Genomic DNA, 70,786 nt, shown 5'->3' with positions numbered 1-70,786 from the left:
AAGCTTAACCCTTAAGAGAGTCATAGTTACTCCCGGATACTACCAAAGATTTGTCCATGAAGCCATCCAGATATACAAACATAGACACAACTTCAACCGAGAGGATGGTTTTAAATTAAGCAATCATTGGAAAGATGTCATCAACCAAGTCAAACTTTAACTGCCTCATAATTGTACAGCCATATCCATTTCTTGCAGTTTTTTTACTCCCAGCCTGATACACCACCATTACTCGTCGGGCAGGCATGGCACATGTGTACAAACTCCCCTCCCCTGACATCATCTATCGGATTAACTCATGCTAATCCGGTGGACTCCTCCCCCCTCCTAACACCCTATATAAACACTAGCGGTAAGTACCCGGCGTTGCTCGGGCGAAAAGGCAGACACACACATGAACTTACACACAGACATGGACCCACACATAGAAACCGATCGACTTACACGCACACAAACACATATGGACTCACACACACAGACATCGACTTTAGGGACACACATGTAGTTTGTGCACACGAACATAATTGTAATATAATGCAACTTATTAGTTTCATAATAGTAAACAATGAAGCAGAGTTGTTATGTGCACACAAACATCATTGTAATATTTGTAAACTTATTTGTTTAATAATAGTAAACAATAAACCTGAGTTATTCGCGAAAGATGCAATAAAATTCTACTTTACATTGGCGTGGTGACGCCTCGTCCCGTGCAGAGCCTGCGGCCTCGCCTAGATTGGCAAGCCGGAGGAGGTGAGAGATTGCCAGGCTGCGGGCTGGGCCGCTACCCCCGCCCCCCCCCACCATCCTCCCGCCCGAGGCAGAATAATACTATGTAAACGCTTTAATAATATTAAATTAATATCTAAGGACTTTATAGCAGTAACTGCACGCATTGGGGGGGGGGGGGGGTGGAAGAGGACATGACACTGTGAAGAGAAATCGGCAGCGTGATGTGTATATTTATTCCATGTTAAACGCGTAAAATAAAATGTCCCCCGTGAGCTGGAGCGAACGCGCATCACTTGGCAGGGTCCGCCCCGCCCAGGCAATTGTCGTGAGTTGGTACGGTCGATGTCGCGCAATAAGTAAATAATAAAAATAAGAATGCCACTAATTCGTTAATTAAACGACTTGAAATTTTACGGACGTGAAAACGCAATAGCCTATTCCCACCACAGGGCTTAGGGCGTGCCGGCTGCCAAATTATTTCGGCCTTAAACCCCACCGTCCGAGAGCCAAATCCCTCGCAAGCGCGCGCGCGCGTAGACTTTTATAGATAAGAAAAAAGAAAAGATGTTGTCTCGTATTAACTCTCTTCCGACGCCTCAGTAATTTTGCTGGAGCAGTCAACACCTGATGACGGTTGCTTGTGTTGCTTCCGACACGTCGTGATTAAATTTTATTTTGTTTTTAATTTATTTTATATTTTTTACCTACGTGACTTTACCGAAAAAACTAAAGAGTACGCATGTTGATTCTAAATGTGGAAGGAAAACCCGTAGAACCTGATGTTAAATTCACGCGAACACGGGGAGAACACGCAAACTCCAAATATACAGGTGTCAGGATTGTAAAAGAACCCACGACCTCCTGTATACCCGGCGAGGTAGTTAACATCTCACCACCATGGCGCCCTGTTGTAGGAAGTTGGGGACAAGGAGACTAGGTGAGGGCATTACAAAGTAGAGCCGTGCGAGGAGAGAAGCATAAATATAAGTGAACTGACCTGCAGTGTGGTGAGTGGGTGGGTGGTTGAGTGAGTTGGGTGGGTGTTTGTGTGGGTGGATGGTTGGGTGAGTGGGTGGTTGTGTGGATGGGTGGTTGTGTGGATGGGTGGTTGGGTGAGTGGATGGTTGGGTGAGTGGGTGGTTGGGTGAGTGAGATATTGAGACCTGCAGTGTGCTGGTTGAACGCAGTGTAGATGAGATAAAATGGTCTGGATGGCTGAACCCTTAACACGGCTGGAGGAATCGCCGAGTGGAGTTCACGGAAACAGTAACCCAGGTAGTAGTAGTAGCAGCGATATAAGAGTGATAAGGAGGTGGCTGACCACTGGTGAGCTAATTAGAATGATCGCAATCGGCACAACAGCCCAGCCGGGCCGGTCGTGCTCACACACGCGTGATGGAAGCCCTGCAGGAAGCCCCTCGGCAGACTCGAGCAACTTCACCGCGTCTACTTCAGATGCCAACGGGGCCGTGGATGTGCATAGCTGGCGGTCGCGCATCTCGAACATTCACCACCGTTGCACCTACACACGGAAACTTATTCGACAATCGCGAACACGAGACATCGGCAACATTGCACCCGTGGTGCTGCTCCTTTGTTGGTTACGCGAGGCCGCACGACGGCGGTGTGCACGGGGGTGGGGGGAGGTCACCGTAAGCCGCGGCGCGCTAACCAAGTCTGGCCCCAACAGCTTGAGCAAGGCAGCAAACAACAGCAGTCTCAGACCACAGCAAAACAACAACACAACAGTCTCAATAAAATTGCACGTTCAAATTGAACTACAGGCAGCCCTAGACTTAAGACGACCCGACTTACGAACAACCGCACTTACGAATCAACTTCCGTGAGATGTGTGTGCATGTGTGCGCCCCCGCGTGTGTGTGTGTGGGGAGCGGTGGTTCCACGGTTAGCGCATTCCCCTAGGTCGACTCAGCCTCAAATGAATACCTGGAGCGGTGTGTAAACATCGCCACTGGAGAGACAAAGGCGGTCGGGTGTGGTGCTGGCCACCCACCCCGGCGTGTGCTGTGCCGGCCTTCATAAGCGCTGCTCGCTTATAGCACTTGCCCCGTAAGTCTGTAAAGGCTACACGGGGGATCGTTGTTCTTGGTATATGTGTGTGCGTGCCCACGTGTGTGCGTGTGTGCCCCCGTGTGTGTGCCCCACTGTGTGCGTGCCAGCGTGTGTGCCCCCCACCCCCACCGTGTGCGCGTGCAATTGTGACGACTCATTGCGCCCCTTCCGACAGGCGAGCCAGCATGAGGGCTCGAGGTAAGACGAAAATAAAACCGATTTTTGTAGTATTTCTTTCATGTCATGTTTTATTTACTATACTCTACGGTATTTAATTGACAGTGTTGCATAAAAATGTACAATATTTCTTACTATGAGTTTAACGATGCTTCTGTGATGCCACCGCCACGGAGCCGATCGGCGGGTGCCCCCACCTACGATCTCGCCGCCCCGAGCGGCGAGGCCGACGCTGCTTCCCCCTCACCACCCCCCACCTAAACACACACTCACGCATTTTCCCCACACATAGAGCGCGAGAAGAGATCCCCTGGCTGACAGGTTTTAACCTGGAGGCCCTCGTATAGGGATAATCTTCACGGTTTCCTGCGGCCAGGGAATTAGACGGTCTCCTCCGACGCTAACGCACACCGCGGCGTCGTGACTCGAGTGGAAATTACATGGTCACGACGGGGCTGTCCCGCCACCACGGTTGAAACGCACCACCCACACACACGTATCGACAAGGCAGACGGGCCCGCAGCCACGAAAGAAGGGAGAGGCCAGAGGTGGGGGGGCGGCTGATTGGCAGAACAAAGGCGTCATGGACCGCCGCCAGCGCCGCAGTCAAGCCAGCAAACTCATTGTTAGGGAAACCTTGGAATGCGGCTGATTAGCGGGGACGATGTGCGCAGGGACCGTCGCAACGCAGCGGCCGCAGCGAACCTTTGTTACGGACACCGCGGGGCTGATCGGCATAACAAAAGGCGCCGCGGGCGTGGATGGGCTCATTGTTAGAGCAATCGGGAATGGGGCTGAACGAGCGTGGCGACCTGATTGGCCGAGAAGGCGCTCGGGTCGGCACTCTTTGATGTAGATGGGGGATAAAAAGGGGACGCAGAGAGGTAAACGTTCTCTTACTCCAAAAAGTCAGCACGCATGACGGCTTCCAGCTCGGCCACCCAAACGTCCGTGAGACGCATCGAGGTGAGCAGCGAGGAGACCAACGGAACGCCAAGCGCATCAAACCGTGAGTAAAGAGGTAAAAGCGTATCATAAGTAGATACATCGGGAATAGACCCTTGGGCTTTAGCGTAGGTCAGCCTTGTCGATCCACACTGATTTAACAGCAAATCGCAGGTAGCCGATAATAAATCATTAATAACTAATCGTAACCTCGTGTGGTCTCTATGAGAAGTGTGAACGCGTGCGGGGCTGTGTGTACGGACGCTCACAGCGTGTGTAATCAGTGCTCCACAGGTGTGCGCTCGTAACGTGGGAATTCGGTGTTGAGACCAGTGCTGCGTGGGGCTGTGTAAAGAGGGAGTGTGAACGTGCGCGGTGCTGTGTGTACGGACGCTCACAGCGTGTGTAATCAGTGCTCCACAGTGTTCGTGGTACTCCACCTAGACGCTCGTGCCCACGGTGGTGGCTAGGGCGTCGTACCTACAGATCACTCGCCACTGGGAGACGGTGCTGCTTCTCGGACGTTGCAGGCGTTTTGGAAGTTTTGGTATCGGTTTGAATAAAATATTGTGTGTATGTTGAGCGTCTTTTTCACCGTACGTAGCCAGCCGCGCTAATTGAAGGTGTGAGGGAAATGCAACAAACTAAACAAAAAGCAGTTCGAAAGAAAATAGTTTCCAATCTACACGATTGAAAGGTCCATAGCTCCAGTGGCTTCCTAATATAGGAAGAGCGTTCCAGACGGTCGCAGGAGCACATCTGAAAGCGCCGCGCGATGCGGTGACCATCTTTGTTCGACGGTGAGCCACAAGCTGCTCCTTGGGAATGGATGATTTGGTAATGGCCACTGTAGTCTTGAGTTCTACTGGGTGGATCGGCTGGTCTCATTTACATTCAAGGGAGGTGCCCTCATTCATTACATCTCTGATTTTGTTTCCATAATCCACACGGGACATCACAACTGGATCAGCGTTTGACAGTGGCGAAAGTGAGAATGCTTTTTCATTAAATTTATCCCAGCGTTTTTGACTCTGTCAAAGCAACATTTGTTTTTTGGCAATTTACTGTTTTCAATTACTTTGGTGACCTCATGGCACGTTATCTCAGCCTGGTTAAGTGATAAGATTCCTTTCTGCTGATTCCACCTCTGCGCTGATCTCATACTCCGAAATTTCACGTGGGGCAAGAAAAAATAAAAATCGCTTTTTTGTAACTAGAATTTCGGCGGGCTGTGGCCACCTTATTCCAGCTCCTGTGGAGGGCTTCTCGGCGCTCCGCACCTCGCCTGTCACCCCCACTGATGTCGTCTTCTACCCCCCCCCCCCCCCATGTATACAGATACCACTGACTCTATTGTATGTAGGATGTGTAGGTATATATGCCTACAAAGCCTACAGATTACGTTGTATGTAGGGCGTGTAGGTATATATGCCTATAAAGCCTACAGATACCTCAGATTATGTTGTATGTAGGGTGTGTAGCTATATATGGCAACAGATACTACTGATTATTGTATGTAAGGTGTGTAGGTATATATTCCTATACACTCTACAGATACTACTGACTCTATTGTATTCACTACTACGATGCTGTCATCTCTCTTTTAACAATAATTCACGAGCTTCGTGTGTGGTATTGTTTCACGCCATGTGATATAATGCGATGTGTTTACTGTTTGGTTATTATCTTTTGAGTTCCAGCATCTATTGCGGAGCACCAAGGGAGATGTGAGTTTCCCGCGTTCAATGCGGAGTCTCTCCAATATTTGCAGTTTTGAGAAAAGTCCCCCGTAGAGGTTGATAGATTCAACTCGTGCCGGGTCTTGACCATCAATATCTCCGATTCGTACGCGATTTTTGGGTCAGGTGGTGTAAGTAAAATGTTGTGTCGTAAGCCCTCCTGCACCCGACACAGCCAATTAATAAAGTTGTCACGTGATGAACAAACATGGCCAATTGATTGCTGCTTCGGCAGCACTACCACCCGTGTTGTTGGAGAGCGCTCAGCGCACTTTTACCAACTGAGTGTGGACCTCTCACCGGTAGCTACAGCCAACATCATCAGGCAGCTGCCAAAAACTAGAAAATGTCTTCCAGTCAACTTAATGAATTGGCTGTGTCGGGTGGAGGAGGGTTTAACGATACACATTTCACTCACAATGACCTAAACATCAACGTGGGATCACAACACTGGTCGCGAGAGCTCGCGCGTTAGAGAGCGAGGAGGAGGAGGTGGGTTCGGCAGGGTGGGTAGGGGGCTCACGGAGGAGGCGGAGAAGGGCTTGAGAGAAAACAGGCGCTTGGCTGTCCTTCTGATCTCGCCTGAGCGCAGTCCATAGATGATGGGATTGAGAGCCGGGGGGGCCACGTAAAAGAGGCAGCTGAGCCCCGAGCGCACGTTGTCTGGGAGCACCACATACTTGTCGATGCGGTTGTACGTGATGACGAAGAGCAGCGGTGCGTAGAATACGGTCAGCGCGAGGATGTGCGAGACGCAGGTCCTCCTCGCCTTGACGTGCCCCCTGCTCGCCAGGAGGTCCCGGCGCTCCGACCCGAAGCCGCACTCGTACAGGATGCGCGCGTATGAGAACGCGACGACGGCCAGCGACGTGCCCACGGTGGCCACCGCCACAGCCACGCCGTACGCGTTGCTCGCGACGCCGTCACTGCAGGCGATGTTCACCAGCGACATGACGTCGCAATAGGCCCCCGGCAGCACCTTGGGCTTGGCGCAGCCGTCGAACTTGAGGGCGAGCATCAGGCCCAGAATGACTGACACGATGGCGGCCGATGCTGTGGCCACGGCCGCCAAGACTGCGGCCGTGCGGGCATTGGTCACCAGGGCCGGGTAGCGCAGCGGGTGGCAGATGGCGGCGTAGCGATCGAGGGCCATGGCGGACAAGATATAGCAGTCGAGCGCGCGGTACAAGTGGACGGCCAGCATCTGCGCCACGCACTCGGCGAGCGTGATGCGGTTGCTCGCCGCGAGGTCGGTCATGATCCGGGGCAGCGTGGCGGTGCTGCCCGCGATGTCGCTGAGGGCCAGGCCGGCGAGCAGAATGTACATTGGCCTGTGGAGCCGCTTCTCGCGGCTAATGATGAGGCAGAGGAGGACGTTGCCCGCCAGCACCACGATGTAGATGAGGAGGACGACGGCGAAGACCAGCGGCCTGGTGCTCGGCGGGTTTCTCAGAAGTCCCGTGATGGTGATGAGGTTCGAATCGTCGTGAGAAACGAGGTTGGAGATGTTGGTAGCGGCCATGAGAGCCCACGTGCCGACACGAGCGTCTGCATCTGGCGATGCAGAAGAGAAGACGACACTGATCACACCCGATCGTTACGGCTTGGTCATTTATGCAAGGTATCTTTAATCACACTCGTCGTTGTTTATTCCGCTTTGCATGTAAATGTTGCGAAAGTAATAATAATGTTGGGTTGTATAAAGAGCATTGCCATCGGTGTTCATGCAAAACTGCATCTCACAATCGCTGAGGAGCCACAGACAAGCGGAAAGGCAGTGGTCAGCCGGTAAGCTGTCACTACCGACAATTTCCCAAGCTCTGCGGTCCTCTCTATGTGTTAAGATGGCCTCGTAATGGGTGTTTGCACAGGTAATTAAAACAATGAGGTAGCAGCAGCTGTAGTTTTCTGGAACATTGTTGAATGAAGTGGCGACATACGCAGAAGACGTTACATTTTTTGTCCAACGAATAATTTAACTGTCTGGTCAACTGCAGGCTGACATACAGAAGACAACAACTTTAAGACCCATTGTTAGACACCACGAGGTGTTCAGAGACATTGATATAGACACACACGCAGACACAGCAAGCTAAAGGCGAGACACAGCAATGGCACTGAGACACCGACCAATATTAGTCTGAGTCAGCCACATACATGCACGCTACTCACACTTCAAACACACAAAGACAAAGATCTCCCGTATAGCCTGAACAGACTATTGGAGCAAGTGCTCTTCGCGAGTACCCAATGAAGGCCGGCACGGCACACGAGGGGGTGGGTGGCCGACACCACACCCGGCTGCCTTTGCCTCCCCAGTGGTGATGTTTCCACACCATGCTAGGTACTCATTTAAAGGCTGAGTCGACTTAGGGGAGGCCCATGGCCGTTTCAGATGATTATAATCATCGCTGGTGTTTGCCGGAGCGCAGCGCGCAAACCGCTGCACTGACGCACATCACACATACACCACATATACACACACACGCACGGAATAGACACACACAAAGACCAGAGATATACGCAGAGAGTCGAGAGACGCACAGAGGAGAGAGAACAGCGGAGAGGGATGCACGCAGCCTCCCACGCGGTGAGCTGGTGCAGCTGGGGCTGTTTACTGGTGCAGGGACTTGACTCTGATGAGGTCGGAGCCGATGGGAGCCGGGCAAGTTGTGAGGCCACCACCACCATCATCTCTGCTGCGCAGCTTCGCATTCACGGAGCCGCACGGCGCCACGCCGCCAGCGGAGTTGGGGACACGTTTCTGGATTTGCAGCGTTCTTGGGGGACGTTCGATCAGCACTCCACGTCCCTCGCCATCGCTTGAAGTCACGGCGCGAAGCCCCTTTTGGACCCCACGAGCTTTGACATTCAATCAATGCGAGTTCAGCCCCAGATGAGGCCTGGAGAGCGGAATGGAGTTCTCATGAACTCACAAACAAACACCACCTTGTGAAAGAGCCGACGCAGAAGATCCCTGGGGTTTGATCTTCCACGAAGTTCGTGGTCCACCCTAAACCGCATCCGCTGCACAAACCATGGCAGTAGTCGATGGGAAACTAAAAACTCTCCAGTAGCAGCGTGCGACTGTGGTCATCCAAAACAGACCCAAAAGCGTGTAACGACGCAATTTCCCGATCCACAAATACCGAAATATGAAGGGAGACATCACAGCGATGATGATACAATTCTGCGCTACTCCTGACGCGGTTATCTGGCTGACCACCTGAATGTGAAATCGCAGCCGTTGCTCCGAATCTACATCCGCCACGCAAAAGATGAAGAAGCGGCATTTCACGCGGCTTCCCTCTTACGCACCACGAGGTTGTGATTATTTTATAGAGTACCCAGAGCCACCCCTCTCGAACCCCCCCCACCTCCCATCCCCGCACCCCCCAGTTCGGGGTGGAGTCCCCCCTCACTCTGCCCCCCACCCTCCCACACCCCCCTACTCGACGTTCACCGACGCGCGCATGCGAGGCTGCTGTTGGACAGAGCTACGTGGACGCTCCCGGCCTTTTTGCGCGCGACGATCCTCGTCGTCGGTGGTGGCAGCGTTGAGCGCGCGCGGTGCCGGAAGAGCAGCGTCGTAGCGAGAGATGACAGAGAGAGCGATCGGTGCAATTCACTCGGCCGCGGCTGGAAAATGTTAATCACCGGGCAGTGCAAACAGCGCGCGCGTGCTAAGCAAAGCCACGCGCGGCCACGGGCGGCTGTAATCACCGCGCAGTGAAAACACGAGCGGCGGTGTTACCTTGCTGCCGCTCGACGTTCGCATCGCGCCGTCTGCTCGCGGCTGTTGATTGAAGCTCTCGGGCTACACGGGATAATCGTTGCGGCGTAATCGCTTTCACAGATTTCTGCCCCGAAACAATATTCTAGAAACGCTATTTCAGCAAAACGACCGGGAAGGGTGCTTTAGCCCCCAATGTGTTAATCTGGCCACCTAAGTTTAATTGACGGGCACGGCTGACATCAGTGATGAGTGACATCTGAACCGATCCTGGATGCCCCCCAGGGCCGTATAATCAAATTGGCACAGTAGGTACAGTTGGCACTGTGCCTAGGGCCTGCTAAAATGTTTAACCATATTGTTTTATTTTGATAGAAAATGTAATTAAGACATCTTCTTAAATAAATACGTATATTTACGTAGCAAAAATAGGCACAGTGTATATACTAAGAGGCAAAGTCATGCCAATCGTTTTTTTCATATGGTGAGAGAAATTAACACCGGAGATGAATTTTTCGATATTTTTTTATTGCAATATTAGCAATAACACTTTCAAATGGTGTTTTTCGCACGATTTCATTCTCAATAGAGAGTAGTGTTTGGGAAAACAAGGCGTTATCACTGAAGTTGTCACTGAAGGCCTACGAAATACGTGGATAGGGGCCTACATGAACCTTAATCCGGCTCTGGTACCCCTCTTCAACCCGCACTGGCCAGCGCGGTGAAGTATGGTCAAATAAGCCCCACGACCCTTACGGCATGGGTAGGCCCTCATCCAGCAGTGGATTCACAAGGAGCTGCAAACTATACATTATTACGCAAATCGAGAACATGCGACAAAGATATATTTCTTGTTGATTTCAGTTTTAATTCAAATATGGGTAATATTGACTGACCTGCGTTCCACGGTAATGCGTGCACGTGGCCACGCACTTCATTGGCACGAGTCTGGTTGCAAAATTCAATAATTGTTTTGAGCGAGCGGTAAAACGTCCAGGAGCATTCGTCTTCCTTTATGAAGCCGCGCAAGCAATATCGCCAGCGCCCTGTCATGTTTTCAGAGCGACCCGGGATCAATTTATCAGCTCCCCCGACTGTTCTTTGACCCCGAACACAACGACTGCCGCTTTTGGGACGGAGCATGCCAGAGACGCGTTCCTCACAGGCGCCCTTTGTTTACGTTCTGGCAAGTGAACAATGCCTGTCAAGTTAACTCATCCGGGGGCTGAACGTACATTGGTTTGCCCTTATCAGTTGTCATTGGGCGGTGCAGTGATAACACTCGAGCCTCATGGCAATAAGTTTCTTGGCTTCGATTCCTGACTGTGGTGAATGAGCAATGCCCTGGCAGGAACAGCTGATGCCAGTCGGCTTTCCCCTCATGGGAAAGGTCCTGGCAAGGTGAGGCTTGTGGACCCCAATGTGGTTTCAAGCCAGGGCTGTCCACAGATGCCATATTTTCTGTCTGGCTGCTACAGCAGAGGTGTAGGGAATTCCAACATGACCTACATCTCTGCTTTATTGACCTGGTCAAAGCCTATGATATCATCAATAGGCTTGGGCTTTGGTTTGTTCTTCGTGCTTTCAGAGTCCCTGACTATGGTCATGTTTATCAATACAAAGATATCCAACCTAATAATGCAACTCAGAGAATCAGCGTTGTATTGACGGGAAGGATGTCCTTCTCGCTCAGTCACCGATGCTGCGACATACTAGGCAAATCACCGATGCTGCGGCATACTAAGCTCGCGCATTGAAATGCTAATCTCTCACGATACAATAGCCACTTCCACAACCTCAGGCAGACCATATCTAGCCCCGCTCTCTTACCCTGAGGCTGCACCCATCTCAGGCCTATATAAGACATTGTTTCAATCTCTCTCACCTAAAGACGGTCGTTTGTGTTGCGATCGAAACGTCGTGATCCATTAATTTTCTATCTACGTGACTTTACCGAAAGAACCAAAGTGTATGGATTCCTGCAGTCACGAAAGCTTCAAATCAAGATTGGACTTCCATTGTGAACTGGACTTTCATGGTAAACTGGACTTCCATTGTGAACTGGACGTCCATAGCTAACTGGACTTCCATTGTGAACTGGACTTCCATGGTTAACTGGACTTCCATAGTTAACTGGACTTCCATGGTAAACTGGACTTCCATGGTAAACTGGGCTTCCATAATGAACTAGACTTCCATTATAAACTGGACTTCCGAAGTGAACTGAACTTCCTTGGTCAGGGGTCGGAAACCAAAATAACAAGAAGAGGCATTTTTTTCGAATTTCAAGAGCTGCACTGAAGTCCTTAAAGAGCCGCATTCGGCTTGCCGAGCACTGATCTAAATTATTCCCACGTGTGGCAACTTCCCAACCGTAGAGCTTGCGTTCAGTTTGGTGGCTGCACATTTCATTGTTCTAAAGATAAGTTCGCCGGTGGACCCGAGAGTCGGCCACACACACAGTGATGGACCCACGTTTCTTGAAGAAGCCTCTACGGGCTTCTTCAAGGGACGCTTCCCTTTGACTCTCAAACTCCCAACTCCAAACCTGTACACAAGAAGCGTCACGCGAGGCCTCTCAGTCCAAGGAATGCATGCAGCCGTCCGCCCATGGTACATAACACATTAAAGCAGTGGTTCTTAACCTGGGGTGCACGCACCCCCTAGAGGTGCGAGATGCCCTTTGTGGGGGTGCGAGACGTGGCCAGATTTTTTTAGAAGGGAAATAATCGAAAACACTAATTCTATTGTTTCATTAAACCTATGTATTTATTAACATTGCACATTTTTTTCACTTTTGAGAACCAAAGGGGTACAATGCTGCGGTAAAGGAGAGGAACCACTGTCCTAAACTGAGACCGTGAGATGCGCATTCAGCAGGGCTGCCTTTCTTTGTTTTGTTGTCCTTCCCCTTGCACCTCCGATGAGCACGGTTGGCTTACGTACGGTGCTCAAGAAGTTCAACATACGGGACGTACATACAGGGCCCCTTTAGCCCGGAGCATGACCCCGCAGCGATGTCGGGAGGGGCTGCAGCGGCTCCGTCTTCCTCGAGGAAATGCGTCTGCGACATACTAAGCTCGTGCATTGACACGCTAATCTCTCACAATACAATAGCCACTTCCACAGCCTCAGGCAGACCATCTCTAGCCCAGCTCTCTTACACTGAGGCTGCACCCATCTCAGGCCTATATAAGACCTTGTTTCAGTAGCTTCCTCTCTCTCACCTGAAGACGGTCGCTTGTGTTGCAATCGAAACGTCGTGATCCATTCATTTTCTATCTACATGACTTTGCAGGAATCCATACTTTTTGGTTCTTTCGGTAGTCACGAAAGCTTCAAATCAAGATTGGACTTCTATAGTTAACTGGACTTCCATGGTAAACTGGACTTCCATTGTGAACTGGACTTCCATTGTAAACTGGACTTCCATGGTAAACTGAACTTCCATGGTAAACTGGACTCCCATGGTAAACTGGACTTCCATTGTGAACTGGACTTCCATGGTAAACTGGACTTGCATTATAAACTGGACTCCCATGGTAAACTGGACTTCCATTGTTAACTGGACTTCCATAGTTAACTAGACTTCCATTGTGAACTGGACTTCCATTGTGAACTGGACTTCCATGGTTAACTGGACTTCCATGGTAAACTGGACTTCCATGGTAAACTGGGCTTCCATTGTGAACTGGACTTCCATGGTAAACTGGACTTGCATTATAAACTGGACTCCCATGGTAAACTGGACTTCCATTGTTAACTGGACTTCCATAGTTAACTAGACTTCCATTGTGAACTGGACTTCCATTGTGAACTGGACTTCCATGGTTAACTGGACTTCCATGGTAAACTGGACTTCCATGGTAAACTGGGCTTCCATTGTGAACTGGACTCCCATTGTGAACTGGACTTCCATTGTGAACTGTACTTCCATTGTGAATTGGACTTCTATGGTTAACTAGACTTCCATAGTAAACTGGACTTCCATTGTGAACTGGACTTCCATAGTAAACTGGACTTCCATTGTGAACTGGACTTCTATTGTGAACTGGACTTCCATGGTAAACTGGACTTCCATGGTTAACTGGACTTCCATTGTGAACTGGACTTCCATGGTAAACTGGGCTTCCATAATGAACTGGACATCCTTGGTCAGGGGTCGGAAACCAAAATAACAAGAAGAGGCATTTTTTTCGAATTTCAAGAGCTGCTCTGAAGTCCTTAAAGAGCCGCATTCGGCTTGCCGAGCACTGATCTAAATTATTCCCACGTGTGGCAACTTCCCAACTGTAGAGCTTGCGTCCAGTTTGGTGGCTGCACATTTTATTGTTCTAAAGATAAGTTCGCCGGTGGACCCGAGAGTCGGCAACGCACACAGTGATGGACCCACGTTTCTTGAAGAAGCCTCAACGGGCTTCTTCAAGGGACGCTTCCCTTTGACTCTCAAACTCCCAACTCCAAACCTGTGTAGTGACATAAGAGGGGAGGGGCCGCTGGGGGCTCTGGGACCCTAGGCAACCCAGACGCTTAAGCCCCTTGGCGCCAGGCGCTAGGTTCCCAGGCAACCCAGACGCTTAAGCCCCTTGGCGCCAGGCGCTAGGTTCCCAGGCAACCCAGACGCTTAAGCCCCTTGGCGCCACCAACGGGGGGGTCTGTGTGTGCTCTGTGGGATATCTGGGGGCGCACACAACCCCACCCCTCGTTGGAGACGAGGCATAAAAGGGCAGCTCCCTGGACGATCGGGGCCAGTTGTAGCTCAAGATCCAAGACCCAAGACCAGTCATCTCAGGACCCTGGGACGATGTGAGGGCCAGTGGTGGGACTCTGGAACTCCCGGCTCTACGTCCTTGTGAGGGCGAATTCCAGAGCGTAGCCAGGCTGTGTACCTAGGCTGTAACAGAGTATCAGGACTGTTGGAGTGTTGGATTGTAATAAAGAAGTTACCTCTACAAGTGTCTCCGGAACCCATTACACCTGTACACAAGAAGCGTCACGCGAGGCCTCTCAGTCCAAGGAATGCATGCAGCCGTCCGCCCATGGTACATACCACCTTAAAGCAGTGGTTTTTAACCTGGGGTGCACGCAACCCCTAGAGGTGCGAGATGCCCTTTGTGGGGGTGCGAGACGTGGCCAGATTTTTTTAGAAGGTAAATAATCGAAATCACAAATTCAATTGTTTCATTAAACCTATGTATTTATTAACATTGCACATTTTTTTTTTACTTTTGAGAACCAACGCACCTCCGATGAGCACGGTTGACTTATGTACGGTGCTCAAGAAGTTCAACATACGGGACGTACATACAGGGCCCCTTTAGCTCGGAGCATGGCCCCGCAGCGATGTCGGGAGGGGCTGCAGCGGCTCCGTCTCCCTCGAGGAAATGCGTCTCCTCCAACCACGGACAAGCGCGGGTGTTTGGGGACTGCTGGGACACATTTAACGTCTGCATTAAAGTGAAATTATTGAACATTTGACCTACGAGTATTTCTGGTGATATGAACAATCCCGGACGTGATCAATCCGCTGCTTGATGAACGTCCTCCGCCGAGTTCTTGTCGGTCGCCAACGTCTCTCGGATCCGCCCATAGAACGATCACCCGCACCCAAGCGGCTCCACGGCGCGTGGGAGTCGGCCACCCGCCAGCGGGAGGCGGGACCGGGTGCGTTCGGGGCGGAGCGAGGCCCCTGGGGTGTCGGTCGCAGTGAAGGCAACGGCATTCTTGCCGTTCGCCCTCACTGCAGCGCTCGCCGTGTCGCTGTCTCCCAGCATGGCTCTGCTAGTGGCCTGCAGCCTCTTTCTGGCTCTGCTCTTCACTGCGTGGCTTTTCGGAGGTCGGCGCCGGTAAGAAGCGGTTCCCCCTCCAACACACTGGCAAGGCAAAATTTGAAAATTAATTATAATTATTATCTATATTAGTAAAGACCTGAATCTGTATGTCTCAAACACCCTCTCGGGTACTTCCCGACAAGGTAGAAAGCTGAAATTTGGTACATGGGTAGCTTTTATAACACAAACGGGGAAAATCAGATTTTTTATTATAAGGTCCCCAAATCTCGATTTTAAGTGCCCCATAAACATGTTTGTGCGTGAAGTAATTCAGAACTCGTTAAAAGTATAAGATTGCGAGTCTTTTCGTTTGAGCGTTAAACGGCAAGCAGAATAAGCCAGAACCATTGTTCTATCTGTTATTGTTTTTTAGATATTCTAGCGGGTTTGAACGAAAGCAAATCCGCATTTTATGATGTTCAAATGTGAATAATTTGAAGGTAAACTGAGAGATTCCCCCAGGGTATTAAGTTAATTAATTTCTAATTTAAAAAAGAGAACGGAATCTTTAAATTGAGCGGTTTCAACAATTTGTGTTTTTTGCGGAAAAATACAAGCGTTTGGAGTAATTGTTAGTGTCTGGAGATACAAATTGTAAAAATTCATATCAGGTTAATTTTTATATATATTTTTAAACTTTTGCCTGGCGAAGACAGATATTATGAACTCGTAAATAATAAGAATGTATTTGAATACAACGGCATCCTGTTTGACACTCACTGCCGAATCCAATCCCGCTCCGCCCTCTCGCGTGAACCCTGTCAACTCAGCTCAAGTCGCGCTCTTTACGATGCATTACGACGTTGACAGGGAGTGCTGGTTCGTTGCTGACCGCTTCACGTTTTTGGGCCCCTTGATTTCTTGTGTTGAGGAGCAACTGTGTTAACAAATGCAATACACACATACACCGTGTGCCCCATGTCATTTGAGGTGACATGGGGCAACAACCGCCTTTCGCAGCTAAGTAGCAGTGATGTCCCCACGGGGCTTGTGCCAGGCTATGTGCACTTTAAGGCCACGTGAAGTGTCGAACGCCCGCTGGCAGGAGGTCACGGGGCTGACCCAGCAGGTGCCATGGGTCGACTGAGATGAGTGGCCGATGCACCACCTGTGCCCCCTACTGTGCCAACTTGCTGTGTTTTATCCACCCAGCCCTCCGCTCGCTGTTGTGAGCGTCGCTCCTCTGCCCTCCGTTGTTGTTGGAGGGCGACTGCCTCCTACTGCCCAGTCGCAGCAGCGTCCTTCACGAGCCTCCTTCCACAGGAGGGCTGGTGGTCACACACACAGAGACGCACATACGGTTAGCGGATATCAGATGCACCCCCCTCGGCAACCTTTGCTTTACAATACAAAAAGTGAATTAAGGGCGTCTTAAAATCCGCTAAGTGTAGGTAACAATACAGTTCTAATCTAAATCGTCTAAAACCGTACCTCGGGGAGTGTTCCCGAAATACACAGAGCCCATTGCAACACGCTGCGCGAACTGGCTGTGGGCTGTGGTTTTTGCGGGCAGCGGCGTTGACGAAATATTCTGAGGCCTGGGTTCGAAGCCCCCTTGCTGGCAGTGATGAGTTGTTGATGTCCACCGCTGGTGACCGCCACTGGCTAAAGCCCCCCCCCTCTCCCGCGTACACATCACCGTTTGCTTCCAGCTATCGATCTGAGCGGTTTGCCCACCTGGCGTGGAGGGGTGTGGGGGGGGCTGTCCCTCTTCAATGCTTCTCAGCAGCAGTTCTGTGATGTGCGCTTTCACGGGCTCGTTTTCCAACCAGAGGGGAGGGTGTGGATGGGGGGGGGTCCGTGCTGCCTAGGGGGATCGTGCCTCGTTTCGTGGCACGGGGAGGGCTCCGGTGGCTGGATGTGACCAGGCGGGCATTGACTTCGCATCGGGTCAACGCTGCTTCCCCATTGCTACAGGGACCACTCACCACTCACCAGACACCACTCACAACCCACCACTCACCAGACACTCACCACTCACCAGACACTCACCACTCACCAGACAATACTCACCACTCACTCACCACTCACCAGACATTCACCACTCACCAGACACTCACCATTCACCGCTCACCACTCACCAGACACTCACCACTCACCAGGCACTCACCACTCACCAGATACTCACCACTCACCACTCACCAGACACTCACCGCTCACCACTCACCAGACACTCACCACTCACTCACCACTCACCACTCACTCACCACTCACCACTCACCAGACACTGACCATTCACCAGACACTCACCACTCACCGCTCACCAGACACTCACCGCTCACCAGACACTCACCACTCACCAGACACTCACCACTCACCAGACACTTACCACTCACCAGACACTCACCACTCACCAGACACTCACCACTCATCAGACACTCACCACTCACCACTCACCAGACACTCACCACTCACTAGACACTCACCACTCACCAGATACTCACCACTCACCTACCACTCACCAGACACTCACCACTCACCAGACACCACTCACCAGAATGGGTATCGATTGGCGTTTTGAACATCTTAACACCTGTTTTATTTTGGCAGAAAGGGTGCAATACCGATTCTTATTATTTTTCATACTTGAAAGGGCTCTGTGCCCGGTGACTCCTGACCTCAAAGTGGAAACGCCACCACCGCCGTAGCCCTGAGTTCAGCAGATCTCTATCCGCACGTTGGGTGGTGGTCGTGGTGCTTCCTGCCAGCCGGGCGCGACTTATCAGGCCCCATGCACACTGAGCCAGTTTCCACAACCCAAAGGATGACGACTGCCTGCCCGTTCATCTGAAACCAGAACCAGGAACTTGTTGGGTCGATCTCGTGATCGTATCCAAGGCATTCTCGACTAGCTGTCACCAAACCCCGACGTTCCATCTCAAGACAGTGTCCACGTGATATATATTGTATGAATCTCGGAGCGCAGGTTTTCTTTTGCTTACGCCATGCCAGATCCCGAAATTTCGCGGACTCAATTTTCTGTCGTGCCACGGCGACCAATCTCACCAGGGCTGAGGCGAACCACGCTAGGACGGGCGACCCACCGGACGGAACCACAGGCGCGCGCCGCACGCCTCGATTAGCACGGGTCGGCTACGTGCGGTTGCGAAATAAGTTCAGCATACAGGGTGGGCAGCAGAGGGCAGCAGAACAGCAACGTCCATTGCCCAGCTGTTTGTCTTCCTTCAAACACCTGTGTCTCTCAACACATCCCATCAGCCTCACGGCCTCCTGGCAGTGAATGATCTCTGCATATGTGCAATGTTCTTGGAGGGAGACGGAGTCTTCGTAGAGGCAACACGCTTTATTTCACCAAACAGTTACACTAATCCCTAACACAAAGGGGTAATGGCCCCTTTCACCCACAACCTGGGGAGATACAGCCTCCGGGCTATCATACCTACAACTCTCCCTACTTCAGCCCTCCGGCTAATTAAACCTAGGGGAGGCTGACCCACCGCTGGCCCAGTGGGTCCCTGACCACTGGCCCGTCCGGACCTGGCCCTCACAAGGGCATCAGGCCGAGGGAACCTCAGGGTCCTAACCCCACGACCACTGGCACCGCACTGAGCCCCGGCCCTTAGAAGGACGTCAGCAGCTTGGGGTCCAGGGTCTTCTTCTTCTTCAGGCGGCTTCTGGCTTCGGCTTGAGACGGACTGACTCGCGCTCTCAGGGACCCGCCTTATATACTCTTTCTCCCTGAGGGGCGGGGTTCTGGGGGATCGTAGCTCCTGCCAGCCCCCTCCCCTTAGAGGGGTTCCAACCGCCGTTGGCCCGACTGGTCCGGACCGGTTCCTACCCCTCCCCCTGGTTGTGGCGCGTGTGTGTCAATCATGACCACCACATATGTACAGGGTGGGTGCTTAAATTTTAGTTTAACACTTCCGAGAATTTGCAACAATACCAGAAGAAATGTGCCTCCGGGCTCTGGAGACCACCTGGAGAAGATTCCAGGGATGTGTTGACAATGATGGCGAACAAATGGAGACTCTTTGACTTGTTGAAGCTATTAGCATACATTTGTTATCATGTTACAGTGTGTTATCCGTTCTTTTTTCCATTAAAAACGATAGTCCCATATAAGTGTTAACGTTTTTTAAGCACCCTGTATACGTTCAACATATATACTTACATACGTGTACATCTGTACGTATAGTTTATCTTTATGATACAGCAAGTCCTCGTTTAACGCGGGGTTGCGTTCCTTTAAATTGCACAACGGCCAATGAAGATGGGAGTGCCGTACACTGCAGATGCATACCATCACACCCATCCATTACCTCTATTGTATGTGTAATGGGTTCAATTGAGGTGCACACTTAAACTTGGAGGCAACACTTTATTAAACAACGCAACAGACAACTCGAACAACTATATAAGGTGGTGACCACCGTTCCTAATTTAACTAACACTTGGAGGGATAACTACATAACGGGACCAGGACAGGCTAACAGGCTGCCTGGTCCTCGAGCGGAGATCAGAGACTTGATGACCGTAGATTGCGTCTTCATTCTCTTAGGTTTTTTCGGTAAAGCCACGTAGGTAAAAATAAATAATAAATAATAAAAATGATAGAAATAATTATAGAAATAAAATAATAAATCACGACGTTTCGGGCGCAACACAAGCGTCCGTCAACAGGTGGGACAACCACAGCAAGAAACAGTTGCTTAAGTGGGCAAAAGAGCTGCTGTAACAAGAGGCTATACAGGTAAGAAACGGGGGAGGAGCCAGGGAGGAGAGATAGAGAAGGAGGTGTGGGGTAGGGGGAGTGGAGCGCTGCTAGAGGGATAAGGAAACGAGCAAGGAAATGCCGGGGGGGGGGGGGAGAAACTAGAGATGCAGATATGAAGGGGGCTTTTGGCTGAGTTTAGGGGGATTTTGGCTGAGTTTTGCTCTCTCGCACAATGAGGCTTATAACGGCTGTGGCGTGGCCGGCTCCGCCCTCGGCCACGCCCCCTTCCCGAACCTTCGGGAAGGTCCAGGTCCCTTACCACGTGACTACAGCGCCCCCATCTGAGGTCCCCTGGCCCCCCTTCGTCCGGTCACGTGCCCTATCGGGTTCACGCAGTGTCACGGCCTGACGCGACCTCAGTGACACCGTGGCGCTCTCCACCTGCAGTACCCGTCATCACCTGGTAGTGTCTCAGCACAGTAGTGACATCATTCATGTTTCTACATACGTAACTTCTACGAAAATACAAAGATCCTCCGTATAGCCTTTAAAGACTGTTGGGGAAAATGCTATTAGCGAGTACGGCACATGAGGGGGTGGGTGGCCAACACCATGCCTGGCCGCCTTTGTCTCCCCAGTGGCGATTTTTACACATCGCACCAGATACGCATTTGAGACTGAGTCGACCTAGGGGAGGCCCAATACCGGTTCAGAAAATCGTCACTGGTGTTGTCCATGAGCGGGAATACAACAACAACAACAACCGCAATTCGCCACTAAGTGGCGGAATCGCGACGATTGTGCCAGGCCATGTGCACCTTGAGGCCACGTGAAGTGTCGAACGCCCGCTGGCAGGAGGTCACGGGGCAGACCCAGGTTCCACGGGTCGACTGACTGAGATGACCGAGATGACTGGCTGATGCACCATCTATGCCCCCTACTGTGCCAACATGCTGTGCTTTAGCCACCCGGCGCTCCGCTCGTTGTTGTGAGCGTCGCTCCTCCGCCCTCCGTTGTTGTTGGAGGGCGACTGCCTCCAACTGCCCAGTAGCGTCCTTCACGAGCCTCCTCCACAGAGGCCGATCTTGACACCGCTGATACCAGTCATCGGCAAGTCCACTCAGCTCCACGTCCTCCTGTACCACATCACTCCGTCTCTTCTCTAGCCCGTGCCGCGCCCATTTAGCCCCCTCGATCCGGCCGAACAAAAGCTGTTTCGGCATGCGGTGGCTGGGCATGCGGGCTACATGACCCAGCCAACGCAGCCTTAAAATACACGCACATACATACAAACAAACCCACGCAACTGCCAACATGCATGCATTGCCTATACTGACATGATATTGTTCCACCATTGCAAAGTTTAATTCATGGTGCATGTGCTTACATTTTACAAAGTAGGAAAATGCCCGCCTACAAAGGATGAGGTGACATTACGTGACTACATCAGTGCCAGGCGTCAAGCACGATTTTCCAATTACTGCACGAAAGTGCTAATCGTCATATTCAGCAAATAATTTCCTCCGAGTGAACGTAGGGAGAGGACGCGCTCGCCATTGCAACGAGTGGCCCTTCATTTGCAAGGTTCACTTTGAAAAAGAAAAATGTCGGAGGTTGCAAAGTGTGGTTCACGTGTGGTTTGTTCAGTCAGCTTCACTCACTTCTGGTTGACAATTCCCAGGAAGTGCATTTAGTAAAGGCTCAGAAATGAATGAGATGTGTTTCCTCTGTTGACAGTGCAGTTGACTGGTGTATGTGTTTATTTTTAAATTAGTTCATAAAGCCTGTCTTCGCCAGGCAAAAGTTTGAAATAAATATAATAATTAAATTGATGCTTTTTTATAATTTGTATCTACAGACACTGACAACGACTTCAAACATTTGTATTTTTCCGCAAAAAAACACAAAAATTGTTGACTTGATTCAACGTCTTTTATTTAAAAACGTAACCATCGGAAACCACCTGATTTAAATATTTCGTTCTTTTTTATTACAAAGAATCAAAATTTCAGAATAGGTTTTCCCCTTTTTTCTGGCAACAAAACGCCTTTTGGCGTCCTCTGGTCTAATACCGTTTGAGACTAGGCTCAAAAAAAAGCTGTCTCTGGTGTGGACCAATCAGTTTCAAAGACAATGCATATATTATCAGAGTATGTTTTTTTGCTTGCATTCTGACCACAAGTATTGTGGTTAATGCAGACATGATTCCTTGTAAAATGTTTCAGTTTGGTGTTTTAACATCTGAACACCTGTTTTGTTACCAGAAAAAAGGGGAAAACCTATTCTCAACAAATAGTTTTTAACTTAATCGTCTATGAGGGCAAGCTATGCTATCTTTTACAGTTTTTGAATAATTAAGATTTGAACATAATAAAATACGGATTCTTTTTCTTTCAAAACCGCTTGAATCCGAAATATCTCAAAAACAATAAAAGAAAGAACAATGGTTCTCGCCTTAATTTTATTTGTCAGTTGACACTCTATCAATCGAAAAAACCCACACTATTTCGAACGGTATCTGGATAAAACCACGATCAAACATGTTTTAGGGGGCACTTAGTATCGAGATTTGGGCCTTAAAAGAAAAATCTTTTTCATATTTGTCCTGTTATTGTTTGTGTACTAAAAGCGAGATGTGTACCACATTTCTGCTTTCTACCTTGTCGGGAAGTACCCTACAGGTTTTTTGAGACATAGAGATTGAGGTCTTTATTTATATGGAAGATTATTTTATTATCGTTATATTTGACAGTGCAGTTCACTGTTTGACGTGTTTTAAATACAATTTCTATAAATACGCTATGGGTGACAGTCATTTATTTAAATATAAAGTGTGTAAGTATGTACGCATGTCGAACTTATTTTGCACCTTACGTAGCCAACCATGCTAATCGGAGGTGCGGGGGAAGGACAACAAACTCAACATAAAAAGCAGTTCTTAAGAAATTAGTTTTCAACTGAGATTATTTAACAATGCATAGCTCAAGTGGCTTCCTAATATCAGAAGGAAGAGCGTTCCAGATGGCCGCACCTGTAATCGCGCGATTGGAGAGTGATCCGCGCGTGTTTATCAATTGGGTTCGGACCTCTCGCCGGGAGCTACAGCCAGCATCATCAAGCAGCTGCCAGAAATCGGAAAATGTCCTCCAGTCAACTTCGCGAATTGGTTGTGCCAGGTGGAAGAGGTTTTACCACACACATTTTTCTCACGCGATCTGACTTAAACATCAACGTGGAATAATAATACAGTATGGGTCGCGAGAGAGAGATATGGCGAGGGAAAGATAAGCGAGATGACACTACGTGCACAAAGATCCCACGAATCCGGAGATGAATCCTGAGTTTGATTCGGGCTCATGGCCAACATCAGCGACGAATATCCAAAGCGGTCCCTGGGCCTCCCCGAGGTCGACTCGGCCTTAAATGAGTACCTGATGCAATGTGTACACATTTCCACCGGGGAGACAAAGGCGGCCGGGCGTGGGTTTAACCGCACCACTCACCCCCAAGTCATCCGAGTGCACCGTAGGCCGGCCTTCTCCTTGGGTGCTCGCTAAGCGGCCGCCCCCCCCTGCCCCACCAAATATATTGGCAAAGGCTACCCGGGATGGAGCTTTTGCCTTTGTGTCCCCAGGCGTGCGGAGGAGGCCCCGCTCGTGCGCAACTGGGTCCCGTACCTAGGCTCGGCTCTGCGCTTCGGAGCCCAGCCGCTGGCGTTCCTGCGCGAGCAGCAGGCGCGGTACGGCGAGGTGTTCACGTGCCTCATCGCGGGCTCCTACACCACCTTCATCTGCGACCCCTTCTCCTACGGCACCCTCCTGCGCAACGATCGCGCCTTGGACTTCGAGAAGTTTGGTCAGAAAATCGCCAGGACTGTGAGCACACTTTACACCGCGCGTCCGCGTGTCTGTGTGCTGTGTGTGGGGAGCGGTAGTATAACGGTTAGCGCGCTGCATTACGAACCGGGCTTCCCCAGTTCGATTACCGCTCACGGTCAACACCTCCGTACCACACAACTCCACACACCGCCTGTGTACCACACACAACTCCACACACCGCCTATTTACCACACACAACTCCACACACCACCTGTGTACCACACACAACTCCACACACCACCTGTGTATGCATTTTTTTAATGTCGATGCGAGCCTTGCCCTCCGTTGTGCCGTGGCCTTGGCAAGTAGGTGTTCGGCATCGTGGACTTCTTTGACCCTCGCTACAACGTCACGATCGAGGAGATCCACGACATCTTCGGGAAGACTCTGACTGGGACCGAGCTGCATTTGCTCACCGAGAGCATGCTGGGAAACCTGCACAACTACCTCGTGGCAGGTACGGAGGGGCTTGGCGGAGTGCTGGTGGAGGTGCCTTGTGACGAGGCCGCCAATCTTTCAGATCAAGAGGATATTCTGTAGGGTGTCCATAAAGGCGTCATATTTGCAAAAAAACATGCTCGGTCCACTGCTGGATGAAGGCCTCCCTAAGCCGCCGCCGTCTCTCACCACGTCACAATCTGTCTAGCGCCCGCACGCGAGCCGATTTCATCGCTCCAACTCAGCGTGCGTATTTCTCCTCCTTTGGCTGCCGTTCCGTTGTTGGTCTCGACCGCCGACCGTCATCCCTTCCGGCTACGTGTCCTGCCGAAGCCCACGTAACGTTTATTCACGGTCGGTGCGATGTCTAAACGGAGCAGGCGTGTTCTCCAAACCTTTCCTGGTCTCGGCAGTCGCGGTCGGAATTCTAAGGGAGCACCGCTCCACGCCACCCTGCGCACTTTTCCACTGTTGCTGGACGTCGTTCGTTCTCCTTCCCTGACGCTGTCCTCAAGCGCCCGAGCGTGTCGCAGTACGATACGGCGAACCAGGCACTGCCTTCAAAATCCCCACAGTACACCAAGCGAAACTGCACCATTAGTATTTGTCATAATAAAGACAAGCCACTAGTAGTACGATTTTAGCCATGCAACCCAAAGCTGTGGGCCATATAGTAAACCAATAGAGACACGTAGAGACCCATAGAGACTCACAGAGCTACATAGAGATACATGCAATTAAAACAAGAGTGCAATTGTGGCCATGCAACTCAAACTTTGGATCGTATAGCAAACCCATAGAGACCCATAGAGATACACAGAGATGCATAGAGATACATAGATATAGATTCAAAACAAGCCACAAGAGTGTGATTGTGGTGATCCAACCTGAACTATGGACCACGTAGTAAATCCACTGTGGTATGCACTCCATTAATGGAGGAGGATCCGCAAAACGACACGAACTCTCTCCTGAAGCCCTCTCATCGTGGCCAGCAGCAGACCTCGACGCTGGCATCTCGCGCCTGAACCATATTGCTGCTACTGCTGCTGCTGCGAGAACCTCCGATTAGCCACGGTTGGCTACGCACACAGAATATAATATCTAACGAGTGTGAAGATTTCAGTTAAATTATATTTGTACCCATGGCGTGTTCCACCCGGTCTCACCTATCACTAGTGGCCCGTACCAGTGCTGACATTCGTCTCTACGCCGACCCCCAGGTCGTGCTGTGAGGGATGCTGGCGCTCGCGGTGCCGGCGGTGCTGGCGGCTACGGCTGGCAGGAGGAGGGTCTGAACGAGTTCTGCAGGCGCACCATGTTCCGAGCCAGCGTCGAGACCGTTTTCGGCCGAAATATGTTCGACGCCGAGTCCTTGCTCGCCGAGCTGCTCAAGAGCTTCAACGACTTCGACCGAGCCTTCCCCCTCCTGGTGGCCGGCGTGCCGCTGTGGATGATGCCCGCGGCGAGGCGAGGGCGCGAGGCGCTGGAGACGGCGCTCGGGAAGGTGGCGCCCGGCACGATGGTGGAACCGGCGGCTCTCATCGTGCAGAGGGCGAATCTGTTTGAGGGCTCGCCCCTGCTGGGGAAACTGGACAAGGCTCGCACGCACTTCATCATGATGTGGGCCTCCCAAGCCAACTCTTTGCCGGCAACCTTCTGGACTCTCTTCTACTTGCTCCGGTAACATTTGGAATTGGTTTAATTTTCGAACGAATCTTCTTCTTTTGTACAAATTGAATAATGAGACAGTAAAATCTCCTTCGCATATCCGTCAAACCAGATTTTGATGATGAGCCACTGCATTTATAAACCAGTCCAGAGTTTTGCTTGTGTTGAGCCAACGCTGCTAAAATTAGGCACTCCCTGTAGGTCATGTGGCTCATGGGATGTGTAAAAAAACAACAACGATGTGGAGTTTTTTTTTGCATATTTATTTTCTTCTCGAGCATAGCATTTGAAAGGCAGCTGATTGAATAGTTCCTCTGTGGAGATGAGAGAAGCCATGCAATGGTGTCTGGGGTCGGGATGCGTACAGCAGGACACCTGTAACCCATGGTGACATGGGGGGTGCGGGGGCGGGGGGGGGGGGGCAAGATGACAGATCCCGTGATCCCCCCCGACACGCCGCGGTGGTCAGCTCTGTAATAGGCGATTTCTATTTAGCGCTGATGCGGTATCCCGTGTATCACAGACGGAGGGTAAGTATGGGGTGTGTCGGGTAGGGGTCATGCCTCCTGAAAGTGGAACAGTAGCGCTCTCCCAGTGGTTTGCCATCTTTGGTCGCTCCCGGTTCCCAGATGTCAGCTGTGGCAGAGGCCACACTGCAGTACACCGTCTTGCCTAGTGGACAAAACCAGGTGAAGGTAGCCAACGGGTCTGCAACCTTTGGTGAGACGAGGCCACGCCGACCCCTGCGTGCAAACACTTCTCCCGGTGGAGATCAATCTGCTCTTCCAAGGGTCATGGAGGCGACTAAAGCAGAGGAGAACCACCGATGCAGAGAGGAGAGAGGTCTACAAAGCAAGAATTCCCAACTCCTCTGTCAATGGCCTCGTGCAACAGCTGGTTCTTTCGCGACCAGATTGGGTTCATCGACCATTCACGGACTCACGTCATCCAACCCCTAGGAAGGGAGTTCACCTGGGGGGGCTCTGTCAGCAGGAACCCCTAGGACAGGAGCTCTTTTTGTGGGCTTTACTGGGATGAGCCGCTAGGAAGTTAGTTCGCTTTGGGGTTGCTTTGCCAGGAAGGACCATCGGGGTCGGCGCTGGAGCCTCAGGGAGGGCCAATGCTGCTCCGCGCTGATCTGTGCGTGTGTGCGGCCGGTGTCGTAGTGTAGCGGTTAGCGCTGCACTGTGCTACGAACCCGGAGACCCGAGTTCAATTCCTGCTCACGGCCAACATCAGTGACGATTATCTGAACCCGTCCTGGGTCTCCCCGAGGTCAACTCAGCCTCAAATAAGTACGTGGTGCGATGTGGAAACATCGCAACTGGGCAGAAAAAGGCGGCCGGGCATGGTGCTAGCCACCCACCGCCTCGTGTGCAGCGTCGACCTTTATTGTTGCTCGCTAACAGCAATTGCCCCAACAGTCTGTTCAGGCTACACGGGGGATATTTGCCTTTGTGTGGTAAGCGTTGTGCGTGCGGTTGTGTCCGCGTGTCGTGCAGGAGCGCGCCCGCACTGAAGGCAGTGCGCGCTCAGCTAGAGGAGCTGCTGGGCCACGAGGCTCGGGTGCACGGCAAGGCCTTCATCATCACGAGGGAGCAGCTCAACAAGATGACCGTCCTCCGTGAGTGCTCTCCGCACCAGGGCAGCCTGCCGGATTCGAACCGTGAACCTCCGCGGCAAGTGGCCATTGGTCGACCGTTGGGCCAGGTCACTGCCCCAAAAATGGTGTTTTATGTAACATCACTTGCCTATGGATTATCACATTTATTTATTCATGTCACATCTTGGGCCTTACCTGAACCTTTGCATCGACCGACACGAACATAGAGCCAGTGTGCGCGCACAGGGCGCGGGTGAGCGCGGTTACCATGCAAGCTGCACAGTGCACGCATGGGTCATGGCGAGTTGCAGGTAATCGGGAGTTGATTCTGCAGAGGCCAGCTCTGTGTCATACCTCGTCCGTCCCCCTCCCTCTCGACAGACAGCATAGTCAACGAAGCCCTGCGCCTCTCCAGCGCCTCCATGATCGTCCGCCAGACCAAGGAGGACGTGACGCTGAAACTGGACTCGGGGTGCAGTGTGCTCGTGCGCAAGGGTGACATGGTGGCGCTCTACCCAAAGATGATGCACTTTGACCTGAGCATCTACCCGGACCCCACGGTGAGCCTCCCTCCCTCCCTCCACACTTATCCTATCCTGTCAGCGTGCAGCGTCCGTTTACAAACTGGTCAACTGCCCATCTGGCCATCATGTGTAAACCCTGCGGCAATTACGGTTAGATAACTTACTTGCTTTGTCAATCCACTGCTGTGTGAAGGTCATGGGACTTATTTGACCGTACTTCACCACGCCGGCCAGTGAGGGACGGTGAAGGGAATGCGTGGCGGAGGGGCCCAAGATTCTAATGTCACTCGCCACTCGCGGTTGGAAATAAAACTCAGACCGCCGGGATCATAGAGCAGTGCACGAAGCACTGCCACGTTTTTTCAGTCGAAAAAGCATTAACGGCTGTGATGCGATGGGACACGTCACGCCCAAAGTCTATCCGCCCCAGCAATGATGTGGTGCTGCCATGGTCCATAATAGCTTTGGAGAGTTTATGCACCTAAATCTATCGTACAAATAATGATGTCTAAAAGGTCTGAATTTTGGCCACCCCACCCATGCACCCTAGGAGTTCAAGTTTGACCGTTTCCTGGGCGAGAACCTCAAGGAGAAGACCACGTTCACCCAGAACGGTCGCCGGCTCTCCCCATACCTCATGCCGTTCGGCATGGGGAAGAGCTTGTGTCCCGGACGGTTTTTCGCCATAAACGAGATTAAGCTGGTGGTCACCATGCTGCTGTGGAACTACGACCTAGAGCTCTTGGACCCCGGGGTCGCACCTCCTCCCTTAAACAACGCTCGTGCCGGCTTGGGCATCTTGCCCCCCATGCACGACGTCAAGTTCCGCTACAGGTTCAAGGGCCAAGTCTTGCCCGGTCTGTAAAGCCTGCGGCCAGGGTACAGAAAATCCCCCTATCGTGTTGTCGTTTAGTCCAGGCAGAGCTAGGGTTGTGATAAGAGAGCGAATATCGAAGGAGTTGGCCAAACATCCTAGAATAGGACCGCGAGATTGGGAAATTGCTGGCAATCTGCACGCATTACAAATCCTAATGCATTTTCGGAAGCGATTTGCACGAATGATTCGATAAAAAAAATACATTAGATCATTAACATAATATATTCAAACAAAAGTATTAAACAAGAACCCAATACAGAGCACGAGCAACGTTGAAGGGGGAGTAGAGAAGCCTTCGCGAACGACAAACCTGGGGCCACGTGACCTCGGAGTAGGGACCGGGAAAGTTTGCTGGGCTCACTGCCCTACTCACATAGGGGGCAACGATCGGTATTTTATGGGTGGGGAAGGTTAGGGAAGCGGGGGGAGAGAATGTACCCAAACAGAACCCGAAGTGAGTTTGTCATTAACATAGGATTGAAGCTTTCGTGACTGCTGAAATTACTGTACTCATTGGTTTCTTCGGTGAAGTCACGTATGTAGAAATAAAATAAAATGTAACTAAAGAAAATTTAAGCATCTTTCCCCGTGTGTTCTTCTCTGTATGTATCTCTGCTACCTTGTACCTCGTATATGTTCACTCTGTCTGCGTTGGTATGTTCAGCCCAGAAGTTGAACACGAAATTTAGCAGTCTTTTGAAATACGTGGTAGTTTCTATGTTGTTGGTCGACTGGTTTTGCATCACATTGTGTTTCTAAGGTTTGTTGAGTTCTCGTCTCCCATCTTGTTGTTTGCCTCCGTGCAGTTTACCGTTCTCTGTTTGGTGTCCCCGTGTGTTCCCTTGGTGTGTTTTACCCCATTTCCACCTGAGGATGATCACTTGTGTTGTGTTCGAAACGTCGTAATTTATTTTAATTGAATTACATTTTATTTCTTGTCATTATTGTTAATCCCCGGGAGCAGCGGCCACCTCATGCCTCTCCAAGGGATAATGTCAGGAGTCCCTCCCCCCCCCCCGGTCCTCGATTTCATGCGCATTCCCGCAGGGTTTAGATGTTCTTTTTAAATTTAAATCATTTTTCTTATTTTACCAGGGAAGGTCCACTGAGCTATGTTGCTCTTTTTCAGAAGTGACCTGGCTTTCACAAATGATAGCCCAATGAAGTGGCTGATCATGTGGACATGAATAGCAGCCAAATACTCTAAACGCATGATGTTGATTCTAAATGTTAGGAAAACCCGGAGGATCCGGAGAAAAATCCACGTGACCACGGGGAGAGAGGACACGCAAACTCCAAATATATAGGTGTATATACACTTCACGTAGCCTCAAAGTGCACCTAAACTGGCACAAGCGCCGGGGTTGATGTCACTGCCATTTAGTGGTGAACGATGGTTGTTATATTGTGTGTGGATGAATGCGTCAAGTGTGGAAATTAACGTCTCAAATCTGAATCTCTTCTGCGAATAAGCCGCAAACGTCAACCTGCGATTTCGAATAAACCGCTTGAATAAAGCAACTTGAGTGCGTTTGTCTGCCTCCCCGTGTCTCTCCCCTGTCGGTGTTTCCCCCTGTTTGGGTCTCCCTATCTCCTCCTGTTTGGGTCTCCCCGTATCTCTCCCGTCTCCACCTGTGTGGATCTCCCTGTGTATCTACCCGTGTGTGGGTCTCCCTTGCCCCCCGTGTCTGTCCCCTGTGTGGGTCTCCCTGTCGCCCCGTGTCTCTCCCCATGTGTGGGTCTCCCTATGTCTGTCCCCTGTATGGGTCTCCCCGTGTGTCTCTCCTGTGTGGGTCTCCCTATCTTCCCGTGTCTCTGCGCTGTACGGGTCTCCTCTGTCTCCACGTGTCTCTCCCTCTGGGTCTCCCTGTCTCACCCTGTCTCCACTGTGTCTCCTCCTGTATCTCTTCTGTCTCCCCCTGTCGCTCCTCTGTCTACCCCTGTGTGTCTCCCAGTCTCTCCTCTGTGTGTCTCTCCTCTGTCTCCCTCTCTGTGTCTCCCCTTATGTGTATCCCAGTCTCTCTCCCGTGTCTCTCCCCATGTCTCTCCTCTGTCTCCCCCCGTCTCTCCTTTGTGTCCCTCCTCTGTGTCTCCCCCTGTCTCTCCTGTGTCTCTCCTCTGTGTCTCCCCCTGTCTCTCCCCTGTGTCTCTCCTCTGTCTCCCCCGTCTCTCCTCTGTGTGTCTCTCCTCTGTGTGTCTCCCCCTGTCTCTCCTGTGTGTCTCCCCCGTCTCTCCTCTTTGTGTTTCTCCTCTGTGTGTCTCCCCCTGTCTCTCCTCTGTGTCTCCCCTCTGTGTCTCCCAGTCTCTCCTGTGTCTCCCCTGTGTCTCCCCTTGTGTGTATCCCAGTCTCTCTCCCGTGTCTCTCCCCATGTCTCTCCTCTGTGTCTCCCCCCGTCTCTCCTTTGTGTCTCTCCTCTGTGTATCTCCCCCTGTCTCTGTGTCTCTCCTCTGTGTCTCCCCTGTCTCCCCTCTGTGTCTCCCCCTGTATCTCTCCTCTGTGTGTCCCCTCTGTGTGTCTCCCCCTGTGTGTCTGTCCACTGTGTCTCCCCCTGTGTCTCTCCCCCCTGTGTCTCTCCTCTGTCTCCCTCTGTGCGTCTCCCAGCCTCTCTTCTGTCTCCCCTGTGTGCCTCTCCTCTGTCTCTCCTCTGTGTCTCCCCTCTGTGTGTCTCCCCTCTGTGTGTCTCCCCTCTGTGTCTCTCCTCTGTCTCTCTCCTCTGTCTCTCTCCTCTGTCTCTCTCCTCTGTCTCTCTCTCCCCCTGTCTCTCCTGTGTCTCCCCTCTGTGTGTCTCCTCCTGGCTCTCCTCTGGGCGTCTCTCCTCTGTGCGTCTCCCTGTCTCTCCTGTGTCTCGCAGTCTCTCCTCTGTCTCTCCTCTGTCTCCCAGTCTCTCCTCTGTGTCTCCTCTCTGTGTCTCTCCTCTGCGTGTCTCTCCTCTGTGTGTCTCCCCGCTGTCTCCCATCTTCCTGCGGCCTCAAGTCCGCCGCGCGATAAACGTCACATCCGGCCGGGGGATAGTTCTGACGTCACGTCCGGTCGTGACGCCACATCCGATTCAAGAGCACATCCGGCGGTGGTCGTGTCGTCACTTCCGCCATGCGGGTGACGTCGTCAAAGCGAGGCCCCGGCACGAGGAAGCGGCTGCGGCATCACCGCGCGCCGCCATCATGGCCATGCAAGCAGCGAAACGCGCGAATGTGAGCAGAGAGACGGCACGGGGTGGTGGTGGTGGTGGGGGGGGTGGTGGTGGTGGTGGGGGGGGTGGTGGTGGGGGTGGTGGTGGTGGGGGGGGTGGTGGTGGTGGTGGGGGTGGTGGTGGTGGGGGTGGTGGTGGTGGGGGTGGGGGTGTTGGTGGGGGTAGTGGTGGTGGTGGGGGGAGATGCATGGGGAGAAGGGGGGAAATACACGGGGAGAGAGAGACTTTATTCTATATTACTCCCGGGAGACAGACGCGGGGAGATACAGGCGGGATGGGGGGAGATGCGGGGAGATAGAGAGACAAGTGGATGGAGAGACGGAGAGAGAGAGAGATCGTGCCGTGTGTTTTAAAGAGAAGTGTCGAGACTGGGTCGTGAGTGTATCCCTGGGTTGGACGAGCGCGACAAAGACAACCACGAGCAGCAGGCGCGGTGTCTGTGTGCGTGTTCAGGTGCGCCTGCCCCCAGAGGTGAACCGCATCCTCTACGTGCGGAACCTGCCCTACAAGATCACTGCCGAGGAGATGTACGACATCTTCGGCAAGTACGGCGCCATCCGACAGATCCGAGTGTAAGTGATGATGTTTGTGTAGGTGTTGTTTACTCTGGGTACCGATTCTTACGACTCATTTAAAACTGTTCATCAGCACAGGTCAAATGGAATTTTCATCAGGACCCCCCATGGTGTTACACTAAGTGCATTCTATATTAGACTGGGGCAAAACATCGGACATCGTGCTGAATAACAAGCGGAGAGATGCACGGCACCACAACTGCAGAACAGGTGACGAAACTTGCGGAGTGCAAGTGCAACATCCGACAGGTCCTGCAATCATTGCGTGGGGCAGAGTTGTGGAATTTCATTTCTCCGAATTATGTCAAAATACCTTGCGCATGAATAATTTGAGTAACAGGGTGTCTAGCCGTTGTGGCTGAGATATGGGGTACGGTGTTAGCAGCATGTATTGACAGTCTGGTGTGATGCTTGTTTTTTTTTATTGTTGTAACATTCTTACTCGCCCCAACTGAACGTGTGTGACAAAGAGCTTTGGAGCTCATCAGATTCCTCCAGTTTAGATATTCTGATTCTATTGGTGGACGCTGCCCTGGGCCGAGGTCGGCGGTTAGACCTCCTGGCACATCTTTAGATCTCCGCCCCCGCCACCTGTTCACCCAGCAGTGTAAATGTGTGCACCGCAGTCGACCAGCAGGTCGCGTTTGGTGGGGTAGAAGAGTCGGCCAATATACCCTGTAGAGGGGCCTCTCTCGAGCTCCCTCTGGTTGGAGGGCCCTTCCCCCAGCAGCGGTGTTTTTGCGAGGAATTGCAGGGCTGCGCCTGTACGCGAAAGTGCGTTGAGGTAACACGTCGTGCGAACGTCCTCTCCGCGGCGCAGAGGCACGACGCCCGAGTCGCGTGGCACGGCATACGTGGTGTACGAGGACATCTTCGACGCCAAGAACGCGTGTGACCACCTCTCTGGGTTCAACGTGTGCAACCGCTACCTCGTGGTGCTGTACTACAACCCCAACCGGGTATGGCGCACACACACACAAGACAAAGATCCCCCCGTATAGCCTGAACGGGGTGTTGGGGCAAGTGCTTTTAGCGAGTAGCACCTATGAAGGAAGGCATGGTACACGAGGAGGTGCGTGGCCAGTACCGTGCCCAGCCGTCTTTGTTTTCCGAGTGTATGTATGTTGTACTTCTTTCGCACCATACGTAGCCAACCGTGCTAATTGGAGGTGCGGGGGAAGGACAACAAACTAACACACAAAAAGCAGATCAAACTAATGGCGATCTTCTTGGTTCTTTCGGTAAAGTCACGTAGAAGGGAAGTAATAAAATAATAAAAATAAAACATAATAAAATAATTCTCACGACGTTTCGGCCACAACGCAAGCAGCCGTCCTCAGGTGCAAACCAGGTCTGTCGAGGCGACAGCGTCTGTCTTCTACGTGACTTTAACCGAAAGAACCAAGAAGTTGAATCCCTGCAGTCACGAAAGCTTTAAATCAAAACTAATGGCGATGTTTACACATTGCATCAGGTACTCATTTGAGGCTGAGTCGACCTAAGGAAGGCCCGGGACAGGTTCAGATGAACGTCACACGAACCCGCATGCACACACTCGCACGCGTGCGCACGTAACGGGAGGCGTGACGGACAGCCATCGCATCTCCATGGTCTTCCGCTAGTTGGCAGCTGCATCACGTGATCAGATCTGGCAGTGCGGCTTGCACAGTAAGGGTATCTGCCCAGAGGTTCAATCCTGGTTGGGAGTTGACTCGGCCCATAATCTCTCCAGGGTCGATAGAATTAACTACTACCACTTTGTGCGGAGTTCAACAGTCGTCCTATGGATATACTCCCCCCTGTCATAGGAATATGGAATTTTCACCACTGACTGCAGAGCTTTAAACAGGAGATGAGCACCAATGCCTCAATGTGGCTCATTTGCGCAGGAAGCCATTTTTGACTTTCAGGTCTCTGAACAACCGAGTTTCCGTTTGTGGTAACGTGTGAGTGCGCACTGCACTGTTTGATGGTTTTAAATGAGTGGCCTTGCCGTGACTGCGGAGTGCAGGCCTTCCAGAAGCTGGACACGAAGAAGAAGGAGGAGCAGCTCAAGAATTTGAAAGACAAGTACGGCATCAGCACCGACAAGAAGTGAGGCGCCAGCCTGCAGGAATAAGGGATGGGGGGCGTTCTCCGTGACCATTCCACCAACAAACCGAGATTGTGTATGAAGCTTCACGAGTTACGGCCTGCTTTTGTGTATAGAGCGTCAGTAATGGCTTTAAATGTAACTGTAAAATGTGTCTTGTTTTTTTAATTTGTTTTGCTAAAGATCTGATTTTTGCGTAGTTTGTTTATGAGGAGAAGCTGACGGTCCCCTATGCGCGGCAGAACGCAAGTGAAAAGAGTTTTTTTAAGCAGTTCTGTACGAATGATAACTATAGAGTTGACCTTGATGTCGTCTGACAGATAAAACATTGACAGCTCTTGCGTGTGCTCAACTCTCGTCAGCTCTAAATTGTTCCTCCGAAGCAGCAGTGTCCACCGGGATTCTGGGCGTGGGCAGGACGTTGACTGGTTGCTCGTGTAAGCGTGTGTAAACGTGTCGCGCGACGGTCCCTTTTGAATGGAAACTCCCCGAGTTCACGCGTGGTGTTTCTGAAGAATCCACGTGGCTGGCGAAGGCGTACAATTTAATGAGGTCATCCCGCTCAACTTAACGAGGTCATCCCGCTCAGTGCCGTCGATGGCTCCATCCAGGTGGCACGGTAGATGCGCAGTTGAGAGCTGGGCCTGGGGTACGGATGCCTGGCGCAACTCTTAGGGTGCAAAGTCTGGTTGTAAGTTAAGACAATGAAGCGCCATATAGTTAGGAGAGAACTTGGGGCTGGTGAGAACCACTCATAATTTACATACATTAATTTGATAAATCACTAAAACATAACTTCCCACAAATATTGTATGAATAAAGAATATAGTCAAGAATAATATTCTTCGCTCGGCCACGGACCGCCTGAAGCACATCACGGTGGCCATTTTGCATTGGGTTGTCTTCCTGGCAGTTGATTGGCTCGTGCAGTGGGAGTGGTGACATCCCCAGCAATGGGTCTTACCCGAGTTCATGTTACCATCTCACTGACTCAAGGTTTGGAATCCCTATTTTTATGGTGCTGCTAGTATGTCCACAGTGTTGCGGTGTCGCTAGAAAGCATTTAAGCGTTGATCCGTTTCACGCATTTCTGGTTCTTTCTATGGTCGCTGCCTGCTGGTCTTGCGACGGATTTTAAGAGTGTTTTCTGTACTAAAAACTAGACATACTTTACCAGGCAAAATCTGCTGAGCTATGTAACTGTTTCAGAAGCGACCTGGTCACTAATGATAGCTCAACTATGTGGCTTATCGTGTGGCAATGTATAGCAAAATACTCCATACACGTGTTTATATTTGTGAAGGGGAAAACCGGAGGACCCAGAGAACAATCCACGGGGAGAACACGCAAACTATAACGATACAGGCGTCGTGGTCGGGTTAAACTCACGACCGTCTGTATACCAGGTAAGGTGGTTAACATCTTGCCACAGTACTCGTGCCCCTGACCTGGACGCTCTGTGCTCACTCCGTGCTCACCGGGGAAGTCTTTTAAGATGTGGACAGTGCGAGTGGCTCACCCTTTTGAACAGTGCTTACCCTGGCCGAGATGACATCGAGAGGTGAAGGCGCAGCCTTGCAAATGCTCGTTCATGTCACTCCTGGCGGAAGTGTTTCCACTAGAGGGAGCTCCATGGAGCCCCCTGTACAGAATATTTGGCCTACTCTTCCACGTTGGTCAGACGTCTCGGGAGAGCGTGGTGATGTAATCTAGCAGTATTTTTGTGGTTTGAGCAACGGGGAATTTGATTTTGGTCATCGTGAAGATCTGTACCTGTACCACTCCTTTAATCAAGACGGAAAGGCAACAAATCAATTGTATAAATAAATTCTTTATTAAACGTGATTTTATGTTCAGAACTCAATTTGCATTTTGTGGACGGGTCAGCAGCTTTGGCATATTTGAACACAATATGAAGTACCAGATGTAAACAGACCACAGTAAATGTGCACTGTAAGTGTGTTGCAGGGCGGCACTGCGAGTGAAGTTAACTCGTGATCAGAGCCATTCTATTGGCTTGGGATAGAGCGTGTGTCGGTGTATGAACAGACCGGTGCTGGCTTCATGGTCACACAACAAACACTCGTCCATAGGCAGGGCTGTGAGAGCACTGTGAACGACACGTTGGGTGAGGGGTGAGCTGGCTGGTTGAGAGTGAGGTGGATCGTGAGTTGTGTTTGCCCCCCCCCCCGTACGCCGGAGCATATACAAGCACTTAACATCCCACACCTCATCTCGACACCTTTGGAAGGGCCACTCCCAGTGGAAGCTGTCCCTGTGTGGCACCAAGTGACTCGGCACGTCGCCTACGAGCGGACATCCACTGGTAGGGGGTGACGATTGCTGCTGTGTGATCCCAAATGAGTGATTTGTGGGTAATTTTCGAATTTGCCAAACTTGGTAATTGGTGGTTGTGCCGTGTGTTTTTCGGCACAATGTCCGACGTTTTGCCCCGCCAGCTGTATTTATAGTAACTACAGTACTGTACTTATTCACTCAGGATACCCACTCTTGAGTCCAAAGTCATTTTCAGAAGGGTCCTGCCACGTTGGGATGTTTTGGAAATGCCAGTTAAATTGTGGTTTATTTAGCAGTGGTATGAAACCGGAGAACCCGGAGTAAAGCTATGCAGAACAAGGGAAGAACATGCACACTCGACTCGCTCATACACTCATTCATACTGTAAAATGAGCACACAAACTCTGCGCAGAAAGGCACCTGGGTCAGGAATAGTACCCAGGTGTCCCTTTGTGCCGAACAACACGGCACGTCGCGAAAATTCAACGGGGAGCTGGAGAGGACAGCCGCAAAAAACACGTGCGCCGTGGTGTAACAGTCGGGCCTGGGTTAAGCTGTTGCTGATGGTTCAGGGTACCGTTCAAGGTTAATAACGGTGCATTTTAAAATACAAATCTAGTATCCGTGTCATGAATTTGGCAGTGCGTTTATCCAGGGTGAATGCTGCGTTTTCGTTTACCTAGAGGCACCAAATGGCCTTGGCACGGTTAGTATTCGGGGGGAAAAGACAGAGGCGTAGCTAGGGGGGGGCAGGGGGGTACATATGTCCCCGGGCGCCAAGGTAAAGGGGCGCCAAAATGAGGCTTACAACGTTACATTATAACTTATTGCGGCCGGCACGGCAGCCTGAAACTACTGCACAAATCTACACCTCAACCTAAAAGTTTATATATCCCGCCACACACAGCCTACATGTCATGTAATTACATTTTGGTACGCTCGCCTATTAAGAACTTGCATGGAAGAACGTCCCAAACAACAGACAGGCGCAGTCTTTCAGCCTTAGTCACTGGCCTGTTTTTTGGTGGCGGAAACTACGACGGCCTAAAACACGCTGGAGTGCACGATCAGAAGCTGTTAAAGCTATCTATGAAGGACTGGATGAACTAGTAGGGCTGCTAGACAAATTATCGGAGGACGTAACTATGACGCCTGAAACCAGAAGTGATGCAGAACAGGCATGCGTATAAAATTTAAACTTCATAGTTTTATTACATTTCTGGAATGTCATTCTTGGAAAAATTGATCGTGTTCAGAAGCGCTTACAGGATCCTACTATGAATTTCAAGGAAGCAGCAAATGATCTTGAATCTTTGGAGCATGAATTTGTCAAGCTTCGTGATGATTTGAGCCAAGTTGCTGTAGAAAACGCCAAAACAAGATGCACAGCCTGGGGGATCGATGTGGACAGAAGAATTAGGTGACGTCGGAAGATGCCAGGAGAACTGGCAAGAGATGCAGGACTTTCAGCAGAAGAAGAAATTGTGCGCGTTATGAAGAGCGTATTTTATCGACTTCAACAGGAGATGTCAACACGGTTTTTACGACTAAAAGACCTGAACACGAAATTTGGATTTCTTCTGGACGTCAAAACTCTTCTATCCGACACAGATGTCGATGCAATTCGTCGAAATTGCACAGATTTTGGAAATTTCTATGACACCGACATCAATGGCCACGAACTTTTCACAGAAATTGGAGATTGCAAAATGTAGATCAGTAACCGGAATGAAGTTCTACCAGAAACTCCTTTGGATCTTCTTGGTTTTATTGTGTTTTATGGAGACGACATATTTCTGAATTTGCGAATTTCACTGCAAATTTTTATTAACAGCAGTTTCAATTGCAAGCTGTGAGCGGTCGTTCAGCAAATTGAAACTTATTTTGTCGCATTTGCGTGCTTCAATGGGACAAGATTGTCTCAGCGATCTTGCTCTTCTTACCGTTGAAAGAGAAACATTGGAAAAAAACAGAATTTGATTACGTGATTGACCAGTTTGCGACAGTGAAATCAAGAAAAATGAATCTTTTGTAGACTATGTCAACCAGTCTATGACAGTGACTGAGTGAGCCATGTAATATAATTTCTATAAATTTGCTTCTTTAAATACAATGTTTCATTAAAATTTAAATTATTCCTTATTCGATGTAATAGGAAAATGTGATTAAACGGGGGGGGGGGGGGGGGGGGGGGGGGACGCCAATTTTATAGTTCGTCCCCGGGCGCAAAATATCCTAGCTACGCCTCTGGGAAAAGATACGCCCAATGGTAGGACGATGGGATTCCAAAGTGGAGCAGCGCGTGGGAAGAAGCAGAAGACAGAAGTGATGTGACCTGCGGCGTGCGAGTTAATGAATGCGCACGTTGTGACCTGCAGTATTGTGGTCGAACACGGTGTGCATGAGATGAGATGAAACATTCTGGCCAACACGGGTGGAGAAATTGTGTCAAGTTTACGAGAACGGCAACCACGGTAGTAGCGATGAAAGAGTGACGTGTGAGACAACGGATTGGCGAGTCCTGGATCGTCGGTCGACCCCACCGAAACTGGTGACGGGGCTGAAGTCAGGCGTCACTCCAGCTGCAGGAGCTCCACGTCGAAGATGAGCGTGGTGTTGGGCGGGATGACCCCGGGGTGTCCCGTCTCGCCGTACGCCATGTCCGGGGTGCAGGTGATGCGCGCCCGCATCCCCAGGCTCATCTGCGGCGCAGGGGTGGTGGTGGGGGTGTGTGACCGCAATCCATACGAGCGACTCTTGTCTGAACCGAGGCTTCTTACAAAACGAGCGCAGAAACATCCTGACCTCGACCCGACGCTGGACGTGCGCACGATCCGTCGGTCGCTGCTTCGATTCGACGGGCACATTTCGTAGATGCCCTCCGTACCTCACCGCCTCTGCCCACCCGGCAGCGGTGTGAATGAATGAGTTCGCGTGTGTGGCGACCGGCAAGCAGGTCGTGTGCGGCGGTGTAACTTGTGGAGTGTCGTTGACAACCACCGCTTCCAAGATCAGGGTCGAATGAAAATGACAAATGACCCTCCAGGACGGGGGTGCTCTTGAGCCCCATCTTGCGGACATATTTCCGCGAGCAGTGGCAGCACGTGAGCCAGTAACTGCAAGGACTGCACCTTGACACCGGGCTACTTGAGCCGTGCATTATACCAGGCACCCAGAATACTCCGCCTATTGACGGCCAGATAGGCCGCTGTACGTGAGCTGTATCGTTCAGTTTCGTTCCGACAAACGGGGCACTACATTTTCTTTTGCTCAATATGTTCAACGTTAATAAAAGGTATCCAAGCAAAAAGTTCTCCACGCATTATCCTGCAGTTAATGAGAAAAGTGTAATTTATTGGCGCACTATATTGACTGCGTATTGAGACATATAAAACTGTTGAGCTAGATTTTCAACCAATCAGCATCGAAAATGTAAGTAGGTCAGAGCCAAAATCAAGCCAATATCACTACGCACATGTAAACATGGAGGAGGACTTAAGCAGCGCAGCTTCATCTGATAGCGGCGATCAAGCTCGATTAACACAGGTATGTTTACTCACTTGAATTGAATGTTATGCAAGTTAATATATTGCCAACTGGGTTTATAATTTATTCTTCATATCTTTAATATAGGACTTTTTCGTTAGGCAGCTCAAATGAAATCAGATGAGAGCATTCTGACACACATTCGTGGGAAAGACTGCATTGCAATCGAGGTCCGATACCACAAATCCTGCTATCGAGATTACACAAGATTTCTCAGCAAAACTGAAAAACATATAGGTAGGTACAAAAAAATGTTTGTTCACAAATCTGTGGGGTCACTCCTATTACATTTACATATTGCGTGTGAATGCAATGTAATTCCATAATCAAATTATTTCTCTATAGAAGGTAGGGCTTTAAATATACATGTCCTATCTAATGCTCTGACTGGAACCTTCACTTAGCAACAGTGAGACGTATGCTGGCATGGTATTTTGCATATGACCGCCAAAATTATGCAAGGTACCTATCAGCATATTGGGTCGAGATGATCAATCTTCCAAAGACTCATCCACACTGCTATGAAGAAGTTACTGCAAAAGGAAACTGGACAGTACAGCGTAAGGATGCTAACAGGTTCTCATCCATAGCTTGTGACCAAGCAATAGAACAAACCTGCAACCGTGATTCAAAGACCAAAGGCGGCATAACTGGGATAACATTGAACAGAGGTGCCGTCCAGCGATGGATACTGTCTCATCCTGAACGTTCTGCAATCACAAGGCAGTGTGAAATGATGGCTGGAATGCAACATGAAGAGAGGGGTCATAAAGAGTTGGATGCAACAAGAATTGCAAAAGACAATGCTGCTGTTATATCTTTGGTTTCAGCGGTTGAGTCTATGATCAATCCCTTGCTGCCTCGTGAAGATCTTGTATGTATTAGCTCTCGTGTTGTTGCTACAAAGACTGTCAGAGATGACATACAACGTGCTTGTGATAAAGGTGAAACAACTCTGAAAATTTTCATCCAAGATCGAGTCCAGTCATCAAAAACAGACTTCTTCTCTCCAATAAAGTCCTTGAAGCTCACTACGTTTGGGGATCAAATGAAGAAATCATCCAAGACAAAAGATGGAAATAAAGTCATTCTAAAAAATGACAGGAGACTCTTTGCACGACTGTTAGTGATAAGTCAATCCCTGTCTGTAAACTTGAAAGAGATTCTGACATTCACTTGGCAATATCTCATCCCCGCTAGCAAGCACTGATGGTTCATTAGCCAAAACAAATAAGGCTGCTTTTCTAGCTTGTTTAGAATCAAAGAACAAGGACTGTCATGTGAACAAGACTGTTGGTGATAATGGTGCCCTACTGAAAGAATATACCAGACACATTCGGTGAGCAGACACATTCGGTGAGCTTGCTGATGATCTTCTTCAACTTATGATTAAGATGGGTAGAAAGTTCAGTTGTCCAAGGGTCGATTTTGTCATTGATCGCTACTCGGCAGTGAGCATCAAAAATGCTGAACGATCAAGACGTGCTGTTGCTGGACAACAATTACTGCAAATATACAGCATCAAGCAGAAGACTCCAAGTCAGTGGACCAAGTTTCTAGCCAGTGGTGAAAATAAAAAAGCCTTGACAGACTTTCTCTTTGAGACATGGAGAACTGTGCCTTTACAAGCAGCTGGAAAAGACATAGCTATCTTTGTGTTACACAGAAATGTATGTCATCAACTCACTCTTAAAGATGGCATTATGTCTGTCAAAGAGGTAGAATATTTGACTTGTGACCATGAAGAAGCTGACACGAGGCTCCTACTTCATGCAAAACATGCCTGGAGTGAACTTTATAATAAGATAATCATCCAGAGTCCTGACACTGATGTTGCTATCATTTCACTTTCAATAATGGCTAAGCTTCCCTCAGCAAAGATGTACTTTCTGACAGGAACAAAAGACAGGCAAAGAATGTTAGATCTCCAGGCTATTGGTTCTGCTTTGGGTCCTTCACTAACAGAGGCACTGATAGGACTACACACATTCACTGGCTGTGACTCAACTAGTTCCTTTTATGGGAAAGGAAAAGAGAAACCACTAAATATAGTGTCTGGAAATGCAGAGTACATCCGTGCATTTGTTGCTCTTGGAAGGCAATTTGAAATGGACAGCACCACATTTGTGACCAATAGAACGTTTTGTGTGTGAGCTGTATAGAGAAAAGGTATCGGATGTTAATTTGGCCAGATACAATAGGTTCTGTGTCCAGGCCTCTTCCGAACAGGCATTACCTCCAACAAAAGATGCACTTACAGAGCACTTCAAGCGTGCTAACTACCTAGCTGCAATCCACAGGAGAGCATTGGATCCTTTAATAAATGCTCCCAGTCCAGACGGCTTTGGATGGATTGTCAAGGATGGTGATCTCATCATATCATGGATGACTAAAGATCCAGCTTCTCAACAGATGTTGGGGTCACTCCACTGTGGGTGTAAGTCTGGTACTTGTGTAGTACCGTCGAACACAGGTCGACACCCGGGGTTGAGGCACACTGATGTTTATTATAACTTCACACTCGGCACAGGGCAACGTATACTGGAGGGGGTAGCGGCCCCCTCACCCGGATAACTGGGGACACACCGCTGGCTATCCCTAACCTACCCCCGAGTCCTCCACTAACGGGCTAGGGGAGGCTATCTGGCCCGACACTGGCGAGTCGGGCTACGGTGCCTGGAGTCCCAGAGTGCTGACTCTGGTTCACAGGACCCCGCCACTGGCTCTGACCTGCGCGGCCCTTACAAGGGCGGCGTTCCAGGGGAGACCAGGGCTCTCACTAGGCAGGTCTTCAGTCTTCAAGAGTCACCACCACATTCTCCCCCGAGCCCTCCGGCTCATCCCCTTATATCTCGAACCCCTCCCCCCCGCTGGGGTACCATCTGCGGACGTCGGTGCGAGCACCCTCCCGTGTGCTCACTAAGCCCCGCCCACTGTGCTAGTTTCTCATAGGATCCCATACATATCACCCCTACACATCTCTCCTCCGTAAGACCCCTACATCACCCCCCCCTGTACAGCTCGCAGCCGTCCCGGCTGCAACATTGACAATAAAAGTTAACCCCCTCTCCATCCCCCAGCGTGTGCCTCATTTTTTTTTTAACAATAACGCAACGAGAAGAACAACAGGAAGGAAAAATAACCCGACGAACCCCGCCCGAATAAATACGAAATCCGTAATACGAGCGTATATACACGTGTTTCTTAACCTGGAATCCCCCCCCAGCACACCCAGAACACCCAGAACACACACACACCCAACAATCGTACAATGCAACGTGCCGGGAACACAGCACGGACGCCCCACACCGTGAGCACAACATGCGAATGAACATCGGAAAAGAGAAACCAAAAGAAATACCCCCATCAAAAATATTTTTTTTTTCTTTTCTAATTTCCTCACAAGAGTTTTCGCATTTTTGCGCGCGTCCTCGCCGCAGGCCCGTCACACGGGACAGGCCCGACCGGCAGGTCGTCGGCCGGCAGGTGTTCATCACCGAGTGAGTCTGTTGCTGACGTGGCAAGACCCTCAGCATTTCCTGTGGGGGTCGTCGGGCGTGAGCCCGTCACTCCCGGTGCACCTGTGGGTGGTACAGCCGGCAGCACGTTAGGCGAGAGAACCGGAGAAGACCTCCCTGAGTCGGACGCCCCCCCACATGTTTGGCCACGCGCGTGTGTAGTGGGACCTCGCACCGCAACGAAGGGTTTTAGCCTGGAGGGGTGTACAAACCACCGGCGCCTCCCCCATTGAATGCGCACGCACTGAGGTCTCAGGACCTCAACCACCTCGACGGGACCCCGCCATGGTCGCAGCAGTTTAGAGGAGGACGCGAGCGGTACCTGGGGACAGTGCAACCATGCCCTGTCCCCCGGCTTCCACTGTAGCACATGCGCGCGAGCCATTCTGAGGCGCTCATTAGCCCTCTGCCGCCTGTCAGAATTTTGCATGGCAGCATCCCGCGCTTCCGTTAATCTTTCCAGGTTGAATTTAACATGTTCGGCCAATTGAGTTTTTCCCTGAGGCGCTGGGATCTGCAGCTGGGCCTGAACAGGTGGCTCCGGTTCGCGGCCATACATAAGAAAAAAGGGGGAAAATCCCGTCGCAGCATGGGGGGCCAACCGGTATGCTGACAGGACCCCCTGGATTTTCAAATCCCAATCTGTCTGTGAGTCAGAAACGTGCTGCGACAACATCGACGTGATGGTACGATGCAACCGCTCGACCATCCCGTCGGTTTGTGGGTGATATGGGGAGGTGCGAATCTTTTTAGTGCCAAGGATCTCACAGACCTGTTTGAGCAATTTGCTTGAAAAATTTTTACCCTGGTCGGTCAGCAGCCGCTCGGGAGCACCTTTGTCAAGGACATAGCCCTGGACAAAGGCCTCCACGATGGCTGCCGCCGACTGGTTGGCCAGGGGCCAGGCCATAGGCCAGCGCGTGAAATATTCAACACCGGTTAGCAAATACCTATTTCCCCTGGGGGTGGCGGGGAACGGTCCCAGAATGTCCAGCGCGACGAGTTCGTTTACCCGGGAAACCCTGATAGATTGCAGGGGCGGGTTCGACTCCTTCGCTGGTGGTTTGCGCTGCGCACACTTAGGGCACGATCCTAATAGATCCCCGACATCCCTCGTCATGCCCGGCCAAAAGAAATCAAGTTGGAGCAAGGCCAGGGTCTTTTGGGTACCCAGGTGGAGGAGGCGCTCGTGAGCGGCCCACACCACCCTACCCCGTAACCCCGAAGGGACCACTAGCCGGTGTCTACGGGATTTCCCGTCCCAATGCATTAACAACCCACCGAGCATTTCCCATGCGTCGGCATCACCCCTCCCCCGCCCCCGGTCCCTGACGCGGCGGCGCAACGCAAGGAGGGAAGTATCTTCCATTTGCAACCGACCCCATTCCGTAGCAGGCAACCCCAACAGGGAATCAGAACCCTGTTGTGCGATGGAATTTGTCATTGGTGCTACGTCGTCAGTAGCCGCCAAGACCGGGACAGGCAATTCAGCAGGATGCCTGCACCGACCCGACCCCAGGAGGCATGCGCACTCGGGGGTGGTCGGCATGCGTGACAGGGCGTCCGCGTTGGTGTGGCGAACGCCCTTACGGTACGTGGTCTGAAAATCAAAATCCTGGAGAACCTCCAGCCATCGAGACAATTGACCCGATGGTTGTTGGACTCGCAGGGCGTACTGTAGCGCCGCATGGTCTGTACGGACGGTGAAACACTGTCCGTACAGATATGGCCGGTACTGCTGGATGAAGTAGACAATTGCCAGCAGTTCCCGACGCGTCACACAATATCGTTGCTCCGCTGGAGACAACACTCGGCTTCCGTACGCGACCACCCGTTCCACGCCATCAACCACCTGGGATAGCACGCCCCCAATACCTGTGTTGCTCGCGTCGGTATCGAGCACAAAGGGCTTCGAAAAATCGGGATAAACCAGGGGAGGGGCATTAACCAGAGCGTCCCGAAGTGAGCGGAACGCAGCCTCCTCCTCCTGTCCCCAATGGAAGCGGACCCCCTTTGACGTCAAAGCGTGCAGGGGCTTAGCAATGGTGGCAAAGTCCGCGACAAAGCGTCGGTAGTATGACGCAAAACCAACAAAGCTCCTGACCTCTCCCACCGAGGTGGGAGTCGGCCAGGAGCTGACACACTGCGTTTTGGCGGGATCGGTAGCAATACCCGAGCGCCCTACGATGTGCCCCAAATAACGTACCGATTCGCGCAACAAATGACACTTTTGTGGTTTAAATTTCAAATTAGCAGCCCGCATTTTGAGGAAAACGGCCCGTAACCTCTGGAGATGCTCATCAAATGTTCTGCTAAAGACGATAACGTCGTCCAAATAGATTAAACACGAATCCCACTGCAATCCAGCCAAAACCAATTCCATCAATCGCTGGAAGGTCGCCGGCGCCGAGTGTAATCCCATCGGCAACCGGTTAAATTGGAAGAGACCATGTGGTGTACGGAATGCGGTTTTAGGCTTAGATTCATCGTCCAGAGGAAGCTGCCAGAATCCCGAAAGCAAATCCAATGTGGAGAAGAATCGCGCCCCCGCCAAGGCGTCGAGCGATTCATCAATACGGGGAAGCGGGTATGCGTCAGCAAGGGAAATTTTGTTGAGGCGGCGAAAGTCGACGCAAAACCGCAACGATCCATCCTGTTTCTTTACCAGAACGATCGGTGCTCCCCACGGGCTGGTAGAGGGAGAAATGATATCGGCGGCTAACATGTCATCAACAGCCGATTTGACATGGTCCTTCTCGGCGGGACTCAGCCGGAAGGGATTTTGGCGTATGGGCGCGCTGTCACCAGTATCAATATGGTGACGCAGCAAATGGGTGCAGCCCAGATCGAATTTGTTTTGACTAAACACATCGGCAAATTCGCGCAATAGTGTCCTAAGTTTTTGACGCTCTACATCCGACAGGTCCGTCGATCCCGCACAAAGCGCCTCAAGCCACCCTTCATCGGTGTCCGAATGTGGAGTCGGCAGAGTGGCAGCGTGTACGTGATTTGCAACAGACTCCTCACAGGGCACCGGCGTTGCGTGAGCAAGCACGGTCCCTTGGGGAATGACCACGGCCTGCGACCCCACATTGAGGACCGCGATGAAGGGGTCCCCGTCCCCCCTCACAATGGTCTGAGCGGGCACCAAATGCGGCCCGCTAACCCCAGCCCTAGATGGCCCCAGCAGGACACCCTGGTCCCCAACACCCTTAGCGAAGGGCCTACGAAGCTTAAGGGGCACCAACATTTGTGCCCCCGGCGGCACTCGAACCGTTTGAACTACCAACGCGGGTACCGCCGCGAACGCCGAGCGATCCGTAGTAGGGGAAGGCAAAAACGCCATCCGTCGTCCCGACGGGAGTTCAATGCAACCCTGATTAATCATAATCCGAATCGGCATTTTGCCCAAGAAATCCGTCCCCAGCAGGCACGGAACCGCCAGCGAGGAGGAAACAAAAATAGGGCCGGACAATTTAATATCTCCGATCGAAATTTGCGCGCGAATCTGACCCATGATACCCAGTGAGCCCCCGTTAGCAGCGTAGAATGGGACATCAACCGGTAGCAAGGGACGACTTTGGACAGGGAGAATGTTGTATATTAGTTCCGAAATGATGGTCGCCGACGCACCTGTATCGACGAGGATACGCACTTCGACCCCGTCAATATACCCTACTACGGCCGACGACCCCGACGGCGCAGCCAGAACGCGATGGGCCAACACGGACCACTGTGCGGGTTCGAATTGGGTCCCCATAGTGGTTCGTGTTGGCCCCGCGGTATGCAATGTTGGCCCCCCGTTCGTTGCGGTGTGTACATGTGTAACGGGTGTGTGCTTCGGCCAAACATGTGGGGTGCCGCGACTTGCCGGGTCATGTCGGTGGAGCTTGGGCGGAGGAGGAGGAGGAGGCCCGTCGTCCCGGCGAGGCATCGTCCCCCGCTGTCGAGGGGAGCGGCACCCCAAGGCGACGTGGCCCCGGACGCCGCAGTTATAGCAGCGCGGGAGCGTAGGCGGTGAAGACAGGCGGTCGGAGCGGACCGACCCATCCCGGTCTGCCCGTGCTCCCATCCGCTGCTGCTGTCGGAAGTCGGCGGCGTAGACCTCCTCCGTCGGTGGGGTGACGGCAGCCACCGTACGCCCGGCCGCTGCCCTGCTGGCCTTCCTTCGCTGCGACAGGAGGTTAGCGTGGAGGAGCCGCGCCGCTTGGAGGGAATCCATCTCTGCGTCCTCCTGCGCAACGATAGCGACATCCAGGTCGTCCGCCAGCAGAAGGATCTTCTCGGAGACCATGGCATCCACGCCTTGGTCATCCATGCGAGGGAAGGCCGTCTTGGCCAGCGCCAGAAGGCTCGTACGGTAGGCGAGGGGCGACTCCTTCGCACCCCGCTGGCGATCGTAGAATCGCTGCCTACACTCCGCCGAAGGCCCGTAGACCCCAGCCAGCAATTGCAGCGCCGTCTGAAGAGTAGAGCGCTTGTCCCTCGATGCGGACGTAAGAGCGGCGAGGGCGTCGCCGTCAAGGAGCGCTGGTAGCGCGCAGAGGGCTTCGTCATCTGACCACCCCGCCATTTCCTGATGCGCAAGGAAGCGCCGCTGAAATCCCCCCCAGTCGCCCTCCTCAGCCACGAACTCCTTCAGCGGGGGCAGCCTTTGGTGTAGCGCAGCGGCCGCCGTGGAGGCCCGCACTTTGCTGTCCCTGCAACTCGGCTGAGCGTCAGCACGAACGGCAGATGTAATCGCCTGTCGCGCAGATAGTGACGCTCCGTCCGAAGGTGGTGACGTGGCAGCCCCGGTAGAGCCGACGTGGGACCCCAGGTTGAGGTTGGCCATGCCCTCGGCAGCTGCTGCAGCGATGGCGGGATTTTCAAAAGTGGCGTCGGTAGAAATGGCGGGAAGGCGCAACGGCCGTTGGCCATCCTCGCCCCGCGGTGGTCCCGCAGCCCCCAGCCGAGTAATGGTCTCGAGTGTGGCGGCAGCGGCGTATAGCAGCTCTGCCAACCTCGCGTGCGCCAGCCGAAGTCCGTCGGGCAGCGACTCCCCTTCCTCCCGGTGCCCCGGTAAGGATGCATTCTGTACCGGCTGCTCGTTGCCCCCATCAGCCGTCTCTGGTACCGCCATTTCCGCGGTGTCCTCCGCCTCTTGCACCCCGGACCGAGCCGTTCGGCGCGTGTCCATGTTCGTTGTTTACTTCTGACGCCAGATGTAGTACCGTCGAACACAGGTCGACACCCGGGGTTGAGGCACACTGATGTTTATTATAACTTCACACTCGGCACAGGGCAACGTATACTGGAGGGGGTAGCGGCCCCCTCACCCGGATAACTGGGGACACACCGCTGGCTATCCCTAACCTACCCCCGAGTCCTCCACTAACGGGCTAGGGGAGGCTATCTGGCCCGACACTGGCGAGTCGGGCTACGGTGCCTGGAGTCCCAGAGTGCTGACTCTGGTTCACAGGACCCCGCCACTGGCTCTGACCTGCGCGGCCCTTACAAGGGCGGCGTTCCAGGGGAGACCAGGGCTCTCACTAGGCAGGTCTTCAGTCTTCAAGAGTCACCACCACATTCTCCCCCGAGCCCTCCGGCTCATCCCCTTATATCTCGAACCCCTCCCCCCCGCTGGGGTACCATCTGCGGACGTCGGTGCGAGCACCCTCCCGTGTGCTCACTAAGCCCCGCCCACTGTGCTAGTTTCTCATAGGATCCCATACATATCACCCCTACACATCTCTCCTCCGTAAGACCCCTACACTTGTACAGGTGGAAGGTGCTCATGTCACAAGGCTGACCTGGCCTGCACTGACCTATGTAAATGTGTTCATTGTGACAATGTGAGATTAACTGAGGATATTGTTTCATGTGAATCTGGTAGTGAGGACAGTGATCTTGATATTTAGTGATGTGTATATAATAATAAAATTAATATAGGACATATATATTTAATATAAATCAATCAAAATTCAATCTTGTTTACAATAATCATTGCTGTGAATATGTACATGTAGTGCAGTTGCTGCTCATGTATGCGAATTGACAATTCACCATTAAATGTGTTATTTTGAAAATTGCTTTTTTATATATTATATTTTGGCTTAATTCTATTTGTTATTCAGATTTTACCTCAAATATTACCTTTCAATTGGAACAACATAATGAGAAGTAATTGGGATGTTAATGCTACAGCAGAAGTTTTCTTGATAATCTTATCATGTTTACTGTGCATAGATAGCAACTTCAGGTATATCACACATTTCAAACTGGTTTATTTTGTACTTCAAGTGGTAATTCTGCATTTTTGGGTTTATATGATAAACAGGTTTAAAAGTGCAAAATTCCCTATGGTTTCCCTTTTTTCAAAATGGGCACCTTTAGCATCATTTTTCTCAAAAACTGCAAGGTTGTGTGCGGAGAACTTTTTCCTAAGGAATCTCTATATATTTCTGATGTTAAATATTAAAAAAGTAGGTAGTGCCCCACTTGGTGGAACGAAACCCTATTTCTAGGCCTCTTTTAGGCTACCGACAGCGGCCTAAGAGTGGGATCGGGCATGGGGCAGTGCCGGATTAAACTCGTACGGGGCATGTAGCATATGTCATAAAGGTGCCCTCAATTATATAAAAAAAACTAATATTAAAACATAACTTTTTAACTTGCATAGTAAAGTAATTGTATTATTTTTTTGCTTTTGCTATACAGACATATAATACGACAAATCGCTAACCTTAAACACCCAGTCGTTCATAAAAGTTTAAAGTAGTATATAGTGCTTTAGTAATAGAGCAAGTGCAAAATCACTGAACCGGAATTGATAGCTTGAAAGCATTTAGCGCGTGGCCCGTAGCATATGCTACTTTTGCTACTCGGATAATCCGGCACTGGCGTGGGGTGATGGATGGATCTCCGTGTTGGGGAATTCGAAACTGAATGCAAGTCTCTGCTGCCCTTTCCTGCGGCTCATAAAAACGTCTGCAGGATTCATAACGCTAAATTTGGATGGTGTCGATTTGGCGCAGCAAGGGGGCACAACATCACGTTCCATGCTGCCGCAGCTGCCGGATCAAGGACATCGCTCCCGTCAGCTTCAGATGGTGGGCAAGGCTACGGCGCGAATTGAATTGGCCTCTCGTGACTATCAGGCGACATTTGAACCCAATTGACAAGTTCATGCCGGTTGCTGTGGTTCCGTTAAGTCGAGGCGGAGACCTGAACCTGGCTTTAATAGCCACGTGAAACAAACCAGCTGTGTTGCCATCTGTCGAACGGGGTTTGACCCAGAACAGATTAGGCGTCTTGTGTACGAGTGGCAGGAATTGATTTGTACCGAGGTCCGGTGCCGGTCTTGGAGACTGCACAGTGTCGATAGACCTCGTGCTGCCAGAGAAATGCGTCCGGCGTTTGGTCTGCAGTGGAAACGGTGGCGACCCAAAGCCGTTGCCACAAAGAGGGGGTAAACTGAGAGCTGGGAAGACGAGTCTGTGTTGTTGATTCATCGACTCAGAATTTTCATCCACAACTCTTGTCAATTATCCTGGTCCTGGCGGCAACTCCCACGTCAAGCCTCCCAACCCATCTGGAGATCGTGCCAGAGTCGGTGCTCCCTCCTTCCGTCAGCAATCGGCGGGAGCAAGCCATTGCAGGGCTGCACCTTTACCCTTTTATGTACCCTTAGGCCTGCCACTGTGCGGTCTGCGTACATTCGCACGTGCCGGTTGGTGCATCCGTTACCTTAATTCTACTGGAATCGATCACTGGTTCACGGGTGTGGGAACCGCTCATCAATTCTGAACACGGGATTCCAGTTTGCCGATGTACTGCTGAGTCAGTCGCCCCACACTTAAACGCGCGGAGACGTTCCCGCGGGGTTGTGTGCGCACTGTGGTGCCACGGAACGAGTCCATTAAATACGGAGGAAGGGTTACGCAGGCGTGACCCTCGTCTAGCACAGTGGGAAGCAATGCCAGACAATGACCAACCACTGGAAAGCGTCGATTCCATAGGTCGAGCATGGCGGGGTAGAGATGTTGAGGGGTTGAGCACGGGGATTGAAGCATGGGGTTGAGGATGGGTTGGAGGCGTGTGCTTGAGCGTGGGGTCAAGCATAGATTCCAGCATGCAATCGGATTCGCCATTCTCTCGATTCCTGTTCCACAACTCCTTGGCATGGGCAAGCAGGCGCACACCCCGAGTAACCTTATTTGGACATGACACTTTGTACGGCGTTATCGTAACGTGGGCCTCTAAGGGACGTACGAAGCAAGGATTGCGAAGGCAAATGGAGAAATGGCAGGATTTAACAACATATACAGAAGCAATCAAATTTAGCTACACCGCCAAGCTGAGCATCTGAAAAAAATACATGCGTTTTCTGCACAGCTTTGTATGCTTGCGATACTTGGATACCAAAAAAATACTGACAGGGGAAAAAATACTGACATTTTAAATGTACTGCTACAGGAGGATTACCACATCTTAGTTGGACACAGAGTCACAAACGTAGAAGTAAGAAAAAGGCTGCACACAACAGAAGACTTGATGCAATTGATAATGAGTAGGGAACTGAGCTTGTTTGGGCCAGATATGCAGGATGTAGAACAACAGAGAAGAAAAACTAATGATGGGAATAATGGAGGGAACTGGAAGAAGAGGAAGACCCTGTAGATAATGGCTGGATGACATAAGTGATTGGTGCCAGAGAGGGTGTGCATGGCCTCAGCGTGTTGGCACAGGATAGAGGGAAGTTTAAACAAGTGACAACATTGCAGGGGACACCTACGGCTTTCTCCCCATGGAGTTTAATTGAGGCCCCCCGCATTCCAGGGACTCGTTGTATCGCTTTCCAGCTCGTGCCACTCACCTGGCCCACGCCCTCCTCCCAGCCCTTGATCACTTGCTGCTTGCCCAGCGTGAAGCGGAACGGCTTCTTGCGATCGCGCGACGAGTCAAACTTCTTCCCGTTGCGGAAAGTTCCTACACGCGAACATTGCACACAGTGTATATGGAATCGCTGGTGGCGGAGCGGCTCCTTGCCATGGCATGGAAGGCGGGAGTGATGCTGCCGGTGGTGGAGGAGGAAGTCTGCACCTCGCTATGGGTCGAACACCACCAGCGTGGGGTCGTCGAACACAGTGGGCAGCATCGTCAGGGCTTGCTCCTCCGTCCACCTCAATGTATACATATATAATTTTGACTTGAAACTTTCGTGACTACAGGAATTAATATTATTTGGTTCTTTGGGTAAAGTCACGTAGATAGAAAAATAATGATAAAGTTAATTAAAAAAATGAAAGTGTTTTTTTAGGTTTTTACACTAATGTGTTTTATTTATTAAATTTTTTTTTATACACTTTCTTTTTATTAGTATTTTTCTATCTACGTAACTTTACCGAAAGAACCAAAGAATATACATATATCATGTTTGTAATTGTATTGCATGCAGTCGTGATCCCACACGCGTGCATAATAAGACGCCGTTGTTCGTGCATTCGATCACGCGAGATGGCGGCGGACGTGGTGGCTACGTCGCACGTGGCTGCCCGTGACCCAGCACCGTGGAGTCAGCAGCAGCGAGGGTTGGACTACCGCACAAATTCACAAATTATTGACAAACTCTCCTGCCTGCGATTTTGGTCGCCTTCCCAAAGCTCTCCCCCCCTGGCTGCGGTGGAGAGATGTTAATTCCCTCGCCTGGTATACAGGAAGCCGTGGGTTTGATCCCGACCCGGTCGCGTGGATTTTTCTCCGGTTTCTCCAGTTTTTCCCTCCAAATTTAGAAACATGCCTTTAGAGTATTTGGCTGATAAAAATTTCCACGTAATAAATCACTTCATTGGGCTATCATTTGATTACTGTGACATCGTATATAAATCAGCTCATAGTACTGTACTGAAGAAGCTTGACCCAATTTATCACTCGGCCTTAAGATTTGCATTGAACTGCCCATATAGGATCCACCACTGCGATCTCTACATTAGTTCAAACTTAACATTTCTTAATGATCAACGGCTTGTGCATCAGATCTTATTTATTCACGATGTACTTACAAAAAAATCAGCAGACTACCTGCTGGATCTCCTTATTGTTTCGAAGAACAAATGTGACCTAAGGTCTTCGCTCATTACCAGCTTCACATTCCTTATTGCTGTACAAATACTGGAGGAAGGTCCTTTGCTGTTGATGCCCCCAGGGTCTGGAATGCTGTCGCCAATAAACTGCAACTTGGATCACTACCTGTGATATCTGCATTCAAAACTGCTCTTGAGCTGTACACCCCCCGCTGCCACTGCTATGCAGTGGCCTGAAATCAAATGCACCGCTCCGGATGTCCGCTGCAAAGTATGATCTTGAGTTTCGATTATAGCGTGCTGATCTTTAAAGGTGCATTTGTAGTGGTGGTGTTGACGCGCGCCGACAGTGAGAGATCACGGGGCGGCGCGGGGTGCGTGGTTGTGCTCGCTGACACAAGGTGGGAAATAGGATCGTGGGCAGCGCGCGGTGATTGGTCAACTGGGGTGGGTGCTCTCAGCGACGTCCGCATGAGGGACTATAAAGGGGGACGCGCGGGAGCACTCGGGGAGTTGTTAACCAGTGGAAGATCGAAGACGGAGTTGAAGAGGTAGGGCCCTGAGACCCCTAGTTCCGCTGTCCTTGTAAGGGCCAGGACCCTGTGTGGCTCGGAGGCGAGACTGTGGGACCCGTGGTCTGACGTCCATGTGGGACGAGGCTGTGGGACCCAGAGTCGAGACGGACACCCCAGCCGGGGGGGTTCCGAGAAGCTACGGGGCGTAAGAGCCCGTGTGGGTGTAGCCAGGGGAACCCCGTGGGTTAGGCTGCAGATTAGCCACCCGTGTAATATAAGTTGGTGTAAATAAAGAGTGTGCTACCCGTAAGGTCGTCTCCCGCCAAGTTACTACATTACAACTGGCGTCAGAAGTAAACCTGTCTTCAAAAGGATGGATACTAGGAAGACTACCCGTACCCACGAGCGAGATCGGGAAGACGACGACGTACCGGAGCCACAAGCCTCGGAAGGCGAGGACGAAGAGTTGCCGACGAATGCAGCACTTCGCGGCGATGGCCGACGCTCCGCTCGCCTGCGACACCAGCCTACAGGATGCACACTCACGCCTGGCGGAGTTGCTGCTCGCCGCCGCTTCAATTTTGGCAGAAATCACCGTTTCAGCAGGCGGGAGGACGACTACGAGGGTGGAGGAGGGAGCGCGGCCGGAGGGATCCCGCCAGAACGCGCTCCGCGCCGAAAGTTTTGAAATTGGCGCCATTTTTGAGGGTCCACCATCGATTGGTGGGAAGCGTGGACACCACGTGGTCGGGGACCTCCACTCCACACAGCCCGCGTCATCGGCGCGCGCCAAAACTCTCCACCATGCGCCTGCCGACGGAGCCGACATTTTCGTCAACCACGGCGGCGCGCGGGAAAAGCATTCATCGGAGGACGACGACCAGGTCTTCCAACAAAGACTGCCCACGCTGACGGCGTTCAAGGCAGACGGGGGCGACTGGGGGGCCTTCCAACGAAGGTTCCTCGCACATCAAGAGATGTCGGGCTGGTCCGACACCACTGCCCTACGCGCGCTGCCGGCGATGCTCGACGACGACGCACCTGCGGCCTTCACATCCGCCCCGAGGTCGTCCCGCTCAACGCTCCAGGCCGCGCTACATCTCATGGCTAAGGTGTTCGGACCGCCCTCGACCTGTCGCCACCAGTTCTACGAACGGCGTAAGATGGTTGGAGAAACTACGCTCGCCTATCGCACGGCGCTGCTCGCCCTGGCGGACGCCGCTTTTCCCCGCATGGACAAGGAGGGGAAGGACGCCATGGTGACAGAGCAGCTGCTGGCGTTGGCTCACGACCTGGGAGTCCCCATCAATACGGTGGACGAAATGGCTCCTTGGGGGTTGCTACAGGTATCCACGCACAGGAGGTCCTCAAGCGCAAGCGGGCAGTCGTCTGTGCATCGGCGGGGATCGCGACACCTGCCGCGACGGTCGCCGAGCCTCAGACTGATACGGCTTGGGAGGAGGCCTTCAACGTGTCGAGACCGGGGGAGTGGAGATCGGGAGGTCGTTCGCCCATACGATCGTCCCGCAAGCTGGAGCAACCGAAACCTACGACGTCCCTCGTCATGTGTTACAACTGCGGCCTTCGGGGTCACGTCGCGTCCGGCTGCCGGGCTCCGCGTCAGCGCGCCACGGGACCACGTCCGGACGACAACCAAGGCCCCAAGTCGTCCCAGCTAACCCCGGCAAGTCGCGGCACCCCACACGCTCGGTCCACATACACGGCACACTCGGGTCGCCGCTTTGCGGTGGGGGGACCGCGTATGAGTACCGGGGATTCGGTTCGGCGAGGGGGGTTCGTACACGGCCCAGGAGCAGTCGAATGGTCCGAGTTGGTCCACAGGATAGTGGCTGCGTCGGCCGGGTCGTCCATAGTAACGGGTTTTATCGACGGGGTTGAGGTCCGGGTGCTGGTGGACACGGGTGCGTCGGCCACTATCATTTCGGACCTTATTTATAACATCCTCCCCGTCCAAAGTCGACCCCTTCTTCCGGTGGACGTACCGTTTTACGCGGCGAACGGGGGTTCTTTGGGAATCATCGGACAGATTCGGGCGACTATTTGTATTGGCGATATCAAATTGGCGGGTCCTATTTTTGTGTCATCATCTCTGGCAGTTCCTTGTTTACTGGGTACGGACTTTCTGGCTAAAATGTCCATTAAAATTCTCGTCGATCAGGCCTGCATTGAGCTTCCATCGGGTCGGCGGGTTGCATTTTTAACGAGTCCTACCAAAATATGCACGGTTTGTGCTACGGTTCAGGCGCTGGCAACTCAGACTGTGCGGGTGCCCCCGGGATCGCAAATGTTGGTACCCCTTCGATTGCGAAAACCCCTCGGGGTGGATGCGGCGGAACAAGGTGTTCTGTTGGGGCCGTCAAACAGAGCTCTTGGGGGCCTCGACTTAGCGGTAGCTCAGACCATGGTGCGGGCGGACAGGGATCCGTTCGTTATGGTTCTGAATACGGGATCGCGGCCAGCTGTAATTACACAGGGCACGGTGCTGGCTCACGCGGCGCCGCTACCCGTCGATGAACAGCTCGTTGCACATGCGGATTCTAGCCTCGATACGGATCCTCCATTGGAGGAGGGGACAGAATGGTTGGACTCGTTGTGTGCTGGGTCTAGTAACTTGTCTAGTGTGCAGTTGGGAGCGTTGAGGGGCCTGCTACTCGAATTCGCTGACGTATTTAGCAGACACAAGTACGATATTGGCTGCACGGACCTGTTGCGCCACCACATAGCGACGGGTGACGCGGCCCCTATTCGGCAGAATCCCTTCCGGCTCAGCCCAGCCGAGAAGGAGCATGTGCAGTCGGCTGTTAATGACATGTTGGCTGCCGACATCATTTCGCCCTCTTCCAGTCCGTGGGGTGCTCCCATCGTCCTTGTTAAAAAACAGGACGGGTCCTTGCGGTTTTGTGTGGATTTCCGCCGCCTAAATAAAATCTCGATGGCCGACGCGTATCCACTCCCCAGGATGGATGAGTCGCTGGATGCCTTGGCGGGAGCACAGTTTTTTTCGACGCTTGACCTGCTTTTGGGATTTTGGCAATTGCCCCTCGATGAGGAATCGAAACCAAAGACCGCTTTCCAGACACCAGGAGGCCTATTTGAATTCAATCGATTGCCCATGGGCTTACATTCCGCTCCCGCCACGTTCCAGAGGCTCATGGAATTGGTTTTGTCAGGACTCCAATGGGACACCTCTTTGATTTACCTCGATGATATCATCGTTTTCAGCCGGACTTTCGAGGAGCACCTCCAGCGATTGAGAGGGGTGTTCCTCAGGATGCGTTCCGCTAAATTAAAATTTAAACCGGCTAAATGTCACCTGCTTCGGGAATCGGTCAGGTACTTGGGGCATATCATTGGCCGTTCAGGGATCTCTACAGACCCTGCTAAGACGCACTGCGTCAGCTCGTGGCCAACGCCAACCTCAGTCACCGAAGTCCGCAGCTTCATAGGATTCGCCTCCTACTACCGCCATTTTGTCGAACATTTTGCCACCATAGCCAGGCCCCTACACGCTTTGACGGCTAAAGGGGTAAGGTTTCACTGGGGGCCGGAAGAGGAGGCGGCGTTCTGCTCCCTTCGGGACGCCTTGGTGCGGTCTCCTCCCTTGTGTTACCCCGATTTCACGCAACCGTTCCTGCTTGACACGGATGCCAGTAACACGGGTATCGGGGGAGTGCTCTCACAGGTGGTCGGGGGGGTCGAACGAGTGGTCGCCTACGGTAGCAGAGTTTTGTCGCCTGCGGAACAACGCTACTGTGTAACACGTCGTGAATTGCTAGCGATCGTTTTTTTTATACAGCAATTCAGGCCGTATCTCTACGGCCGTCATTTTACTGTTCGAACGGACCACGCGGCTCTCCAACACGCTATGCGGGTGGCGCAACCCTCCGGCCAATTGTCCCGATGGCTGGAGGTCCTCCAAGACTACCAATTCACGACGATTTACCGTAAGGGATTGCGGCACTCGAATGCGGATGCCTTGTTGCGGTTGTCGCCTCGCTCGGAATGCGCATGTCTTCTGGGATCGGCGCGGTGTAAACCCCCTGTCACCGTCCCCGCGGAAGTTTTGCTCGCCGCCACTGAAGCTCCCGGGGTCGACTCGCCCGCCGCTCCCACAGGCGGGGACTCGTTACTCGCGTTGCCTCTTATCGAGTGGGGCCGTCTCCAAATGGCCGACAGTTCCCTACTCACGTTGCGTCGGAAGGCAGAGGCTCCCGGGGGGGGGGAGACGCGGGTCGGTTCCTGGGTGGTCAGACAGGGCCTCCTGATGAAGTGGGACAATATGTCCCGGCGTCATACGCTCGTTGTTCCATCTGCTATGCGGGGTAGGGTCGTTCTGGCTGCTCACGAACGACTCATGCATTTGCGATTTCACAAAACGCTCGCCCTACTCCAACGGGACTACTATTGGCCGGGTATGGGGAGCGACGTGGCAAACATCCTCAAGGGATGTGTGGTGTGTGCTCAAAGAAAACCGCCACAAATAGCGGCTAATCCACCGCTACAATCCATTCAGGTTTCGCGCACGAACGAACTGGTTGCGCTCGATATCTTGGGGCCCTTTCCCACTACACCTAGGGGTAACAAGTACCTGCTGGTTTGTGTCGAATACTTCACCCGATGGCCCATGGCGTGGCCACTCGCCAACCAGTCGGCTGCGGCAGTGGCGGACGCCTTTGTCCAGGGCTATGTTTTGGACAAAGGCGCCCCCGAACGCTTGCTGACGGACCAAGGAAATAATTTTTCGAGCGTTTTGTTGCGCGAGGTGTGCGACCTGTTGGGTACGAAGAAAGTGCGTACCTCCCCATACCACCCGCAGACTGATGGAATGGTTGAACGTCTAAACAGGACGATTACTTCCATGCTGTGCCAACAGGTCTGCAACGATCAGGTTGATTGGGACTTACAGGTACCTGGGGTACTCGCGGCCTATCGAATGGCCCCCCATGCGGCGACGGGGTTTTCCCCATTTTTTCTCATGTATGGCCGGGAGGCCGATCCGGCCATGGATGTCCAACTGGGGATTTCCCAGCCACGTGCAAAATCTAAATTGGCCGACCACATCAAATTTAATATCGCCAAACTGGCTGAAGCGCGAGAGGCTGCGAGGTTGAATTCAAGGTCTCGCCAGGTCGCTAACGAAAGATTGCATGCACGAAAGGTGTATACGCATGATTGGAAACCAGGCGATAAGGCCTGGCTGCACTGCCCACATGCACCGTTGGCTACGTCCCCTAAATTGTTGAGACCATGGAGGGGACCCGTGGAAATCGTGCGTATTGCACGACCCCAGAGTATCCAGATTAAATGGGAAAAACGCCGTTGGTACGTACACCCCTCCCGGCTGAAACCCTTCGCGGCACCGCATGACCCCCCTTTGTGCTGTAACGACCGAGCGTGTGATGTGGCCGTCGACTCGGGGAGGGATGTGTCGCAGTCTGATCCTCACGTGTCTCCGCCTGACCCACTCCCAGGTGTCTCGGACTTGACGGCTGTTGACCGTCGTGAACCGGAACCCCGAGGCACGCGCGGATCTCCGATGCCTGCCCCGTGCCTTCCTGGACTGCCGGCACCACCGGACGGTCAACCGCGTCTGGTGCCGTACGACGGACCGGCCAGGTGGACTCGTGCTAAGACACGACACTTTTCATGAAAAAAAAAAAAAGAGGGGAGGGCCCGAGATTGCAGCTCGCCGCCGCGTTCCCCTTCTGCCCAGTATAATGTCCCGTTCAAGGGGCGCTCGGAAATGAAGGGACGCTGCACGAGTCATTTTTTTGCATACACATTTATCGTTGTCACTCGCCGGGTTGTACATATTGTCCTTGTTGTTGCGGTGCCATGTTCTGATTCTTGCGGATGGCGGAGTTATTGTTGTGTTGTGTTGTTGTTGTTTGTGTTACGGGGCACACACGGGGGGGGAGGGGGTAATACATTTTTTTTTTATAGCAGCCGGGTCGGCTGCGAGCTATGTGGTAGGGGGTGATGTAGTGGTGGTGTTGACGCGCGCCGACAGTGAGAGATCACGGGGCGGCGTGGGGTGCGTGGTTGTGCGCGCTGACACAAGGTGGGAAATAGGATCGTGGGCAGCGCGCGGTGATTGGTCAACTGGGGTGGGTGCTCTCAGCGACGTCCGCATGAGGGACTATAAAGGGGGACGCGCGGGAGCACTCGGGGAGTTGTTAACCAGTGGAAGATCGAAGACGGAGTTGAAGAGGTAGGGCCCTGAGACCCCTAGTTCCGCTGTCCTTGTAAGGGCCGGGACCCTGTGTGGTTCGGAGGCGAGACTGTGGGACCCGTGGTCTGACGTCCATGTGGGACGAGGCTGTGGGACCCAGAGTCGAGACGGCCACCCCAGCCGGGGGGGTTCCGAGAAGCTACGGGGCGTAAGAGCCCGTGTGGGTGTAGCCAGGGGAACCCCGTGGGTTAGGCTGCAGATTAGCCACCCGTGTAATATAAGTTGGTGTAAATAAAGAGTGTGCTACCCGTAAGGTCGTCTCCCGCCAAGTTACTACATTACACATTGAAAAACTCCTGCTGATACTCCTGCTATTATGGAGTGACTCATGCTGCCAGCTATGGCTGCAAAGTTTGGTCGTATATGTTATGAATATCGCCTATTGTTAAATTTGAACCACAGTTCCTATGATCACTGTTACATTGTTTTTATAGCTTTATTTTGGTGATATTCGAAAACGTATGGTTAAGCCATGTGTGTTTGTTGAAGTACGGAGTTAGCCTGATAACTTCATCTAAATTGTCTTATGGTTGTTATTGTTCGACTTGCATCCCATTGGGATTTTTGCACACAGCGTTGATATACGATGCTTTTGTCTGGAAGATTTTACTGGTTTTCCTGATTGTTTCTGTTGCGCGTCGTCACTTTAAGATGTTCTTTGTTCATGTTTTGTTTGTTCGGTTGCACCCGAGTCAAGAGCCTCATGGCTCACAGGGCAATACCTAATAAATGAAACTGAGACTTAAAACTGAAATTTGTGGCCAGATCGCTTCTGAAAGATAGCTACCATATAGCTCAGTGGGCCTTATATGGTAAAATAGTTTAGTTTTTTTTGCATCGTGCCATCGACCACGATGACTTCAACAAATCTCTCACGTCTCCTGAAATTCACCGTGCACGATTCCCATGCCAAATTTAAGTGAAATGACCTCTTGGTCACAAACTGCACGCGCTCTCTTGCTCGCTCACTCGCTCGCCACGTGAGATGGGCCTGCCGACATTTAAATAGCCACACGGCGATCGTCGATGCCAAAGCAGCTGCTCGAGGCTGTCCCCAGGGGGTATCGCGGCAGCGCCTATAATTGGCAGCGACTCGCGCAGTGAAACGGAGTGATGTGGCGTGGCCACTCCGCCGTGGTGGGTGGGGCGGGGAGTGGACCGTGCGGGAGGTCCCCGCTGAGCCGTTCGGCTTCGTGGGCTCCGCGTCTCGCTGCCCGCGCTGTGCCGCCTGAGAGCGCTGCGCTGTGTTTGTGTGCAACCACGCGACGTGTTTCGCGTTACTCGCGTTAGCCGGGGGGGGGGAGGGTTGTCTGCAGCGTGCGCGGCCGCACGATCGCGAGGGATTGCGTGGGTTGTGTGGGATTGCGTGGGATTGCGAGGGATTGTGTGGGATTGCGTGGGGTTGCGTAGGGTTACGTGGGATTGCGTTGCTTCCTTGCGGATAGGCCACCCTGTCCTAGGATTGTCACCTGATCTCTCATAATGTACTGCGTACCTTATGTTGAACTTCTTTTGCGCCGCACGTAGCCAACCATACTCATTGGAGGTGCGGGGGATGGACAACAAACTAAAGACAACACGCAGTTTCTAAAGATGTAAGTTTTCAATTTAGAGTTTAGAATGGCTGTCCTCTGAACAATGATGCACGACTTGTACGCGTCGTGTTGCATTCACTCGCGTTTGCCGTAACATCGCTGCCGTATTCTCCGGATTGTAAGATGCTGCGCCCCGTCTCAAGCCGCGCTGCGAGAGCCCTGGGGCCGATCGCGACGGGAGTGCGTCGCCATGGTTTGTACCTCGACATTCGTTCCCCCTTTTCATCGCAAATGTGTTTTTTATTCGGCAAATGTTTTTACAAATAGTTTTGTTATTATTACTATCAAAATATCACCGGCAATGGTCGAAGGCAACCCCCCCCCCCAAGTAGTTACAGATACACCCTGGATTCGAGACTATAAACTACGGGAGAACCGAATATCACCTGGAATTCAGATCATAATAAGCATAGGAAGCCCATTAACATAGCCAACCAATTAACAAAAAGGCAGCTAATTAATGTATCTCTCTCATATCTGCATCTACGTCTGTATCTTCTCTCACCGCACTCGCTGTCCGGTCCCCTCATCACCTTATCGGTGTCGAACCGCGCGCCTCAAGCGGCCGAACGCGCCGCCCGCTTGGCCATTTCGTCGCGCGTGCACGAACTGAACGTTGCGTTAAAGTCGTCCATTGTGATGTCATCGCAGCAGCAGCATTATCATCATGATCAGCCTCTGTGGGAGTCGTGACCGAGCGGTGATTCCCGCGCTGCGCGTCCGCACTCACCCGTGTAGTGCACCACGCACTGCTGCCCTTTCTTGGGGAAGGTGCAACCTGCGGAGGGTGAGAAATCAAGTTCCTTGGTGATGTGGCTATCCCGCCCGTCGAGTCTCAGCAATGCAGCGGTCGGCCGATGGATTGTCTCCTACGTGGCCTCCCCGCTGGGATCCATCGTCCCCAGCAGGGGCCGGCAACCTGCGGCTCCGGAGCAGCATGTGGCTCTTTAAGGACTGCTTCGTGACGTGTATTTATTTAAGGACCACCACCGTCTCTCGTATTCCCCACTTGCACCACGGATCTTGAAATATTGTTTGGGGTTACCGAATTTGAAAAAAAAACATCTTGTTGCTTTGGCTGCCGATCGCTGGTCCTCAAGAGTCCAGGTGACCCAGAACGCCTATGCCAGACTCGCCACCCCGCGTGCCTAAGAGTTTGTATAATGTTTGTTGTTGTAACGTTCTTACCCGCCACTACTGGACATCTGTGAGAAGGAGCTTTATAGCTCATCGGATTCCTCCTCCAGTGTAAATATTCGGATTCTGAGTGGAGTCGCCCAGCGCTCCTGGACCCATGTACTGGATCCCAATTCAACCCCGCATTAAGTTCAAGACCTCACCGTCTGCAAGATCATCCAAGAGCTCACTCCTGCCTGTCTATACATTCCACCGTATTTTCCACATAAGAAGACGATTTTTTTTGCCTCTGCATTTTTGAACAAAGGTTAGGGGGTGCGTCTTATAATGCGATACGAGCGTGTTGTGTGTTCGTGCCGTTGTGTTGTATGTGTGTGTGTGCTAGTGTGTGCGGGGAGCGGTGGTACAGTGGTTGGTTGCACTGCGCTACCAACCTGGCGACCCGAGTTCGATTCCCGCTATAACACCAACACCAGTGACGATTATCTGAACCGGTCCTCTCCTAGGTCGACTCTGCCTTAAACGAGTACTTGGTGCGGGTGTGTAAACATCGCCACAAACATCGCCACTGGGGAAACGAAGTGCGGCCGAGCGTGGTGCTGGCCACCCACCCCCTCGCGTGCCATGCCGGCCTTCATAAATGCTCGCTAACATCGCTTGCCCCAACAGTCTGCTACAGGCTATACGGCGGATATTTGTCTTTGTGATGGTGCGGCGTGTGATGGAGTGTGTGATGGTGTAATCACGAGTGTGTGATGGTATACGATGGTGTAATAATGAGTGAACAACTTCCATGCAATGACGTCAGATCTCGGTACACAATCAATCCCTGCCGCTGCTGCTGGTGGTGCCACCCGACCGCAGTTCAGGATCAGGCCCAATACCAGGACTGTCCAGATCAAACTTAGAATTACCACCGTTCCGGATTAAACCCGGACAGGTGGCAACCCCAAGTAGACTAACACCGCAGGTGGCGCTGTTTGGGATCGTCGTGATTTCCGCCCCTTGATTCACCACGCGAGGTTATTTGCGAAACTCATTGCAGGGTTGGTGTCGCCGCATTTATATCTAACGTAGATTCTCACAAACTCCACGGTGAGCGTTATCGCATCTCCGTTCGTGAGACGTTGCTTTCCATACGCAGGCTTCCACCGCCGATACGAGTCAATAATTACGTACTTTTACATCACCGTGGAGGTACAATGGCAATGTTTTAGTCTTCCTATCCTTGTGTGAGCTCTGAATCCCGGAACCTCACACAGTAACAAACGCAGGGCCACCGTGAAACTACCCTCCGCGCGACTCAACTAGTTTCACTTTTAACATAGCAAACCAATTAACATGAAGGCAGCCAATTAATTTTGTTTCTCTCATCTCTCTATCTTCGTCTGTATGTCTTCTCTCACCACACTCGCTGTCCCGTCTCCTCTCCACAACATCGCTCTCGTTGCAAAACATCCGTCTCTCGTCTACACCTCTGTCATTTCACCACACCTCTATCTCATATATCTATCTCTTATCTCACTGAATCTCTTCTCTCGTGTCTATACATGTCAGTTCACCACATCTCTATATCACATATGTATATCTCCTGTTACCTCAATGCATCTCGTTTCTCGTGTATACATTTTGTAGTTCACATCTCAATATCATATCTGTATATCTCCTGTCATCTCAATACATATCTACGTCTTATCTATCTCTCTCAGTTCATTACATATCCATCTCTTATCCGTACCCCGTTCTCTCCCACGAGACCTCTATCGATTGTCCACATCTCTCGCTCATCTCGCTACATCATCTCTATCTCTTGTCTACATCTCAATATCTCTCTACATCTCGCCTCTTCATCTCCCCTGTGATCTCGCGAGGTAGGTGCGGGGTTGTACGCTCGAGAGGGCGGATGCATGCGCAGCGACGCTCACCATCACCGGGAGACATCTCCTCTACGTCCACCCCCATGGCCGAGGAAGCGCGGAGTTCGCGGAGCTAAGAAGTGCCGGGAGCTCCGTGCAGAGCGTCACTCAAATGCCGCTGAACTATCTCCTCTCTCGATCCCGTCTCTCGATCCCCCTCTCTCTCGAGACCCACAGCGACCAAAATAGCAACTCCTCCCCCCTTCTCGTCGCACCCCCACCTCCCTCCCTCTCCCCACCCCATTCCATCTCAGGCTCCTCATCCCCACGTTGACACTTTTATATTTTTCCACTTCTCTCATTCTTGCCTCCCTCCCTCCGTTGCAGCCGCCCTGTTTTCCTGGCATCGACGATACTCTCCACCCAGTGCCTGATTATCCCAGTAGCAAAAGTAGCTACATAATGCTACGGGCCCCGCACTTTTAGGGGCCCCGCGCTAAATGCTTCCAAGCTATCAATTCCGGTTCTGCACTTGCTCTATTACTATAGTATTCTACTGCCTTTAACTTTTACGAACGATTGGGTGTTTAATGTTAGCGATTATCTGGCTGTATAGCAAATTAAAAAATGCGATTACTTTACTATGCAAGTATAAATGCTATTTTAATATTAATGTTTTTTTTTTATATTTAGGGCCCTTTATAACATCACATGCTACAAGCCTCGCACTAGCTTAATCCGGCAGTCTCTTGCTCGTGAGACGCCGCTGGATGCACAGAAGGCGGCGCAGAGGTAACTTTAAACCAAAGCCGCTGCACTCGCCGCACGGAAGGCGGCGTGGATTGCCTGCCAAGTTCTTTCGTTGATTTCACACAGCATTCCCCCACCACAATCCGCTGCTACCGATGATCACATCCCGTGCCATTTGACACTGGAGGCTGGGTCTGAGTCTCTGCGGCAGCTGAGAGAGTGCGAGTGAACGCGGCGTCGGTGCCGTTGCAACGAGCGGCACGAATACTCGGCAGGCGATTCGCTGACCTGTCACATTATTACTTGTCACATCATTGTCTCTTAAACATGTTTACACATCCCATCAGACACTACGGCCTCCTTCTGGGAGTGCAGAGTCTTAGCAGCATTGGTTCAACACTAGCAAACGCTGCGCCGGTTTCGACTTTCAGAGTATCATCAGCAGTCAGGCTTGCTCGAATGCTGAACTGCTAGACGGCGTTGATAGGCAGCGTCCCAATTTAACAAAATACATTTTATTCTTAACTTCACTGAAGACGTATTTGTAGGTATCATTGGCCATGCTCTGTCTATTGCTGGATGGATATCTCTCCCAAAGTTGCCACCGTGCTACCTTGCGATGCAACAATGCGCCTGCACATCGAGTTGGGTCCCCATCGCTCCATCTCCGTGATGGTGTGTTGTATCCTAACCCTGCTTCCATCATTGATATATAATGAATGAAAACACACCAAAGCGCAGCAAACTGCAAAACACCAGGTGTTGTTAAGTAATGAACTGGAGGAGGGCTAGGATGGCAGAATTTGCAACCTTGCTTCAAGGAAAGATAAGGCCTGATAAACGGGCACACGTCACCCGTGCAGGCGGCAGAGACAGTGGGAGAGTCAGCCAGACATAGTTAAGGCAAAAAGCCCAACCATCCTGCATGGTTTTAAAGTAACGTCAAAATTCGAAATTCAACAACAGAGTAGGCTAAATTATCGATCCTCGCGCTCGCTCAAATTGGAGACCAGGCTGCGAGCTACATCAATGAACCATTGCCCATTTGCTAATCCAATACTGAATGTTAACATTACTGAAGTCAAAACGAATTCTATGACCTCAGCACATGGGCGAATAATAGGGCAGTGTCAACTCAGAGGCGCCTTTGTCTAAATCACAACCACAGAAAGCCAGGAATCATCACTGATTGTGTGTTTAAGGATTCCAAGCTAATTGGAACACGTGCACACAGGGAGGAGGGAGAAATACGCCTTGTCCTCCTGCAGCTGAGGGAGCAAAGATAAACCCAGCTCAACACGTGTGCACAGGGGAGGGAGCTGATTTAAACAACCCTGCACGTCTGAACGTGAGGGGGCCTTTGTCCTGAAATTAATAACACTCCCAGAGCAGAAGGTTGGATGACCACAGTGAGACGAGAATAAGGGTGTTGTGCATCTCTCAAGGATGCAGGCTCAGCTGAACAGCGAGGCTGCGGGGGTCACCAGAAGTTCGTGTTCGCCTAGTTAAGACAAAAAGCTCAATTATTCTGTATTGCTATTAAAGTCACGTTAAAGTCGGAATTTAACAACAGGGTAGGCTAAAGTTATTGATATGAAATGTTATTTCCATACTTTAATACTTTATATACAACTCGACCCGAAGCATAACGGGATGAATCACCACCAGGTCGAATATAAAATACATAATAAAAGAGCGATGTTAAACCCAGGGTCGGAGAGAAAGGGAGATCCCGGCCGTCTTTGTATCCCCGCAGCGCGGGATAGGAGTGTGTATACGCTCGGGGAAACACCTCCACTTGAGTCAAGCACCACGATGGGAAACGACAGACCTTAGGTTACATACAGAATCATAACTGTGAAATGGTAAGGGACAAATGTTAAAACTTTTTAACCATTTCTTTGTGCGTCAGTGAGGGTCGGAGGGAGTGTTGCCCCTCCCTCCAGGTGGTGCAACACGGACAAAGATGCCTATGAGACGATTTGTAACGTCTGTGTTTTGGTTCATGAAGAAGGCCAAACAAGAGATAATATCGCACGACGACCTCGAGGCAATTTGTAACACCTGATTGTTTGCTCGTGGATTTTATGGAGGGAGTATGACAACGGAATATACCGTGGGTGAGGCACACAAGGACATACGGACGTACGGACACACACATGGACACACCTACCTACGGACAGATCCTGACACAGTAAATCAAAAGAAACCCCGCCTTGTGGGCAGGATCTAAAGGGGTTTTTCGGCATAAAAGAAAGGACCCTGAGTATTGGAAACCAGTTCGACCGGGAGGGTCGACTCAGGAGCGAGCTGCGACCAGCGGGTCGGCTCGACTCATCTTCAGCTCGACCGGGAGGGTCGACTCAGGAGCGAGCTGCGACCAGCGGGTCGGCTCGACTCATCTTCAGTTCGACCGGGAGGGTCGACTCAGGAGCGAGCTGCGACCAGCGGGTCGGCTCGACTCATCTTCAGTTCGACCGGGAGGGTCGACTCAGGAGCGAGCTGCGACCAGCGGGTCGGCTCGACTCATCTTCAGCTCGACCGGGAGGGTCGACTCAGGAGCGAGCTGCGACCAGCGGGTCGGCTCGACTCTTCAGCTCGTCTGGGACTCAGCCGAGTTCGATCGGCTCACCGGAGCCGGCTCTCGGGGCTCGACTCAAGCGGCTCCCCATCTCCTCTGCAGGCGGGCAAGACCCGCTTGACAGCTCAACTCGGCCTGCGTGGGTCAACCTCTGCCGAGTCGGAGGTCTCTGCTGCCGCCAGAGTGGTGACGGTCGCGGTTTGGCGACGAGGCTTCGTGCTCACCCTTGGTCGACGACCCAACACTGCACGCTGCGAGCGAGCTGTGGGCGCCACCTACCGACCGGGTTCCGAATTACGACAGCGTATCAACGGGCATCCGAACCAAGTTCACCACGGTGACAGGGGAGCGACTGATACGTATGACGCGCACCGCCCCCTCACCACACGACCACCAGGCGTCTGTTTGACATAAAGAACCGACTCCGAACACTGACTATTCAAGACAACTCTCACCACTCAAAAACACTCGAACCCATAAGCCATCCGTGGCTGTGAAGGCATCACAACGAGACCGAGTGATGGCCATCCGTCGTTTATAAGAGTATTCGTAATTTTTATCTTTAATATTTAGTGGGCTGTACTCTTAATCGCATAAATTCCCAACAGATCCATCAATACGAATTGATTCTTGGCACCTCCTTCCGCTGAGCCACGCTCACGTGGGGAGTGGTGGCCCACCAGATCCTTATCAGGTGATCTGGTCCCCAATTAGTAAACTTGGTATAAGATAACGATCTTCGGAAAAGGAGCACCGTCGCAGGCCCTTACTCCGAGCCATTCTGTTGTCAGATAACCTGCCGATGTATCTGTTGAGATTGGTGCCTTTAAGAATAATAACTGTTTTGATTGTGTTTTTTTATCGCCGTATAATCTTTCAAGTATCTTTCAGTCATAATCGCCGCACGTACTCGCATCCTCTACAGAATATTCAACTGTCCCGTGACCCAAGGTGCTAACAACGTGATAAGGGTTGCGTATGATCAATAAGGAGTACGGTACTGCGTGAACAATATTGAGTATAATCATTCATTAACGTTAAGGTTTTTCTTAGCCTAGTATTTGCATGTTTTAACGACTCTCTCTCACTAACAACCATCGCGTTATGCGGGATCCATGTGCCGTTGTCAAAGTGAAATCAGACAATCATTGATGATACTGTATTGATGCCGTGTTGACGTTCCGGGATTGAGAGTTCGCATACTATATCATAGTTGAGGTTGAATTAGTAATAAATTGATTAATACAGAAGTGGTTGTGTGATTCTTTCCTGAAATCTATGCATAAGATCTGCTTCTGCGTTGAGATCTGAACTTGGTGACCTTAATAAACACACTAATACATACTCAGTAAATGTTAAAGCGATAACGGGGTGAACCGGGGACCTAAAATATAAGCGAGAATGAGACGAACCTAGACAACGATGCCGAGTTAATCTAAGTTAATCTTGCATACTTACACCACACCTGCATAACTGCATACGATTAATTGCCTTATTCCGATCGATAACCCACCCTCGTCACCGAGGCGGGGTCTGGTTATCATAACGACTGGCATTATCATAATTACACCCACTCGCATAATTACTACGATTACCTCTCGAATTGGCATAATTAAATGTGCATAATTACATAAATTAACATATTTCCGGATAATTACACATTTGACCAAATTTCATTTGATTATTATTATTTTCACTGAATATTCATAACCCACATATACAACATAATAATTTCACCCACGCACGCATACAACACATCAAAATTTTGATAACCAACATATACAACAGGTGTTACTCCCTATTCTCCGTGCGTCTCCCGCTTTCGCCTGCTAGTCTGTGGCCAGTCTCGACCATCGCTCCAGATCCCTGCTCGCCATGGCGTGTCCTGCTGCTGCAAGCCCCCCCCCCACCCCCTCCAT

General features: G+C 51.6%; 3 protein-coding genes across 6 annotated transcripts; 2 read left to right on the top strand and 1 right to left on the bottom strand.

Annotated features, from left to right (window-relative positions):
• The first annotated feature begins 15,104 nt into the window (after window positions 1-15,104).
• On the top strand, window positions 15,105-29,472 carry LOC144717757 (cytochrome P450 7A1-like). Its single transcript, XM_078593380.1, has 7 exons — window positions 15,105-15,245; window positions 23,540-23,780; window positions 24,093-24,240; window positions 25,445-25,904; window positions 27,395-27,516; window positions 27,877-28,055; window positions 28,570-29,472. The coding sequence occupies exons 1-7, from the start codon at window positions 15,172-15,174 to the stop codon at window positions 28,882-28,884; spliced, it is 1,539 nt and encodes a 512-aa protein (XP_078449506.1). The 5' UTR covers window positions 15,105-15,171; the 3' UTR covers window positions 28,885-29,472.
• A 1,373-nt stretch (window positions 29,473-30,845) lies between these two features.
• On the top strand, window positions 30,846-36,599 carry SF3B6 (splicing factor 3b subunit 6). Of its 2 annotated transcripts, none has more exons than XR_013585144.1 (4): window positions 30,846-32,088; window positions 32,541-32,659; window positions 33,483-33,621; window positions 34,674-35,091. XR_013585144.1 is itself a non-coding variant. In XM_078593379.1 (4 exons), the coding sequence occupies exons 1-4, from the start codon at window positions 32,059-32,061 to the stop codon at window positions 34,758-34,760; spliced, it is 375 nt and encodes a 124-aa protein (XP_078449505.1). In that variant the 5' UTR covers window positions 31,957-32,058; the 3' UTR covers window positions 34,761-36,599. The 2 variants fall into 2 exon arrangements, 1 of the variants encoding a protein (XP_078449505.1); XM_078593379.1 differs by having other exon boundaries at window positions 31,957-32,088; window positions 34,674-36,599.
• Window positions 36,600-38,802: 2,203 nt separating this feature from the next.
• LOC144717758 (peptidyl-prolyl cis-trans isomerase FKBP1B-like) lies at window positions 38,803-65,744 on the bottom strand. Of its 3 annotated transcripts, XM_078593383.1 has the most exons (4): window positions 65,606-65,735; window positions 63,274-63,321; window positions 52,974-53,086; window positions 38,803-39,754 (listed from the first exon to the last, which is right to left on the bottom strand). In XM_078593383.1, the coding sequence occupies exons 1-4, from the start codon at window positions 65,640-65,642 to the stop codon at window positions 39,626-39,628; spliced, it is 327 nt and encodes a 108-aa protein (XP_078449509.1). In that variant the 5' UTR covers window positions 65,643-65,735; the 3' UTR covers window positions 38,803-39,625. The 3 variants fall into 3 exon arrangements, with proteins under 3 accessions (XP_078449509.1, XP_078449510.1, XP_078449508.1); XM_078593384.1 differs by lacking the exon at window positions 63,274-63,321 and having other exon boundaries at window positions 39,491-39,754; window positions 65,606-65,744; XM_078593382.1 differs by lacking the exon at window positions 38,803-39,754 and having other exon boundaries at window positions 52,647-53,086.
• Between the last annotated feature and the right edge of the window lie 5,042 nt (window positions 65,745-70,786).

The sequence above is a fragment of the Lampetra planeri genome, chromosome 4, assembly GCF_965212315.1.
Source record: "Lampetra planeri chromosome 4, kcLamPlan1.2.h2, whole genome shotgun sequence".
Taxonomy (NCBI): domain Eukaryota; kingdom Metazoa; phylum Chordata; class Hyperoartia; order Petromyzontiformes; family Petromyzontidae; genus Lampetra; species Lampetra planeri.
The sequence above is the reverse complement of the archived record's forward strand: the minus strand, read 5'-3'. Positions and strand labels throughout refer to the sequence as shown.

What these genes read in the sequence shown, in the direction of transcription:
- LOC144717757 (XM_078593380.1), top strand. Translation starts at nt 15,172, where the DNA reads ATGGCTCTGCTAGTGGCCTGCAGCCTCTTTCTGGCTCTGCTCTTCACT. An exon ending in ACTCTCTTCTACTTGCTCCG is followed by an intron (nt 25,905 to 27,394) that starts GTAACATTTGGA and finishes CGTGTCGTGCAG; the next exon opens with GAGCGCGCCCGCACTGAAGG. An exon ending in GCATCTACCCGGACCCCACG is followed by an intron (nt 28,056 to 28,569) that starts GTGAGCCTCCCT and finishes CATGCACCCTAG; the next exon opens with GAGTTCAAGTTTGACCGTTT.
- SF3B6 (XM_078593379.1), top strand. Translation starts at nt 32,059, where the DNA reads ATGGCCATGCAAGCAGCGAAACGCGCGAAT. An exon ending in AAGCAGCGAAACGCGCGAAT is followed by an intron (nt 32,089 to 32,540) that starts GTGAGCAGAGAG and finishes GTGCGTGTTCAG; the next exon opens with GTGCGCCTGCCCCCAGAGGT. An exon ending in GCCATCCGACAGATCCGAGT is followed by an intron (nt 32,660 to 33,482) that starts GTAAGTGATGAT and finishes TCCGCGGCGCAG; the next exon opens with AGGCACGACGCCCGAGTCGC.
- LOC144717758 (XM_078593382.1), bottom strand. Translation starts at nt 65,642, where the DNA reads ATGGGGGTGGACGTAGAGGAGATGTCTCCCGGTGATG. An exon ending in GGAGATGTCTCCCGGTGATG is followed by an intron (nt 63,322 to 65,605) that starts GTGAGCGTCGCT and finishes CACCCTCCGCAG; the next exon opens with GTTGCACCTTCCCCAAGAAA. An exon ending in GTGCGTGGTGCACTACACGG is followed by an intron (nt 53,087 to 63,273) that starts GTGAGTGCGGAC and finishes GTTCGCGTGTAG; the next exon opens with GAACTTTCCGCAACGGGAAG.